This window comes from Protomyctophum bolini (assembly GCF_963924005.1).
Source record: "Protomyctophum bolini genome assembly, chromosome: 6".
NCBI lineage: Eukaryota > Metazoa > Chordata > Actinopteri > Myctophiformes > Myctophidae > Protomyctophum > Protomyctophum bolini.
In genome coordinates, this window is record NC_137867.1 from 34572893 (window position 1) to 34644105 (window position 71213).

Genomic DNA, 71213 nt, shown 5'->3' on the forward strand with positions numbered 1-71213 from the left:
GTCTGTTTGCCAAATGAAAAACCCTTTAGTAATAAATAATGCAGGGCCAGGCAGGCATCTAAAGGGACACCAATTTGGGGTCCATTAAGACTGTGGCAAGTAAATAAAACTAAACTCAAATAATGGACGGTTTGACTTCCGGTTGTGGTATCGTAATAATAGATATGTAGCGAGAGAGTGCATTAGAGCTTTTATTTAGAATTCCACTAACCGGAAGTCAAATGCGCAGTCTTTTTCGACTTGACGCGCGTTATGGTTTACAAAATACAAATACAATGGACTTGCTTTGCTTGCAGCGAAGTAAAGTTGTATGAAGATTATTGGACCATGAACAATATCGATTGTTTCATTTCTAACTAACTTGTTTAAAAGGCTTATTGGTTTGATCATCACCGGTCCACAATGTTAGTCATTTACTGATCAAAGGTGGGCCGAGAAGGGCGTCTGGAATTCTCTTTTAGGCTGTTGTTTACATGCAGTCAAATGATACCGTAGATGTAAACGTAGTCATTACTCGGTTACCTTTGGTCTGGCCTTCGTAAAGATGATGGAGGTGTATCATCCAGGAGTAAGCGACGGCCACGGAGATTCTACCAAACAGCAGGAGAGACACTACTACTTATTGTCCGAACTGCAAACCCTTGTCAAAGATCTTCCCAGGTCCTTTTTTGATACTGCATTACTGCCCAGTTTCTATATAGCAATAATGTATTAATTTTAAAAATATGGCTTGGAAAGTGTGAACTCTACATAATATTTTTATTTGAATGCATTTGTGTGTGTGTGTGGTGGTAGCTCCTTCCAGCAACGCCTCTCCTACAACCTCAGTGACCTGGCCTTGGCACTCATAGATGGCACTGTTTATGAAATAGTCCAGGGACTTCTGGACATTCAACATCTTACAGAAAGAAATTTGTACAATCAGAGACAAAAACTACATGGTGAACATCAAGGTTTGTGCACTTTTACATACAACGTTTAGAAACTTGGCCTGTGGCTGTTGTTGTGAGGTGGTGATTGAAGAGTTTATTAACAGTTTGGAGAATTACAGTACATTTCAAGTACAACTCAATACAATGACTGTTAACTGTGGATGACACTAAAAGCATTACACATAGGGTCCACCATGTTCAATTCGTCATAATCGTATCCTGTGTTTTGTTTTATGTTCAGCACTCAAGCAAGATTTGTCACGGAAGCACAAAGAGGCTCTGCTCGTTTGCAAGTCTCACAACCTTGCAATACTCAAATCAAATCAACAAGCAGAGGTTGAGGTAAGACTGGTGCTGTTTGGAACCTCGTATCTACGCTTTAGCTCAAGAAGAGGTGACCGGATATCCCTGCATCGGTAGAATGGGGGTTGAGCCGAAAATCCTTTTCGCAGTGTCGTTTCCAAAAAGTAAAAGTATTTCTGGCTAGCTACAGATGATACACTTAGGATAGGCATGTAACGTTTTTTTGATAGGGGTCCGGTGAAACAACTGCCAGAAACAACAATTAGCCTTAAATTGCATATTAGGTTGACTAGTCAACCCCCCGTCCGCATGTGCTGTACTGCTTCTGTGAGATTGCATAGGGAAAACATGGTACAGGCTGATTTCATGCTTTGTAAGCGGTTGTTTCACCGCTATCTAAAATAATCCTAAATGTATCATCTGTAGCTAGCCAGCAATACCTTCACTTTTTGGAAACTATACTGCGAGAAGGGTTTTTGCCACTGTTTTTGGATGGCTCCATCCCCGTTCTATCGATGCAGGGATATCCTGACATGGAACCTATTCTCAGAACTAAAGAGTAGATATGAGGTTCCAAACAGAGCTAAGGTAAGACAGTGGGGGTGCTCATTTCATTTAATAATTACTACATAAAGTGAGCTCTGTCTGTGCTTAGCTGTGTACAGATTCACTAGCATCCAGTCACAGGACCAACATCGCATTTTTTAGAGTCCAAACCACAAGGTGTGCTCATATCCCTTGCTGCAGTGGGGACTGCCTATAGATCCGAAGTCCCGTTAGTCCGAACATGCATTAAGGTTGGCGAACATGCGCTGCTCCCGTGCTTGCGGTTATGTTTAGGTTAGGATTAGAGATAGGGTTAGTAATTTTGGAACAATGAACCTTCAGACTTTTAGGGGATGTGTTTGGGCCAAGATGTCCTTCAGCAGTCAAACAAAACCTGCTGAAGACATCGGTATTGGCAAACAAAGTTATCTCAACACATTTTGTAACTCCTTTTTCATGTTCTTTTAGCCACCTGTTCATTTATGTATGATAGTAAAGTGCTATGTAAATGGTTGAAAAGGTTGTGTGTTGTCCTCCACTCCTACCAGCCTCTAGAAAACCGTGTGAGAGAAGAGCAAAAAATGATGGATAAGAAGATTGTGGCAGAAATGGACCAAAAGGTGTTAGACCAGCAGAACACCTTGGAGAAAGCAGGGGTTCCTGGTTTCTTCATTACCACCAATCCTCAGGTCAGCCGTTTAAAACAAAAGTTTAAGAAAACAAACCACACCACAAGCACATCTACAATTTCCATTCCAACTTATTTAAGTGTGTGTGTGTGTGTGTGTGTGTGTGTGTGTGTGTGTGTGTGTGTGTGTGTGTGTGTGTGTGTGTGTGTGTGTGTGTGTGTGTGTGTGTGTGTGTGGTTTATTAAACTTAATTACTCCTACTGTAGGTGTCATAAAAATGTGCTTTCGCTTTGTGATACAGACAAATGTCCAGCAGATGGCGATATATATCTTAAACTAATGGTTCTGATGTGTCATGTTTGTTTGATTTTAGGAGTTGACAATGCAAATGAATCTACTTGAGCTGATCCTCAAGCTTCAACAGAAGGAGACACAGTCAATATCTTGAGGGACATGTCAAGCGGCACGGAAGTAAAAGGAAACAGAATGGACATTCCACTAACTAATGTGGCTCCTCTCCTGACCTGACTGGTTGAGTTGTGCTGCACTCCTAAGAAAGCAACACTTGGAGCACGACAACTTGCTGATTTTTGTTTTTATTTTATTTATTTTTGTATTTATTTTTTAATGTTTAATTGATTCCTTGTATTAATTCAAGTCCTTCAGCAGAGGGTTGTTTTTTGTTAGTTCCCTACAGACATTCTTTGCTATATAAGTCAACAGTGGTTGAGCTGTTCTATAGAAAGATTCTGTAACTTCCCAACAAGGAAATTCTTCAGCAGAGTTGTTTAGGAATTGTTAAGCAAATTGCTCCATTTCTGATCAGCAGTATCGGCAGGTATTGGTATTATATTGCAATAAGAGGAAACATGATTTTCATAATAAATACGAAGGGCTGTCAGCCTGTCTGCAGGAGTTTCCTTGATGTTGTAAACATCTTGAGGACTCCTTGATGTAATTTATCCTTGATTGGGGGATTTGTGCCATTTTACATGGCTTCCCAGGTCAGAGGTAAACATCCCTGGCCGCCTGCAAACAAGCCTACACTGATCTTTAGGGCTGGCCTAAGGGCCCCATGTGGTCTGCCCCAGCCATTAATGTTAATTTACACCATTCATTGGGTTTGACAATTAACATGCAAATCATTGGCTGTATTGTTTCATGCCACCCCAGCCTCTATCTGTCTCTGTCTCCCATACATCTCCAACTATAAATCTCTCATCAGTGAGAGTGGGAATGTTAACGCATACATTTGCTTTATGTATATCTAATTACTGAATAAACTCAGATATAATAATATATACAATTTATATAGCGCTTTTCAGGGTACCCAAAGTTGCTTTACAGAACAGAGGTAAAAACAATTTTATTAGAAAACTAGTTAGGTTAAAAACTAGAAATCAAAATCATATATATATAGTGTACACATACACTCATGTTATAAATTGTTATTCCATGCAATAATTTAAGTAGTACTAATGAATAGTTAATGGCTGAAATTACAAATGTACCCATCTCTTTAAATCTCACACAGTCAATTGCAGGTCAGAATAGAAAATAGCAAAAATCCATCTTTTGCTTGTGCTCTGCCAATAAACTATAGCTGAAATGGATAGGTGGATAGATAAAAGTAGGCCGTTACACAAGAAACATCGTGGGTTTGTTAAATGTATGTATGTATGATAATTTGAAAAGGCGTTCCAATATCCAAAGAAGGGGCGTTGCCTATAAGCGCCTGCCCTGGATGCATGATTCTTTTGAATGATGATTTAAAAAAAGGAAAGGTACTGTACCTTTAAGAACCTGCTCGACTGACTCCCATGTTCGTTGGGTCGTGGACGTGGTGTAGTGTAGTTGCACCTTCTGCTGTATCAGACGATGTGGATGTCCCCCCGGTCAATCTAATGATACTGGACCTGCAATACGAATGAATGACTTTCAACAATAACGGTACTTTATTTCATTTATTGTAATTGCATTTGCATTGACGTTATTTGTTAGACTACTGGTTGGCTTTTACATCAAAGAATCCCAACTATACTAAAGTAAAATCCATTCACAATTAAAATTAAAATGACTTATTTGTAAAGCATCATTTTAAGGGTTTGGGACGTAAACGCGATGAAGGAAAAGTATCCTATATGTATGCCCGTTTCTATTGTTTTAAATTAATAATAACCGGCGCATCATATGGCCGCCGTCCTCTGTTTTATTATAGGACGGAGGACCTACTTCAAAGAGAACATTTGTATATAGCCTATAAATGTAGCCTATCTGTCAGTTTATTTTGCGGCGATGATTTTATTTCAAGATGGGAATAAAGCATTACGTAATTTTCACAAGGCATCATGTAGGTCTACGCCATATGCCCACCATGCAAGCGCTGTTATCGGATGTTGCATCCCAAAGACCAGGATGATCTGCTGTTCAGCAGTATTGTCCTGCTACCTGATAAACAGGCCTGGGAGGAGGCTACTCCATACTTACTGACTACTGAGTTCTTATAACGCAAATGCTACAGCCTTTCACTGTAGGCTCTTTTTGTATATTTGCTCATCTTTCCTGTCAATTACGATGACGTGCATGTCCTGAGTTTGTGCGATTAGAGCCTACAGTAGGCCTATATATGGTTGGTATAGACGAGCTTCAGCTGGCTACCCCTATACTGGTCATTCTGTCTCCTACAAAAAGAGAACATTCTAAAGTCCCACAAATTCGGCCCAATAGAGTCTATTATGAACAGAATGGATGCAGACAGTAGGCTATTGTAGAAAGTGCTGTCATAAAAAATACAACCAAGCTTAGGGACGTTTAGGTAAATTATGGAAATATAGTGTATTTATTATCTGAAAAGTGGCATTATTGAATTAGGAAAATAGTTAAGGCTGCTGAGTTAATGGAAGGAGACGTTTGTTGTTGTTTTTTTAGGTAGGGATAATGTCAGGCTGATGCCCAGTGCAAGATTGACCACAGCATAGGTTTGATAAAAGAGACCAACATGTAGACCTACCTGTAAACCAAAAGCCCACGTGTCACTGTCCAGTGTCCACAGCCATGTTCAAGTGTTTTGTTTAATTATAGGCTGCGCAGGACCCCTACCTGCTAATATTTAACTGTGTAGATTGGATTTGAATTAGCTTTTGATTTGACGTAGTTTGATTTGTTAATCAAACTTTATTACCAAAGTAGCCTACATACACCTGCAGTTGTTTTCCACTGGTGATATATGGCAGTTATTTGGCTAATTTATGTGTGCTCTGTTTTGCAGGTCGGCTTTAACAGAAAAGGAACGATGGACCCAATTTGAACATTGTGACACCATCCTGCCCAGCTGCTGTGTCACTCTGTAGCCATGGCAACCTGTACAACTGGCTGTGTCCCAGCGGTGCGCTTCTGCCAGAGGTTGAACAGACTCAAGACTCTAGACGAGGACATGATGGCCACGTCTCTGAAGCGTTGCCTCGGAACTTTAGACCTGACGATGCTGGGTGTTGGCGGCATGGTGGGCTCTGGGCTTTATGTCCTGACAGGCACTGTGGCAAAAGACATAACGGGGCCTGCTGTCGTCATATCCTTCTTGTTTGCAGGCATTGCTTCCCTATTGGCTGCCTTCTGTTACGCAGAGTTTGGAGCACGCATTCCCAAAACAGGTTCTGCCTACATGTTTACCTATGTGTCTGTAGGGGAGATCTGGGCCTTTCTCATTGGCTGGAATGTGATTCTAGAGAACATGATTGGTGGGGCCGCTGTGGCACGTGCATGGAGTGGTTATTTGGATTCCATTTTTAATCATGCCATCCAGAACTTCACTGAGACACACGTTATGCGATGGAATGTGCCCTTCCTGGCCCATTATCCAGACCTGCTGGCAGCAGGGATTCTAATAGTAGCCAGCTTTTTCATATCGTTTGGAGTTCAAGTTTCATCTTACCTTAACCACATCTTCTCCACCATTAGTATGGTGGTCATATGCTTCATCTTAATCTTTGGCTTTATACTGGCTGAACCTGCCAACTGGAGCGCAAAAGAAGGAGGCTTTGCCCCTTTCGGGTTTTCCGGTATAATGGCAGGCTCAGCGACCTGTTTCTATGCATTTGTGGGCTTTGATGTGATCGCGTCCTCAAGCGAGGAGGCCAAGAACCCCCAGAAAGCCATCCCCATAGCCACTGCAATCTCCCTTGGCCTAGCAACGACAGCCTACATCCTGGTTTCCACAGTGCTCACCCTCATTGTGCCCTGGCACACACTGGACCCCAACTCGGCTCTCTCAGATGCTTTCTTTCGCCGGGGATACAGTTGGGCTGGAATTATTGTGGCAATTGGTTCCATTTGTGGTGAGTGTGACGTGTCCCTATCTGTAAACGACAGAACATATCAATTCAAAATTCAATTTGCCAAATACAGTGTATGGAAATGTGTGCACACACAGTAAACATTATGCAACACAATGCAGCAGTGTAGAGCAGTACATTACACATAGATCATACACAGCGAGGTTAGATAATAATAATAGTAATAATCAAACATCATTTGACTTTGTATTGCTTCATATTTGTCCTGAGGGCCTTTTTTAAGTATATTATGGTGTAATCATGCTACGAGAATAGCTTGTGTCATGCTATGACACTATATTATAGTGAACACGTTTGACTATAAAATGTATGTTCATCATTTGCATGTTCTAATGATAACTCTTTGTTTCCCATCTCCAGCCATGAACACAGTACTGCTCTGTAATCTCTTCTCCCTCCCTCGGATCGTATATGCTATGGCAGACGATGGACTGTTCTTCTCTGTGTTTGCTAAAGTCAACCCTGTCTCCAAAGTACCCGTCAATGCTATTCTTGTGTTTGGAGTGCTCATGGCGACCATGGCTCTTGTCTTTGATCTGGAAGCACTGGTCCAGTTCCTGTCCATTGGCACTCTCCTGGCCTACACCTTTGTGGCGGCCAGTGTTATCGTGCTTCGCTTCCAGCCGGAGAAAGTCACCTCTATGGGGACCTCCTCCACGTCTCCCAACCCCCAGCCATCTCTCGCTGCATCGGAATCTCAGAACATAACTGAGGACAGTGGGGAGCTGAAGGAATATGAGTCTTTCTCTGATAAACTCCAGTTGGTGGAAAGGCAGAAGAAAACGATAGAGCGGCGTGGGGTGGGGCAGTTGAGGGCCCGCTGGGAACCTTACCTGGGCAGGGTTTTTGGGGACTTTGAGCCAGGGGAGGTGGTGGCCTTCTGTGTTCTAGCTCTGATGGTGAGCTCTGTATCCCTCTGTTCTGTTCTGATATTTGGAACCAACCAGCTACACCTGCCAGTATGGAGCTTCGTGCTCTTACTGGTGGTGTTTAGCTCAGCTTACATCCTCAGCCTCATGCTCATATGGGTCCACGAACCTCAAACCAATAATAAAACATTCCAGGTGAGTTCATCAGATATTTTACAAATACAGCTGTGTAGAGTGATAATTACACGTGGAGAGGTCGATTGATTCCATACCTACACAGTAAAATCCTCCTACATCCTAATGTATCAATTTGTAACTTTAAGAGTTCCAAATTGAAAAATGTTTGCATATTTACCATGAGGAAGAATATGGACTGCATATGGAGAGTACCTAAAGATTAAACTGGTTTGACTGATTGGAAAATGAATGAGCAATGCTCTCATATTATTGCACTTGAAAAAGCCACATAACCCCCAAATTATCCAGTAGAGCTGCTTAGGGACCAACAGTAAACTCCATGACATTGCTAAAAAGAATAATGTAGTTATGCTTGGCAACCAAGTGTTCAATATAAGCCTGCATGTTTTCTAGCTTTTTCAGTATCTATACTGAAGGTTTAGTATGGCCTGTTAGCATGATGCCAACACCATCAGTTAGCAGTCATTGGGACCATCAATGCTATATACACTCATGTAGCATATGATAGTGATGTTATGGCTCTGAGTGGCCACAAAAAATAGAACTATGTTATTACTTAGCAATAAGGCTGAGACACAAGACACCTTTTTTATTATTCTTTTGGCATATCTACTTTATAGAGACTATGAGAGATATAGTACAGGTGGGAGATAGAGGGGGTGACATGCCGCAAAGAGCCTTAGGTCGGATTCGAACCTGGGCCAGCTGTGGGAAGGAGTTATATGTGCTCTTACAAGACACATTGGTCACTAAACTTTGATTATCTTCCTTCCCTCTCTGTTTCTTTCTCTCATTTACTCACACACGAATAAAATCTGTGTCTGAGTCACATCAGAGAGCCAGACATCTGTGTTTGCTCAGACTGGACCAATATTATTTTCTATAAAGACAACATCCAGTGAAAAGGAAGTTCCTTCTGCTTAGCCATATGCCATATGCATTCAGTTGAGGGCAATTGTTAACACAAAATAAGATGATGAATGTTTTCTGTTTCTGCATCTTCTAGGTGCCGTTGGTCCCATTGATTCCTGCTTTGAGTATTCTCATTAATGTGTTCCTCATGCTAAAACTGAGCGTCCTCACCTGGATTCGTTTCTCCGTATGGATCGTCATAGGTAAGAGCACCAGCTTGCTCTGATACAGATTATGTAGCGTGAAAGACAACATACTTCAAGGTCACCTGGGATGGGTACAAATCATGTTAAGTTAACAAAAATATTGAAGCTCAAAATAATCTAATTGCTTACAATGGATTAAGGGAAAATTACACAAGTGACAAAAGTATTCCCTACAGAGGTATGTGAAATACTTAGCTTAGCTTCTCAAAAGATTTGGAAAGATGATGATATCGCTGTTCTAATTCTGGTAATATTCTATAAATTATGTGTTTACATCATCATGTTAAACAAGCTGTGGACTAATTGTAGAAAATATACCCATTTGATGATGTGGACAATGGAGAAATGATTATGTTAATGTCCTGACTGTAGTCAGTAAAGAGGGTCCATGGGAAAATGTGATTTGTTGTGTGAGCTTAGCATTGTCTGTACCAGTAAACCATTTAAACACACCTGTCTGCCTGCTGCCAGTTAACAAGCTGCACTCTCTTATTAAACCTGACAGGGCTTTGAAACCTTTTCCCTGTATAATGTATAACTTACGTCCCACAGCTGTCAACAAGATTACAATTCGGAAATGTGGAAGTTTAGATTGTCTATTGCAACAGACATAAGACTTGTTGTCCTGACTGTTTATGTCTTTTTGCTAGGCTTGTGCGTGTATTTTGGTTATGGGATCTGGCACAGTAAGGAAGGCTTACGGGAGCTTGCGCCCAAGGACCTGGCTGCCAGGTATGTGGTGCTACCAAGTGGCAGTCTGGTAGAAACAGTGCAATCCGTCCAGCCAGATGGACAGGTGGACAACTCTGCCCACCACATCAGCCCCTCCACTGCCACAACAGCTGAGGAGCAGATGGGAAAGAGATGATGTCATTGTTACAGTGGGCCAATGTTATATTGTCTGCTCCTGCCTTGTCTGCTACTGCTGTCTTCATCTCATTCCTTTGGCCTGACATGTGTACTGCCAGAACAAGGCTCTATCTCTTGCTCTGCAAATGTAAGCACACCACAGGCCAGGATGCTCTGTCTGTCTAGTGAAGCATACTTGTGTGTATCTTGTGATATTGGAACATAGAGAGCTTTATTACCATCCCTTTATGTCCTGGCAGCAAATAAGTGGTATATCCTGTCAAGCCAGCACTATTCTTACACTCCTGCCAGTGATGTAACCAATTCTTGTTCATCTCCTACAGGTTTCTATAAAACCAAGTGTGTTTGCAAGGCACATGGTGCTTTAAACTGTACCTTCACTCAAGTATATCACAATTATTACAATTTAACCAGGAAATGGTGGGTGGGACAGAGACGTACTGTTCTATAGCTTTTCCACCAAACTCTATCTTTTAATAAAGGGTGTGGCATCCTACTTCATCTCCCCTCAAATCACTTGCTCAGTACACTGCTATATCATTCAATTTGTTGCATGATTCCTTCCTATGTCAACCACCAATGAGACCTCAGACTTGCTTACTCATGTGCAAGATGTGCACATGACATCATGCATCGTGTACTTCATCTCAAACTCTCACGGTCCCAAATCCTCAGGAGAAACTACAGGCTCTGGTCATGTGGATCCTCTTAGACTCTCAGTCCAACTCTCTCTCTCTCTCTCTCTCTCTCTCTCTCCCTCTCTCTTGGTGTCCACATGGTCTTGACGATAGTAGCTGCTGACAAATTTGATAAAATATGGAAAATTGTGTATTTATTTTTCTATTATTTGTTTATAGTTTTTACCTCTCACAGATAATTGTATTATCGGTTCTTAGTTGTCTCATTGCATGCCTTTGTCATGTTGTCTTGAGTACTGGGTCCTGCATGTTTGTTAGCTCTATAATCTACATACAACACTAATTTGCGTTCAGCGAGTGAGCAGGTCTTTCAACCCTTCACATAATCCCCCTAATTCTCGTCCCATGACCCCCTTCATTTGTGGGTCACAGATCTTGCACTTCTGCAAGAGGTTTTCCACACTTAGGATACCAACCACTCTGCGTCTCTCACACGTAGGATACCAACCACTCTCCGTCTCTCCTTTTTGGCATGAATTTAAATATAAAAGCACATGGATTATTGAGGAAATATTTTCTAGATTCTATGTTATAATAACCCAATAAATATTTACATTCCTGGAAATATAAGGCAAGCACAAACCTATTGCATCTGAACAGGGTAAAATGTTGGGCAGATAGGAATGGGTTGTTGTTAATGCTGTAATCTGTCAGATTTGCTGTCATTGGTCAGTAGAGCATGACCTAGATTACAGAGATGCACATGTGTCACTGTGCAAGATTATTATATCACAGTCGTAGAGATTGTACTCCTGGCCCAAAATGGTGAACATCAGAAGGTAAAATGAGCTCTACTCTGTCATTAGCTGTATTTATCAACATTATACCACTATTTTAGCACTGCTCACCTTCACGTTTTACATGAAAGAAGAAAAAAAAGACTTAACATGTTTTTCACTATAAATGTATGTTTGTATATGATGCATCAGAAACCAATGGCCTTAAAGATATTTTAACCAATGCATAATGATTTCCAAAGCTTTCCAGAACGGACCATATTCACACAGTGGCTATTTTGCTCTTATGTCATGAAAATGGCTGCCATGTGAATATAGACTCAAGGTTTTAAGTTGTTACTTTTTGTGGTGTTCAGAGATGTGTTCACTTCAGTATTTAATAACAAACTCATAGAGGACTGTACTACACAAATAAATAAAACTGTATAGAAACTATGGAATAGAATGTACGTGACACTGGAGTTGGAGTTTTGTACAACTTTGAGAATTCTACTTTTTGTGTATGTAATTTTTGCGTCAGTTCTATTTTCGATGTGAAGGGCATGTGATGGGTGTTCACACTGTGGTGCATTTAGCAAGCTGAACATTCTCTCACCTCTTTGAATTACTGTCTGTTATTTGTATTCTAGTAAGCACAGGTATATTATGTTCTCTGATTATTTTCTTACTTCTGAATAATATCAAACTCTGTACTTCAAAAATATTTGTCTTTTCTGTTGTATAAATGCAAAAACTGTGTTGATAATAAATGTTTTGAAGCAGCATCCACACTTGGTAAGAGTATTACCTCAAAGAAACTGAATCAGATCATGCTGAATTTGGAATAGATGGCAGGGTGTGCATAACTGCATATGGGTGGACATCAGCATAAATTAGGGACTTTCACCTAGAGAGGAAGGCAGGAAAAAAACACATAAAAATCAGCCATCTTGCTCAGAAAAATAAAGCAGTAAAGTCATCCTTGCTAACTATAGGGTCTGCCTGGACATAGGTCTTTACCAGACCATGCCTGAGAGGTCCAAGTGAAAAAAGGAATTTCACTCAGCTTGGCCTTGTATCAGTGTCTCGGTACACAGTGTGATGACTCAGTGACTACCCCACCGAAGGCCAAGGGACCAACTGGTTGCCAAAGCTGAAAAGGTGGCACAATGGCACATACACCTATTCACATGCATATACAAACATGGCCACAGTAACTTGCATTTATAGGACTGAATGAGAAGATTTAAGACTAATTTGACCTAGTCATGAAGTAAATTAAATGACAGATCAGGTAGGCTATTCAAATATTTATTAACACTGTGGATTAGTGTATTGTAAGAACATGGATCAAATTCAATCACCTCAAAATTAGAAGTGCATTAAAAGGACGTGTATTTGTATTGGTCTGCTTCTACAGATGGTGAGCCCCTGGCTCTTGACTTGGTTCAAATTACAGAACCAAGCTCATGGCATCTCAAATTACTGTTGAAGAACATTATTAATAACGATTGGCGGGCAAAGGACTTTTAGAAAAATAGAAGGCATCTTCAAGCACGATTCCCGGTGAGCCAGTGTGATCTTGATCTACCGTAGGTGGATCTTTAAAAAGTAATTGGGACAGATTTCCCTTTCTGCTGGGACTAGAAAAGACACAGCTTGAATGCCCTGATCACTTGTTGCCATGGGAACTCCCCGTGCTCGTCACAGTGAGTGTTCCTGGAGGCCTAGGATACACATCTGCCGCCGTGGCATTGTCTGAGATATTCAAGGTTGTACAAACTACCCACTCACAAAGAGTCACGTGACTCACCTGCCACGCAGGATGACTCTTTGTAATAACAGTCAACATGCATATCATGTTCACAGAATCTTAACCCATTAAGACCTGAGACCGATTCTAAAAATGTCTTCTAAAAACCAGTTGGCTGGATACATTAAATAAATTGGATGAATAAACAATATACTAATAAACAAATGTTAATTTATTGCTTTATAAACCATATTACAAAAGCAGTGTCATTTTTTGCACTCAAGAGTTCAAACCACTCTGGATTCTATTCTAATTTATACTATACAATGAATGGTACGTCCGTTGTGCAATAGAGAATAATAACTTAAGATTTTTAGGTTAATTTCCTCCTCTGGCGGATGCCTCTGGAGCGGGCCAGGGAGGCCTGTCGTAGTTTGGCGTAGGTTTTGTCAGCACTAGTCCCCAGGTTGAGGTGGAGGGTTTGATGGTGGACCGTCACGGACGCGGGAGAGACCGTACTGCATAGGGAGGAGTTAGCGGTTGACACTCGATCCCATGGCCCAATACATTCAGCATCACTTTCTCCTCTGCATGCTCCCATTCTCGTTACACCATGCTTCAGCTGTACTGCAGTACTGCTCTGCCTGTGGTACAACAGAGAAAACAAGGTATAATATAGAAGGAATACAGTGTATATATATAATCAGGTTGACAAGTTACGTTTATTGCACCAAATGAATGTCTGTTGACATACAATGGACTGCATTGTGTGTGTGAGGTGTGATCCTGCTGTTCCTCTGTCAGGGAATGGTTCCATTTCCGCTCAGGTGAAATTTCCTGTGTATGAAATGTGTATATTAAATAAAGCATGTTATTGTTTCACCTGCACATTGTGACTATGTCTACCATGTTCAAAACACAACACTGTTTTGTATGTGGTTCCAGTAAACCCTTCCCACAACAGCAGACATTTTAAGTTAATTATCATCTATCATACCTTGGTGATATCATGTTGGCCTTGTTCTCTTAGTTTCACAAGGCTGTTGTGCAGGGTGGAGTTTTCTCGCTGCAGAACCCTGATTCGAATGTTATTCGCATGCAGTTGCTGCTCCATATCTAAGAGCAAATTACCTGTACCTGGTGAAGATGCATATCATGAGGTTATAATACTAGTAAAGCTTATTATTTTACAGTATATAGCAATTTAATTTATGGTAGCATAAAATTAGAGATTACTTGAACTGTAGTCACAGTATGCACATTAAATTGAAGTACTGTACTGTTTAGAGAAAATGTGTATAAAAAGGAGGCATAGAAGTGATAGAACCCATGCACTGTGCTCTGAATATACCCCTTTCATATACTGTATATTTTCTCAATATGACACATTGAATCTGCGTCTTCTCCATGTGACATGGATATTTTACAGTATGGATCTGAATAGGCAAGAAGTCTTCGAATGGGTCTGTGAGATTGTAGTGTTTTAGTTTGTCTGTCCAGGGCTCACAAACTGCTGGGCTGATCAGCACCAAATGACTTGTGCACACTGCCAGTAGGCAGAGTTAGCATCTCTATTATCTGTATGATTTTGTTATGGAAATTAATGCTAGTCAGACCAGGCTGAATCCTTGCCCAGAGTCATATATAGAAAGATGTCTGACAGTCACAGAAAGGCCACATGAAGTCTGAGATCCAAATGGGAGCTATATGCTGTTATTATAAAATATTAAATGTGTATTTGGAGTTCTACACCATTTATGAAAAGAATTTACTGAAAAGAATTTGCATTAGAAAATACAGTTGTGTTATAACATTAGGAAAAGCATTGTGTTTGTAGATCGGCTATTTTCGATCAATAGACAAAGAGTAAAATAGGGCTCAAGTGTTTCCTTATTTTGCTGGGGACCCTCCTGTAACACCCTCAAGGATCTCTGAGGTCCTCACGACCTTAGTACCAGTGAGTTAAACAACACACATATCAAATGCTGAGAAAGGTGAACATCATAAACACATCCTCACATCCTCTTGCTTCATATTTACCAAAGGTGGCAAAACTGGCAATACAAAGCAAATATTTATGTACACATACAGGAAATACCAGCTGATTTAACATAATTCAATAAAGCTAAACAGATCCATACTCTGTGGTTGTGCCTGAGGCAGTGGATGGAGCTCTGGGAAGGCCACCAGTAGTCTCTGCCTCTGGGTTAAATCCTGCATTTCTAGCTTCAGCTGGGATACAGTGTTCTGTAGTTCACTTTCACGACTCTCCAGTTTTAGCTTCTCCTTCTGGAACTCAGAGCACAAGTCCTAGGGGCAAAAGTAGTAAATGGCTGTCATTGAGAAATAATGTTTTAGCCATAGCTGTATGGGGGCAGCCATAGCTGAATGGGGAGAGAGGCTGTCTGGGAATCGGAAGTTCACTGGTTTACCTACTGATTGAGGTTTCCCTGAATAAAACACTCCTTACTACTCCCCAGGTGCTGTATCAATAGCACCCACTTCTCCTAATAGTTAGGAGAATCAATCAATCAATCAATCAAAAATTGATTGATTGATTGAATACTTAATTAACGGCTTTTTCCATTGTGGCCCTGTGATCATCATAATATTATGATGAAGTAGGCTATAATTTCCGCCTTTAGTCCATGTAGCTCAATGCTTTAGTCACAGTGAAGAACATCCTCAAGGGTATTGTGGCTTTTACAGTCACGATTATTGTGGCTTTTACAGTATGTGCATTTACCAATCCATAACCATAAATAACAACTTTGTGCTAAATATTTGTTTCCAACAGTGCTATACAGGAAGAATATATCGTAAACCATGGGGAAAACAGAAAGGACCAAGTTTTAAGAATCCAATAAAATAAAATGTCTAGCCGTGATTTTATCCAAACAGCTGGAACACATCTTTGTTTGTCTATTTGTCTGAAAATGAAATGTGTTGAAATTATTATAATAATGGTTCTTTTTAATAATTAGATTTGTTTAAAATACATCCTCACATTGGAAGGTAACAATAGCAAAGAACGACATTCTGTACTACAGTAAAAAACATCAGACCAAATCAGACCAGAGTGATAGATGAATCCCATGTAGGTTATCAGAAAATAAAGTGACTAATAGGGCTTGCAAACCTCGAACCTTTTGTATACAAATTCGGGGGGTGCGCCATTTTGATTGTGATGAGTCACTACTATACCTAGCCAACGGATAGGCATACAGTGGTGGAAAAAGTACTCAATTGTTTTACTTAAGTAAAAGTACCAATACTGCAATTTAGAACCACTCCGTTACAAGTAAAAGTACAGAATTGAAAATGTACTTGAGTAAAAGTACAAAGGTATCAGCATCAAAATGTACTTAAAGTACTAAAAGTAAAAGTACTCATATTGCAGGGCCAGCAGACCATGGCCCATCACCATTACTTTTTTTAACCGATATTGATAACATCCTGCTTCTCAAGACCGATAACTGATAATATATATTTTTTATTTTTATAAAGACTAGCCCTTACCCGTTGTGAGATATTTGCCCCCCCTTGCCGTGGGGGGTACTGCGCCCGGTGCGTTTTTAATTCACTAATAAATTAATTAATAATCATTAATGTGTCAAATAAAAAAAAGGGCTTCGTTACGCCCTCCATATTCATATGGTCAATGCCTGTGTGAAAAGTGGGAGCGATTGGTGCAGGCAATGAGGAGCTACGGCGGTGTTTCTGACACACACACAGACAGACAGACACTCAGACATTGTTAGAATTATAGTATGATGATGATGATGATATATAAAGATATATATAATATATATATTTGTAAATGTATATTAATCTGTGTAGTATTAGCACACTTGAAGGTAACAAATACTAGTAGTGGGCAAAGATGGATTTTTATGTTTATGGTGAGAATCCTACTTGTTCACACAACAAGTACTCGAGTAGGCTTAATAAATCCCATTTTGGCGAACTGAAAGAGCTCTCGCACTATGCACTAAACACTCAAACACCAACTGTATACACTTGATGCAGATCTAATATGTAGGGCTTGTAGGCCATCACAATCAAAATGACGCCGGTAGGCGTGACAGCCTACCATGATGTCAGCCTTGCATTCCCTATTGCACATACCGGTATGCATTTTATGCTGCCGATTGTATCCCCTATCCTATGCATTGGTTTCCAATTTTCTCTTTAAATATTCTATTTTATTTATGTGTTACATAATAACATTTGTTTTAATTGAAGTAGTACGGTAGTCATACTGTACCTGATGTCGGTTGAACTGTGCCTGAAGATGCTCCTTCTGCTCTGAGACATTCTTCAGATCAACCTGTAGGTTTGCCTGCATCTCCTCGCTCTTTGACAACTGCCTCTGCAAATCTTCACACTCTTGGTCAAGAGCATCCACTCTCTCTATCATAGCCTTCTGTTTGACCTGCATGGACTGGACACAGGCTGAATGTAATTGCTGGTTTTTTTCTTCACTTTAACCACTTTTAACCTAGGTATAGGGTCCTAAGTTCCACAATGTGAGCTTGTAGACAGGCTATTTTGCCTAATACATCATCACACTTAACTGACCTCTAGTTGACGACAAACACTTTTGTACTTGGCACTTTCTTTGTCAAGACGGAGTTGAATTTGAGAGATTTGAGTCTTCAACATCTCTGTCCTTTCCTCTAGTTTGTGACGGGCCTCTTCTTCTACACGTAAGGTCTCCACTTTCTTCTGCAGATCTATATTCTCATTCTCTACAATTAAATAAACGGTACCAAGTTAATGCAGTGTCTATATGTTTATGAAGGATCAGGTTAAAAGACACAATTTAAATAGAGTATTAAATATTATAAATAATTATTACTGGGATATAAGTATTACAACTCCTAAACATGGGCATAGAATGGTTCAGTCCTTACCAAGTGCATGTAATGTTTCATGTTGTAAAGCTAGCTCCTTTTTCAGTCTGGAGGTGCTTTCCTCCAAAGACAATGTTCCTGTGACATCCAAAATATATAATAGTATAATTAATAAAACATAGGCATTCCACCACAGTAAAATCCCAGAAAGTGTACAAATGAGCATTCACGGGTCAATTTGTACACCTTCAGTGTTAAGATCGAAGAGATTCCAGATTTCTGTGTTCATTGGTTTCAGCAAATGGTAGCAAAAACTGTCCTTGATGGAGGGGGCTGGGATCCTTGATAATCCTTGATTATTAACACTAAAGATTTTACTGTTCATGTGATGGAACATCACCTTTTTTCAACTGCTCCCGTTCCTCTTGAAACCTCCTCTCTGTTTCTTTCAAGGCCCTGTGTGCCTCCTGCAGTGTGTTCTCCAGCTGGTGCATGCTTGCGCAGTGCTTTTCTGTTTCCTGCTTCAATTCCTTCTGCACTCTCTCCAGGTGAGACTTGAACCCTTCTCGCTGTCTCTCGGCTGCTGCTAGTCCGTCTCTTAAAGGCTTCACTGTCCCCCTCACTTCTTGTAGATGCTTTCCCAGCCGACCCATGTCTCTGCGCTGCTCTTTGGCCCACTGTGCCACGTCGCCTGCCGTCAGGTGGCCCAGTTCCAGTGTATCCTCTACAGCCATTAAGAGAGGCTGCAGGGACGAGGGCAGACCTTCACTCCGACACAGATCTACCAAAGCATCCCCAGTCTGCCTCAGAACAGATTGCACCCGATCACAGGCGTCACAGGGGACAAGGGAAGACGCCACTGTTTGGCAGCTCACACTACGGGTATCACTGGAGATAAAAGAGGGGCTGCGTGGAACAGTGGAACTGGGACAGGGAGATGGAAAAGCAACACGAGGTTGTGGCACAAATGAAAGTGAACTTGTTGAGGACGATAAGGATGGGCAAGGTGTGTCAAGATCAATCCTTGAGCTCATAGCAGAAGGTGCTGTTGTTTTTTCTTCACAAACAATTCTCCTTGTTTTGATGTTCTTTCGAATATCTGTGCAAGTCCCCTGATAGATACAAGAAAATGACACAATTGAGAATGTCCATAAGACTATGGGCTGACATTTCAAATACTACTATTTATAATCTGTACTTGAAGGAATTAGTAAAACTACCTTTAGGTTAACAAGCTGAACTAAATTGCTCCAATATTGTCTGACCACAAGACCGATTGATACACATCCTTTTTGCGGGGTGAGTTCTCTCCTCTGTCCCCTCAGCTGCTCAGCATAAACATTGAAACTTTGTAGAAGAAGCAATAGCCTTGTTCAAAGCAAATGAAAAGGAAAGTTTTAGTCATTAAATAGGCCTATGGTTTAAAAAAGATATACCCTAAAAATATAAGAATGTGGTTCCACACATTACCTGTCAATAACCAGCTCCAACAAGACACTATGGGAATGCTGGTTGAATTCATCCTCCCCGTCAGCAAAGTCATACTGTTCTAGCAGTGATACCAAATCGAGATTACAGGAGAGCTTGTCCGGGAACTTCCAGGAGGGACAGCGGACAGGTCCGGTCCTGGAGAACACGTCGAGAATAGCGCCTTGGAGGTCAATGAGATCTCTTCTCAGACTTTCAACACAATCCTGGCGGCCTAAAAACTGACTCATTTTAAGATAGTTTGGTTATCTGCTTGTTGTCTGACAGTCTGGCCTTAAGCACTAAACGGCACCGTGTCCTAGTAATCTGATAGTTATGAAGTAAAGTGTTATGATGATGAACACATACACGGCAGGGAAGCTTTCTGTATGACTTGTTGATACTGCATCTCCAAAGCAACCGCCACTAAGAACAGCAAGTACCATAATGCTTAGCGGTTAGAAGACCTTGAGTGAGTGGGACCCGGAAGTAATATACCTCCATTGTGACTGAGGTTGACGAAACCCCGACGATTAAGTAAGTACTATAAATGAGCAACTTTAGACCTTTGGCTAATCACGATATCGTTGATATATCAACAATACGAATCAACGTATAGTTCGTATTAATTTACTACTTACTACATTTTCATAGACAGTCCCAAGATATCCGAAAAACTCAGCCATGCCGCCTGGGCCTGTTCAAATTGTTCAACCGGAGCCGAACATCAAGGTAACGTTTACTAACCATTATTACCAACCTATCCTACTGTAAGTAGATAGTAGTACACTAATGATCAGATCCCAGCATTAGGATCCGTAATGTGACATTGACAGGGGGCCGTGTATGTACATAACCTGCAGAAATAAATGGTGAAAACAACGTTAAAAGTTACTAGCCGCCATTAGCGATTAGCTAATTCCTTCCACTAATGTGAGTGGAAATGTTTTTCAAAATACCATGCCAGCTATTATGCAATGAATGGGTAGTTAAGAAGTTTGACTTAAGGGTCAAATACAAGATGTCTCTTTTAAGCTAAAGATTTGTTTTTGCTCCAATTTGTGGTGCCGCTAAATAGTCTAGGATGAATCCCCCTGCATCTTTTAGTGAATGTATTCATGTCAACAGGGCGATGAACCACCAGTAGAGGAAACACCAGCCACCAAACCCATTGTTGGTATAATCTATCCACCTCCTGAGGTCAGAAATATTGTTGACAAGACTGCCAGCTTTGTTGCCAGGTTGGTTTCTGTATGTATTAAGTGTGTAAAATGTTGCAACTGGAGCTTCATTCATTTCTTGTGTCTGCATGAGCATGCCAAACGTATACCTAGTCACATGAAGTTGTCAAACTTGTTAATAATAATTTTTAAAAAAATACTTTCAAGGTAGCGACACTTCAATGAAGAACAATATCTGCCAAAGTATAAAGGATGTTCCTTTCCTTTTTCTAGGAACGGCCCTGAGTTTGAGGCAAGGATTCGTCAGAATGAAATCAACAATCCGAAATTCAACTTCCTCAACCCCAACGACCCGTACCATGCCTACTACCGCCATAAGGTTAATGAGTTTAAAGAGGGAAAGGGACAGGAACCGTCTGCAGCTGTGCCCAAGGTTATGCAGCAACAGGCCCTGCAGCAGTCCCAGCAGCTCAATCAAAAGGTAGAGTATGTAGAGATGATTCCGATACCCATAACTTGCGTACCGGTCGAGTGTGTATAATTTAAAAACCAGAAAGATGCCCTGAGGGCATTTATTTACTACGCTCCTCGTGAGAGACTCCCAACGCCTGGTCTTACAATCCAGATATCGTGTTGTCAGAGATTTAGACATCCCGGTTAAGTTCTCACCGGACACCACTGGTTGTCCTAACTCGGACAACTACCGTAATTTCCGGACTATAAGGCGCACCTGAATATAAGCTGCACCAGCCAAATTTAGGGAAAATCCCAAATGTACTGGACTATAAGCTGCAGGTGGCCCCCTAGTGGCCGTTTCGTTAGCTCAGAGCCTTAGATCAGGGGTTCCCAAACTTTTTTGGACCAGGTACCCCTTTTGGGGTAGATATTTTTCCAGGTACCCTCTCATCCTCGCAACACGGATAACAATATATTTACAACCACAAGCAGTGTTTCCTGCAGGAAAAAAATTTGGCATGGTGCTGGGCACAGGCCGCAATTTTGATTAATTAATTAATTAATTAATTTGATTCATTAATTAATAAGATTAATACATTAAGATTAATTTGTATTATTGCTCTTGTATTGCTATTGGAGACACTGGGGGGGACACTGGGCAGGCACTGAGGAGGCACTGGGGAGACACTGGGGAGGCACTCAGGGGCACACTGGGAAGACACTGGGGAGGCATTGGGGAGGCACTCAGGGGGACACTGGGGAGGCACTCAGGGGGACACTGTCTAAATGTAGACGTCTAAATGTAGACGTCTAAATGTAGACGTCTAAATGTATACAGACGTCTAAATGTAGACGTCTAAATGTGTACGTCTTCTCTTATGGGGGTCCCTGGCATATATTTTCAAATGGGGGTCCACGGGCTAAGTAGTGTCAATTTGGGGGTCCTTGACATGAAAAAGTTTGGGAACCACTGCTTTAAACACTTTAGCACTTTATGAACATGAACAAAATAGATGGGTCCCCCCTGGAACTCCCTCAGGTACCCCTGGGGGTCCCCGGACCCCACTTTGGGAACCACTGCCTTAGATGGCTCTGCGTAAGCTGTAAAAATCCATAGATAAGCCGCAGGGTTCAAATCATGGGTAAAAAGGCTTATAGTCCGGAAATTACGGGTAGTCCAAATTGAGTAGTATTTTATACTATTGACAATATTGGATTTCAAAGTGGGGTCTAGGGACTCTCATTTGTTTCCATTTGTACACGAGTTATGGGTGTTCTTGAAATTAAACAGTTTGAGAACCACTGATGAATGAATCTAAAATGTAGTGCAGCTACAGGTTAGTAAAATAATAATGTAAATGGCACCATAAGAGTATAAAAGTAGCGCAACATCAACTGAGGCATTCAAAGCAACTACAAAATAATTGATGACTTTAAATGAAATATCATGTGATAAATTATGTGGTATCAGATTCAGAATGGCATAGAGTAATAGACCGATGCCAGCTTTTTAGACATTACCGGCAGCTTTTCCGATAGTGGTAACGGAACAACTCTACCCTGAAGCATAAAAAGTTTTTTTGGCATCGTGACAACGAGCTGTGCTTTCTATTTTAAAGTTTGTCTCGCGTGTTCAGCACCTCCCTACTTTTGGTGTGCGCTCCTACCTTTTTGTTTGCTTTGAATGGAACAACTCTAAAAAATACTGTTCATTCTGATAGTTGATTGTTTCATGATGTCATCAGTTCACACAAGCTGTTTCTCTCACTGTCTATAGGTGCAGTCTCAGGTGATTCACGAGACTGTGATTCCCAAAGAGCCACCACCGGAGTTTGAGTTCATCGCTGATCCTCCGTCAATCTCAGCATTTGACCTTGACGTTGTCAAGCTCACTGCCCAATTTGTTTCTCGTAATGGCCGGCAGTTTCTAACTCAGCTCATGCAGAAGGAACAGAGGAACTACCAGTTTGACTTCCTGCGGCCACAGCACAGCCTCTTCAACTACTTCACCAAGCTGGTGGAGCAGTACACCAAGGTAGCCATCCCAATATCTATTTAATTCCCTAAGTAGATGTGTTGTAATAATGTAATTAATAGTCTCACTCATTTGGATTTTACTTTCTACATTGTAGATCTTGATCCCTCCCAAAGGCCTGCTGATGAAGCTGAAGAGAGAATCTGAAAATCCAAGAGAGGTGATGGACCAGGTAATTGCCGTCTTTACTCTTTTCATAAAGAATTTGTTCACTGTGAGTTTATGTAGGTTAATGTTAATTGCCCATGTTAATTGTACATGTTAACGGTGCTACCAGGTGAGGTACCGTGTCGAGTGGGCCAAGTTTCAGGAGCGTGAAAGGAAGAAAGAGGAAGAGGAGCGAGAGAAAGAACGTGTGGCATACGCCCAAATTGATTGGCATGACTTTGTTGTGGTGGAGACGGTGGACTTCCAACCCAATGAGCAAGGTAGGTGCATTATGTGAAATGGACAAAGATACCCATGTTTACTCTCTCTCTTTCCACAGCCGAGCAGTATGTAACAAAATGCATACAACATGTTAATCGTTGTTGGTGTTTCCACAGGCCACTTCCCACCGCCTACCACACCAGAGGAGCTTGGTGCCCGCATCCTAATCCAAGAGCGCTATGAGAAGTTTGGAGAGAGTGAGGAGGTGGAAATGGAGGTTGAAAGTGAGGATGAGGATGATGAGCGGGAAGAACCTAGGACTGAAGTCCAACCCCCCCAGCCCTCAGACCAGGACACGCAGGTGCAAGACATGGATGAGGTGAGTAGACTGAAAAATATTCAAATGCACCTAACATCCATATCTAGCAACAAAGTTATTGGTTTGGTTGCTTTTGCAATATAATGAGACTCAATCATGCTTTTCCAAGGGATCTGATGACGAGGATGAAGGCATAAAGGCGCCATTGCCACCAGACAACCCCATGCCACCCCCGTTGCCCCCAACTCCAGACCAGGTTATCATTCGTAAAGACTACGACCCCAAAGGTAACCACCAGGAAGAAACACTAATAGCATGTCCAGAGTTATATTGCCACACTTTCCTGAAATGTGTAGTCTATTGCTTTTTCCACAGCCTCTAAGCCTCAGCCTACAGTTGGTACTCCAGAAGAGTACCTGGTCTCACCCATTACTGGTGAGAAGATTCCTGCCAGTAAGATGCAGGAGCACATGCGCATTGGTCTGCTGGATCCCCGCTGGCTGGAACAAAGGGACCGCAGCATCAGAGAGAGGCAGATCGAGGATGAAGTTTATGCCCCTGGCCTGGATATCGAAAGCAGCCTGAAACAGCTGGCTGAGAGGCGTACTGATATCTTTGGTGTAGAGGAGACGGCCATTGGTAAGAAGATTGGAGAAGAGGAGATACAGAAGCCTGAGGAGAAGGTGAGTGCGGCAATGGAGAGTTAATTATTTTTGTTAGGAAATGCCATTAGGTGAGGTAATGATTTTTGGAATTTATAGTAGGGCTGGGCAATTAGCCGAAAATATATCGAAACAGATATTTAATTAACCGAATAAGCTGTTTTATACTTGCACTATACAAAAAAGGGGAACGGTGTGAGCTTGTAGAGCTGCTATTTTCAATCGTTCATTAATTCAACCCTAGTTTATAATGATGATAAATACTGTTGTGTAAAGTTTGTATGAACTTGTCTCTTCAGGTGACCTGGGACGGCCACTCTGGTAGCATGGCCCGTACCCAGCAGGCAGCACAGGCAAACATCACATTGCAGGAGCAGATTGAAGCCATCCACAAAGCCAAGGGCCTGGTGGGGGAGGACGACACAAAGGAGAAGATTGGCCCAAGCAAGCCCAGTGACCTTCACCACCTACCTATGTCGGCACCCAATATGCCTAAACCTATGAATACAATGCCGCGCCCACCTCACTCTGTAAGTTTCTAATCTTAAAGGACCAAATGTCCATAACTTATATTTAGCCAACAGCAACTGCATGTCATCTCTAACTCCTTAATGTGCTCTGTCAACAGATGCCACCTCCAGTGCGGACCACTCTCCTGTCTGCTGTGCCTGTGCTTCAAAGGCCACAAATGGCACCTGTAGTGCGATTGTCCCCTGGGCAGGTTCTAGCATCCATGCCTCCCATGATGCATGCACCCCGCATCAATGTGGTACCCATGCCTCCAAATGCTTCTCACCTCATGGCCCCCAGACCACCACCTATGGTGGTCCCAACTGGTGAGAAAACAATTCATTTGACAGTAATTGTATATTCTACTCAAAGCTTATGGTAATTAGTTGCTGTAATTTTCATTTAAATCTCCCTCCCCCTAGCATTTGTCCCAGCTCCTCCACAACCACAACCACCAGCTGCTCCTGCACCTCCGTCCCATCCACCCCCGCCTCGTGATGATGAGCCATCCAACAAGAAGATGAAGACGGAGGATAATCTAATGCCAGAAGAAGAGTTCCTACGCAGAAACAAGGTTTGTCATAGCATTTCCAAAAGTCTGTCAAATGGCTGATACCAGGGTTCCGCCAATCCTTGCTTTTTAGGGCGGTGATTCTGAACCTTCTTTCTTTTTATTTATTTTGAGGACTGCATTAGTATTTGATATGATTATGTGTCTCTGGAACCCACGCTACACTATAAATTCTGTTAATTTAACTCTGACAGTGTTACTGTACAAAAGGAACCAAATGGTTACATTTGTGCACTCCGACTCTGAGTTACGCAGACTTGTTGGTTAATTTTAACTGTGTGTGGATCAACGAGCTCTGGCCATCTCTGAACTTCAAGATGAACTACTGTTTTAGGGTATTCTGTGGATGCTCAAAATGCCAATGTTTTTTTGTTTACTGTTCTTTTATCTCCAGGGTCCTGTGGCAGTTAAAGTGCAGGTCCCCAACATGCAGGACAAGACGGAATGGAAGCTGAGTGGACAATTACTCAATTTCACTGTCCCGCTTACAGATCAGGTATGCACCTGTTTGTTGTTCTAATTCTCTCCTGCATCTGTCAAATCTAACTGAGTGCACCTGCAGTTACTTATTGTGTGCAAATTCTTCTCCACTTCTCAATAGGTGTCTGTTATCAAAGTCAAAATCCACGAGGCCACTGGTATGGCAGCAGGAAAACAGAAGTTGCAGTATGAGGTATTCATTTTTTTGGAATATGTTGTATGTTTCACATGTTATGATTGTGGATGGATGTAGGCATTAATAATATGAATACTTTTCCTCATTTTAGGGCATGTTTATCAAAGATTCCAACTCTCTGGCTTATTATAATATGAGCAACGGTTCGGTCATTCACCTGGCACTGAAAGAGAGAGGTGGAAGAAAGAAGTGAGCCATTCGTCAAGAAAAACGTTTCTCCTGAAATGTTCCTCTATCTGCAATACATTTTTACATGTGGGTGTGTCATTTATTACCCTCACCTTTATGTTTTAAGTATATTTGTCAGTAATGTTAAAAATTGTATTGTTTAAATTGTATGTACAGTATACACCATTTTGAGACCGCAATTTTGGATACAACACAATATTCTAAACATTACTATTGTAGTGTTAAAATTGAGAAACTGTCAATTGTAAGTAAAGCTGAGAGCCTTGGTTGTACTACCGTATTCTTGATGTCCAGTACTGATTAGCGGCTGCAAGAGTATGTAGAAATCTAGAATGATTGTAAAATCTAATAAAGGAATGCTAGACTTTGCATTAACAAGTTGTTTCTTAATCACGTGTAGGGGCATATTGACTTCACTTGGAAACTGTTAATGTCGACTAATGAATGCAGGGCTGCATTCCCTCGACTCGACCACAAGGAGGCAACGTATCTACAGTGATATTCAAGGCAAATGCTAACTGTTAGAAAGATGAACGTTTGTACAGTAGATCATTGGGCTATGGGTAGATACGTTGCCTCCTTGTGGTCTTAGAATGTAACCAATCCCAAGGAGGATGGGTGTACTGTACCAACTCTATGGTTTAACCATAGACTAACGCGTCGACAGTGAAGTTACGACGGAATTGGTGACCTGTTGATCTCTGTGACCTTAATGTTCGCCAGTGTTTTATGACAAAGTGAGTTGAAGATGAGAGTAGACTAGAAAGACATGATAAAATCATGTCGAGATAAACATCTCAACTAACTGCCACAAGTGTAATTGCATCAGGTATTAAAAAAAACAGGTTAAATTATATACAAGCCTCCTACGACTGTAGTTTCATTTAAATAGAAAATTACTATATATAAAAGGTGTTTATGTGCATTGGCATAATGGCATCGCATCACATTTTCATCGGAGTTCAGACTTGAGCCTGACAAGTGAAGTGACAACCAAACTGTCTTTCCCCGGGCGAATAAACGACATCTGGAGTCACGGTATTCGATGGGTTGCCAAGTTCTGTATAACACGTAAATCTGTACAGTCCTATGGATGTATTAAAAAGGTCCAGCCCGTCTCGGAATGACATGACAGCGAATCAAGCTAGCGTTAGCTTGGTAAAGTAGTTGGTAGGGAATGTCTGGACTGGTTGATGTGTTAACTAGTTGATCATGTGTCGTTAGCTTGCTGACAGTAAAAGACGACATAATACTGGATCGGTTTGACAAGATTAGCTAACGACACGTTAGCTAGCTAGCTAATGTTAACTCATGACTTTAGCAGCAAAGTTAGCCAGCTAGCTGACGAGCCCTGCGAGTCGTACTCGTACGTACCTCATATTTGGGTTAACTGTTACCTGTCATCTTGAGCGTTATGTTTAATGGGTTGTTCGTTATAAGCTAAATGTAGTTGGCAGGTCAAGTTGCAGATTGATTAGCGTCGAAGAAAAAAACATTAAAAAAAACATGGCATTCGAGTCGACTTTAAAGACGGAAAAATAGTTGTTGACTTTCAGCTGTCAGCAGCCAGCAAAAGCTAGCTGACATTAGCCAGGTTAACCAGATAGATACTCGCCTAAGTTTACCATGGCCAAAATCGAGAACGGCCGTCGTGATTCGGTCGATACCAGGAGCATAAGGACTATAAGCAGCAGTCATATGGATGATGAAAGTTCCCTGGGATCCGACTCGGAGATCAACGGATTCACTAGTGACAGACACACTGATAAATATGGATTCATCGGTGGGGCTCAGAAGTACTCAGAAGAATCGTAAGTTCGCTACAACAACTCTGCAAAGCAGTGATTGCCTGTGTGTACTATATGGTACTCAACTGTATATATTATGCATGGTAGTGCATACATTATTACTACCTCAACGTTTTTAAAGCCAACTCTCACTTGTGTCACCTCGCTGTATCTCCATACTGAGGAATTGACGTTTTGTCCTTCATTTCCAATGTCTCCTAAACGCTGCGTGGCACATTGCTTATTGTTTATATATATATATATATGCCCGTGTTTGACCTTTCATTCATGATAAGAAGTATATACAAAGCTGGGAACGTAAACACCTTCCATTAAAAGCCGGATTCCTTCTGTGACACAGGTTTCTGAATCCAGTGCATCATGTATTGCTGTCAAATTAGCCCTACTCAGTCTATTGATGACAACCTGTGCTACCAATGGTCCTGTATCAGGTCTACTGTCAAATGTTATTCTGAGACACTTAGATATTCATCCTTTTTTTTAAATGGCCAAAAAAAATCAATTATCTCTTTTGAAATGGCTGTCAACTTGTCATGTTATGTAAACATAAATAATTCCTCTTTAATCTGGGCAAGATGTGTCAAAGAAAACCAAATACAAGTTGCATTGTCACAATCATTATGCATTCATTCATACGAATGTATTCATTCATTGCTTCAAAGGCCACTTACAGTAAGACTGAAGAAGAAAGCTTCCCTTTCTTCTTTGCTCAGGGCCTGCAGTGCAATGCTGAAAGAAAGAGTGGAAGAAATGACTGAAAGTTGTGCCAACTTTAAGCACTGGCCTCGCTAGGAGCTTCCTGTTTTCTGGAGTTTTGGCAGGCCTCAGGCCACTCACTGCTTTGGTGCCCCACAACTAGAGAGCCTCTTATGGCATTATAGGTAGTCACACACTCAGGGTTTCGTTTCAGCTTGTATGGCAATTACCAAAAGCCATCATTCTTTAAGCTTATGCAAAGCTGGAGTTAGATTCTTAGTGCACAAGACAGATCCATAATGTAAATGTAGACTGCCTCATTAAAAGAGAGGGTTGTCCCAACTCCCAAGTAAAAGAAAAAAAAAACTCACTTTGAAGACTTCTCATACACTACAATTACAGGCTTTTGCTGATCATATAATTATATATCTTAGTTGAGAAATGGGCTTCAGTTGTAATATAGTTTAGGGCAGGCTACCCATACATTTTCTTTTCCTGTTTGAGACCATTTAGTATTCAGGGACTTTGTGAATCTGCTTAACATTAATTGTAACAAACTTAAATTACTTCATGTCATGGGCCCATCCTTTAAATAGGCAATAGGCATTAACGTTTGCATTGGCCGAAGCCTAGTTTGTGATTTTTCAATATCATCAAAGCAAACCTATGAATGAGCCCGGCTGTTTTTTGCACAAGTTAATTTTAAAGTATTGTGACAGCCTTACACAAGCCAATGAAAATGCTGGCATTTCTCAATAACTCTTCTTGTCCTGTCTTGCACACACATCCAAGTAGGTGGGGTGCGACAGCCTTGTGGCCTAATTTCTGAGCAGAGATGACAGTTCAGCAGAGTGATGGTCAAATAAATGTATGAATAGTTTGTGCAGTCACCCCCCCCTCCCACTGAATAAACAACATGAGTGTTCTTTTGTTTGGTGTACACAGCATTTTCAAATTGAAATGGCGTCTGTATTATCTCTCCAGGGCCCAGGACGTTCCTCCAGCAGTACTGAGGCAGAGGGAGATTAAATGGCTTGACATGCTCAGCCACTGGGACAAGTGGATGATCAAAAGACACAGCAAGGTCAGAGCAAAAGGCCCAGGGATTTATTTTTGTACCTTGGGTGGTACCTGCCATGTGGATAATAGTGGAGCATTTGGAAAAGCCTTCTGATTACAGTAATCAACCCCACGTTACATATCTGTTTATTGGTGTCTTACAGTCTTGATATAATTGTGTATGTATCATAGTACCACCAATCCTAACTAATAATAGACAATGCAAATAGCAAACCCACAGTGTTTGTTTGTACAAGGCTTGATGTGTGTGCATGCATGCACACACATGTGGAGTGTTTGAATCCATACTTGTCTAGCTGGTTCTTGTGCAAATGGATCTCAGCTAAGCATTGAACGCTGACTTCAACTCATTTCCATGAGTCAGCACCAGCCAGGGCATGACATGACCCATTCCTTTATCTGAAGTCACCCCACACATACAAATTGACAGTCTGAGTGTCTGGGTGTGGCTGCACAACAGTACATTAGAGCTCTGGGGTTTAATATGGGATGTTGTTAGCGTGTAGTCTGTCCTCACAGCAGTCATATCTCAATGCCTGTTTTATAGACCAATTATTTGTTTACAAACATTGAGAATGGATGCATGGTGACTGTTTCATGTAATCAATTCCCAACGGATCCCCAAACCTGTTGTTTTGGCGACCGCTGGGTTCAGACAGTCCATTAAACCTACTCTTCAGTGTTGGCTAATGGCTAGTGAGGTGCCGCACACCCTAGTGAGACATATACTTCATCGCGCAACAGTATTGCTCGCAGAGAACAGCTCATATACAAGCTCACATCACGTCACTGATGTGACCGTTGTCAGAGGTGTGCTAGTCTCGGCCGTTCTCTGCACAACACATGTGACACCTTTTGAGGGATGAAGCATAAATGATGGGCTAAAGCTGTGTGTGCACAAGCAGCCTGTGCTGCCATGATCAGAGAGCTCCCTCCAGTATTATGACAGCGACTGTAGGTGTGGTTTTGAATTGCTATTATTGTTTACACACAACAGAAACCAAGGATTATATATTTCAAGGGCGAGAGGACACGATACAAATCCTAAGCATTCTTCCTATACACTGGGAGAAAAACAGCATTTGAAAGTTCAGTGTGCAGTGCAGTGACCAATTTCCTTTGCATTTTATGAGCACCTTGTTAGTTTTCACAACCGTTGAAGATGCAGTCATGAAACTTTGCTATTGTCTATTTCTGATGAGGGCTGAGTTCAAAGATCGGTGTGGTCGAGCAGCAAAACACATTATGTCAATTATACTAACATAGATTGACCACCAAGCGAGGATTGTTAGGTATGTTGAATACATTTGGTAGCGCTCGCCTTTTGACCAAATTCACTTCTCTTGTGTCATGTGTTCCATTGCACCGAATTGGTTGGTGTGATCCCATCACAAGATGGTCTCTAGTTTCCAAGGAGCACACACTCCCCTTAAAGGCATAGGAGTACAGAAAAGAAAATACAAACTTTTCAGTTGAACTTCAACTTAAACTTTCAAGCCACTATTAAGCATTAATTGAGGTTTTCAGATGCATATGCTGCTAAAGTGGTAACACTGTGGTATACTGATCTAGCCGCTTCAATAAACATTCCGTTTGTAATGTGAAATGGCTTTTTTCACCCCTGTGCCTGCTGTGCTAGTAGGGCTCTGTTCTCGCATGACATAGTACAGCCGGGATGACGTGATCTCCTTATGGAATAGTGCCAGTATTATGTCAGAAGATGAGAGGAAACAAACTAAAAGAGTCCAAAAGGCGGAATCCAAGGTTATTATAAGTGCGGTTCCTCCAGGCTGCTCATGAAGTAAACTTGTGAAACCTGGGTCACCATGGTAGCAGGGTGGTGCTCTTCACATTAGTTCAGGGCGTGGGCATTGATGAGGTCAGAGTTCCTCTTTTATTCCAGACCGTAACAAAGTGCTGCAGGGAAAAGTTTATTCTACAGAACTAATTCCATGGAGATGGTTGTGATGTATAATTGCACTGAAGTCTCTACACCAGGGGAATATGATAAGGCTGGTGTTGATGCAGATACAGTTGTATGTGATCAGAACCAGAGGTTTTATTCACCAGGCAGAAGATGTACAAGGAGTTTCTCTTGCTGCACATGTAAACATAAATTACAATAAATAAAATAATATTACTATTTGCTTCTGTTTAAGTTTAGTAGAGTTAAGATGACTGATTTACTTGAAATCCAGGCTCCAACACATTTTTCCACTGACTAAATAATAATAATAAACGTAATAATAAAACTGAAGAAAAATCGAATCAAACCTCAAACCTCAGATGTTATTATAAAATAACATCTTAAAGTATTACTACCCTACATCTACGTGTCCCCCAATTTGACAGAACAGTGATTGACAAGTCATTTTAAAAGTTTTCTTATTATCACAAGCCACTCATAGTAATGAATACAAAAATATATGGTTGTTAGAACAACAACTTATAACAATGGTTAGAAGTGATTGGTAAAGAACAAAATCTCCCTGGAGAGGATGCAGAAAATATGTTTTACTACAGTTTTGAACTCATTGAGCTTGTGTGTTGTGTTTGTCATTTGGTGTCTCAGGTGAGACTGCGTTGCCAGAAAGGGATCCCTCCTGCGCTGCGAGGCCGTGCCTGGCTCTACCTGTCAGGGGGCAAAGTTAAGAGGGAGCAGAACCAAGGGAAGTTTCAGGTCAGTAAGAAAACAACTGCCATTCTCACTTCCCCCTTACAGCACTGTTTTTGTACTATCACTACTCTGATTTTCTCAATGTACTCTAAAAAGATGGCTGTGTTGAAACCATTGTACAGTGGTGGAAATTCACATGCCATATCACGTCAGTGTTACACTGTTTCTTATGCAGTAATTTAGAATTAAAATAATTTCTAAAGAAACTCATTTTCCCCGTGGTTTGTATATCAACGTCACTTTACTTCAACAAGTAACTTACACAGTCTTCTCCATGTGTTTTCTCAGGAGCTAGATAACCAGGCGGGAGACCCCAAGTGGGTGGATGTGATAGAGAAGGACCTGCATCGACAGTTTCCTTTTCATGAGATGTTTGTGTCACGAGGAGGCCACGGGTCAGTTGTGATCTGTCTTTATCCCACACAGAGTCTATGGCAAAGTCCTGCATGACATCATTCGTTTTGTTTGCGTGTGTTCTTTCCCCCACACAGGCAGCAGGACCTGTTTCGTGTTCTTAAGGCCTACACTCTGTACAGACCAGAGGAGGGCTACTGCCAGGCTCAGGCTCCCATTGCTGCTGTGCTGCTCATGCACATGCCTGCTGAGGTAGCACTTGGATTACCACAGTGATTCTCAACCTTTTTCCATGTCAAGGGCATTAGGCCATCTGCTGTTTAAACCAAGTTTAAATTCCCATTGTTGCATGTCATTGACGTATACACAGTATGTGAACACACAGGAAAGAAATATCCCATAAACTGAATTATTCTGCTATTTTTCACTGACATCATCTGTGGGTTTTTTTCTTCTTCCACAGGATGCCTTCTGGGGTCTGGTCCAGATTTGTGAGAAATATCTTCCTGGATACTATAGTCCTGGCCTGGTAAGATTGAATCACTTTTATTACACACAAATGGGATAGCTTTGGCAGGTGTTATTGTCGATACCACAAGATCATCACTGGGGGTGGGGGGTTCCAAAGTTTAGTAGAAAGCTGCATTGAACCCAGTATGACGAGCTTGAGTGCTTTACAACCTGTAGTGATGATGTGCTCTCAATTAATCTTATAATTATCTTGGAACAACGCCGATAAAGGCTGTTTCAAGGGCTTCACACGCCGCGCGTCAAAACAGCCGCCTCCGTTATTTTCAATGAACCTATCCCACATCAGCGGCGTCCGACGCGCGCTGACGCCTCGCCTGACACTCCGATACACCACTGTTCTATTTTCCAGGCGTTGCCGCGTGGCAACGCCTGTGCCGCGTCGCTGCGCACGGTGTGTGTTGGGCTTGAGCTGAAACACGTGCGCTGTTGGTCTAGGACAGGTGAGGAAAATAAAATGGTCTCCATTGCACCTAAAGGTTGCAAAGAAAGATTAGCTTTCTGTTTCTGGATCGTTGCCAGGGACGAGTAGGACACCTACTGCAGGACGCCTGCTGCACAATATATTAATTAAAGGGACTTATGCAGTGTTACTGCATAAAATACAACTGCATTGAGGGAACACAAAATCTTTACTGTAAACTATAAGCTCCCGTGCAATTGGTGAGAAGGCTCAAGGCTGCCCTGAGAAACCCAGGCAGCACTTCCCCTATGCAGAGTTCACAGTACAAGATTTTAGCGCCAATTATCTCGCAAACACAGGGGTGGGAGCTTACACCAGCGTTGAAGTGCTGACCACAGCAGATTCTAATGTTGAATGAGGAAGGCTCATAACTCTTTAGCCACGATGCAAAAACATGTTGCATTTTGACAAGATAGTCTTCATCTGGCTTTGCGTCAATTATCTCACCTGACTTTGCTAGTCAGGTGAGACGCATAATTGGGAGTGAATTATTTTTTTAAGCTCTTTTGTCCAAAGTGGTTTAGTCCAGTGGTTGTGCAGACAGATCAGAGCCTCTGATGAAGGCTCTTGGCACGTACGCGTTAACTTTATTGGTGTGTGCCAATAAGGTACTTTGTTCTCCATTTAACTTAAATTTGCGATGTGCTACCTTTTGGTGATTTTGATTCTTGCATTTGATATGTAAACTTGAAAGACAATAATCAATAAATATAGGTTGAAAAGACATTAAAATGTAGTTGAATAAAAACAATTAAAAGAATATTGCAGGTCTGCGTGTTGTTTATGTACTACCGGAATATCCCATCCTGGTGAAATCTCTTGGTAGTGTGATACCATCCGTGTGATACCGCATTCAGGAAACCACAATGACTTAAGACACCAGATTTCAAGACAGAGTATTGTCATGTGTAGTGTGAACTGCACAGTGATCTGATTTGATGACAGACTATATGACGATGCTGTATGTGCGAGGCATAAAGCTATTTCCCTAACTAACCTCAACCATGTCCCTAAACCTATCGTAAACAAAACCTTAACCTCAACCATGTCCCTAACCTAACGTAAACATAACCTCAACCATGTCCCTAAACCAAACATAACCTTTTGATGGGCAGAGCTTATTGGAGGCAGCAGACAGCTTGTAAGTAAGTAAGTGTGTTCAAGGTTAGGGAGGAAAAATCCTTTACTGAGAAGGCTGGTTGCACCAGAACACTTGAGCATCTAGCAGCAAAACTACTGGGTGTATTTAACTGCCAGGAGGTGAAACTGGCCATGTACAAGCTAGAACTTAATTAATTAGATTTGAATTAATTAATTAGTGTATGAGTGTATGAATTACAAATGTCTTTCTGTCTTCAGTGTTAAGATTTGTCCACTTGTCCCCCTTTTTAGGAAGCTATACAATTGGATGGAGAGATCCTGTATGCCCTACTACGGCGCATCTCCCCACTAGCCTACCGTCATCTGGAGAAGCACAAGATTGACCCCATTCTCTACATGACCGAGTGGTTCATGTGTGCCTTCTCTAGAACCCTGCCTTGGGCCTCTGTGCTGCGGGTCTGGGACATGATCCTCTGCGATGGTAAGGAGGAAACAATATCTGCTACAACTTTGCAGTTTTACGAAGTTAAGGTGACTTGGTGAACACTGAGCAGTTAACACATTGAGTACGCCAACGTGCATCAAAATAAAGGCCGCTATAGTGCCAGAGTAGTCTGATCGCATTTACTCTGAAAGCCAAGAACCGGAAATACTTTCTTAAAAAAGTTGACTTGACAAAGTGAGCTCATAATCCCCGATCAACTTAATATATTTATATAAACTCCAAAAAGCGTTCATATTTTGCGGGAGAGACGGATGAGGAGCAGAAATGCAGCGCCAGCATATCGATCCATTCATCACCACGGAGAGCGCCCTGGATGAGGAGATACGAGTCATTCTTTCCGCCGCGCTAACATGGGAGTCAATGACAAGCTAATACTTGCACAGAGCGTTAGCATACGGCAAGCGAAAAGCGAAATGCCAAAAAAAAAAATAGGAATAATTCTGATTATTATTATCTCGCCCCGCGTCGTTTGGACGTCGCTAGGACGTCCACAGACGTCTAAGGTATTACTCGTTTCTGATCCTTATGACGTTTCCAGACGTGTTTTGTACAGAATGTGTTAAAGAAACTTTGAACTTGAATTATGTGGTGCACTGGTAGCTGACCGGATAGTGTGTCAGGTGTCAGGTAGGACGCCTACTGGTTGACAAAATAAGCAAGTAATTTGAAACAATTTTTGCAATTACTTTTCCAGTGGGAGGAGGAGACATAACAGACTTAATGATTGTAACTTTAAATTATAAAATCAACACATTTTTGCTTTCTGGGCCTCCACTGAAGTAAGAAGAATCGCTAAACAAGTGAAACCTGAATGTGACAGCGGTTTCTGTACAGTTCTCTATTGCAGTAACAGACTTACTTTACAAAACATGAATTCAGACAATGTATCTTCATTTACAATTATAATATATTTATAATAATATTTATTAATTCTCATGCAAGCTTGAACTAAAGTAGTTATTAGACATGCCTTAAACATCTCCCTTTCAAATTCAGTGGCCCGAGTTCTGCACAGCTAGCTCGGCTACATTCTCAGTGTTCGAGTCTAGTAATAGCAAATTCAAATTGTTAATTGTACTCTCAGACTAATGCTGTTTTTTGCTGTGTACTCTCCACCACTTAGGAGTGAAGATAATCGTCCGTGTGGGTCTGGTGCTGCTCAAGACAATGCTGGGGACTCGTGAGAAGCTTAAAGCATGTCAGGGCCAGTATGAAACTATGGAGCTACTCCGGGCCATAGAGCCACGATACATGCAAGAGGGCTTCCTTGTTCGGGAGGTAAGAACAGCTGTGTGATAATCAATACAAGGGGAAGTCAGCCATTTTGGCTGAAAACTATTGGTCAAGGACTCCCAAGTTGATATACAGAATATTTGGCCATGGACCCCCATCTGATCCTTGTTCCAGGAACCCCCAGAAAAGAAGAATTGTGTAAAAAATGTAATAATAATATATAATAAATTATTTAAAATGTTCCAAACATTGTTTGGATTTCCAAATTTGTTCAAAAATAGCAGATGTACAAGCTCGCAGTGTGGCAAAAAATGATGTGCTGTGAGCTTGTATATCTGCTATTTTTTAATAGCCAGTGTATCATTTTCTTTTATACAATTTTCTGAAAACTTTGGCCTCAGGTCTAAATGGGCTAAGCTGACCGACTGCCTCCATTGGTGCCTTATCTTATGATGTAATCAATGAGCCCCATGCCACCTAATGATATGACATGGTGTTTCCCTCTAGAACAATAGCCGTACAGACATTCAGAGAGCGGGGGAATAGAGGAGGGTCTTGGAGCACAAGTTAAAAAATGATAGAGTCAAATTGAACAGAATAGTTGCTGGGCAGTGGCTGGTTCCTGTGCAAGGCTTTGTATGGAGTGTCTGTCCAGACGGACAATAGAGTCCCTTATTGGAAAGGCAATTCTTACTGGGAGGGACCATGTACAGTATCTACACAAGCCCCAGGCCCTTTGGCATTTACTTTTTTTTTTAAACATATGTTTATTGATTTTCTTTACAGTACAAAGAAGTATTTTCAAAACAATTGACATATATTTCCCCCCCCCCCCACATCCCCATGGCAGCACAAATACAAACAAAATCTTATCACAAAATGTTTTGACAACAATACATACAGAACAAAAATTAATAAATAATAATGACAAAACGAAAAATAAAACGAAAATAAAACACATTACATACATCACAGTTCCCTACCCCCACCCCACAGCTGACTACCCCCGTTAACCACTATACATCCAAAGCCTCTTCAATATCACCTCGCTTAATGAAGTCCAAGAACTTCTCCCATATCTTATAGAATACTGCAGGTTTCTTCCTAATTACATATGTTAGTTTCTCATGTGCCAAACTGGTTGTTAAGTTCCTCAGCCAAAAGCCGATCGTAGGGGCATTGACATTCTTCCAACATAGCGCAATTGAGCGTCTGGCCTGTAACAGGCAGAGGTCGGTCATTCTTTTTTCATTACTATTTAGTGTACAATTTAATGGATAAATACTGAGTATACATAATTTAGGACACAGAGGAACTGGACCTGACGTAATCTGAGAGACATAATGGACCACGGACCTCCAAAATGTTTTAATCTCCTCACATTCCCATAAGCAGTGGAACAGTGTACCTTTATGTTCCCCACATTTATAACATAAATCAGGAATGTTTGGATCAAATTTATTTACTTTCTCCGGGGTTATGTAAGTTCTCATTATCCAATTATACTGAATTAGTCTTAATCTAGTATTGATAGTTTGCGTTTGTGCCTTGGAACATATCAAACCCCAATCAATTTCTGAGATTTCCACTTGAAGATCCTGTGTCCATTTTTGTCTTATCTTCTCCGAGTCCCTTTGGCATTTACTGACCACGTTCAGATTAGGAGAAATGTTTAAAGTGTACTGAGAGTTTCTTTTTCCAGAAAGGGCTGTCCATCTTGGGAATGTTTTCTATTGTTCAATTTATTCATATGTGAAGTCCACCAGGAAGCTTTTGTTTCCATTTGTCATTAATTTAAATGGGAATGGTGCTCTGTCTGTGACATGTTGTTAGTGCTGTGAAGATAGTATAATTCATCCTCCTTAGTTAAACTTTTAGGAGAAAACGTACCATTTGTCCTACATGTTTAAGTAGTTACTTAGTAACAACAGCGATGACCACCTACAATGGAATTGGTTAGTGTAAGCACTAGCCAATTACAATTACAGGGATACAGGGTTTATGTTATGTCCAGATATGTTTATATCTATCTACAGTTATGCGCTCTGCTCCTGGTGTAGGTTCTGGAGGTACCAGTGTCGGCCCGAGACGTCGAGAGAGAGCATTACAGCCAACTGAAGCGCTGGAAGAAGAACCGGGGCGAGCTGAATTTCAAAGCACCTCCCCGAATGCACGGTGCCAGGGCTATCATGTTGGCTGAACCGCCTCGCCGGCAGGACCTGAGGCAGAACCCAACCATCGTGGTGGAGGCCCCCTCACTACCTCCACTTCCCTCCCCTCGGCTCAAGAAGGGGGACAAGACCAAGGAGGAGAAGAGCAAGAAGAAAAAGAGCATGAAGAAATCTGCTAAACCCATTGAGGAGATCCCCAATCCTTACCCACTTTCTACTGACCCTCGGCAAATACCTAGAGATCCATCAGTACAGCCCCCAGTTACCCATGAGGTTCCTCAGCCTCTTCTCCAAATGCATTCTCTTCCCCAACTCGATCCTTCTCCCCTGCTCCAGCCTCAGCCTATTCCCCAGCCTCAGCCCCCCCTGTCCCAGCCTCAACCACAGTCCCAACCACAGTCCCAGCCACAGCCTCAACCCCTCCTGTCCGAGCCTCAACCACAGTCCCAACCACAGCCTCAGCCCCCCCTCTCCCAGGCACAGCCTGAACCCCCCGAGACTCAGCTACAGCCTCAACCTGCTCCGTCTGAGCCTCAGGCTCAGCCTCAACCCCCACAATCTCAGCCTCAAGCCACCCAGCTACAGCCTGAGTCCACCCAGCCTCAACCTCAGCCCCCCCAGACCCAGCTACAGCCTGAGTCCACCCAGCCACAACCTCAGCCCCCCCAAACCCAACTACAGCCTGAGTCCACCCAGCCTCAACTTCAGACCCCCCAGACCCAGCTACAGCCTGAGTCCCCCCAGCCTCTACTTCAGACCCAGCTACAGCCTGAGTCCCCCCAGTGTCAACCTCAGCCCCCCCAGACCCAGCTACAGCCTGAGTCCACCCAGCCTCAACTTCAGACCCCCCAGACCCAACTACAGCCTGAGTCCACCCAGCCTCAACTTCAGACCCCCTTGACCCAGCTACAGCCTGAGTCCCCCCAGCCTCAACCCCAGCCCCCTGAGTCCCAGCCTCAACCCCAGTTCCAGCCACAGCCTTTGCCTGGGACGATCACAGACTCGCCTCCTGAGGAGCAACCACCACCTAAAGACCTGTCTGTTGTCAAAGAGTCTCCCCTCCGGAAATCCACACAGAGCCTCAGCAGCACAGAGCAGGACACGTACCTGTAAGTCCCTCTAGGGGGGCAAAGTGTGGAACTGTATGTTTGAAACAAAGCACCAGCAACCAGCCAATCATGCCAAGGTCTCTGATGGCCAGCTTTCACAACCCAGTATGTGACATTTGGATATTACTATGTGTGTTGTTTTCAGACACCATTTTTGCCTAAAACACTTTGAGTAAACACTAAAGCATCAATGCTATGCGTTTAACCTACTTTGGATGCTGACACCATGTGTGTGTAATGATGTTAGTTCCTGATGCTTTATTCACACCATAAGTCTTAGTATTCAATATGCAATGGAGACATGTTACTGAGTCATTGGGAGTTGATGTCAGTCTTCTTTTGGACATCTTGCTTAAGGAGCACTAATGCCACACGATAATCAATTTTTTCTAAAGGTCTGCTTGATTCTAACACAATGCTTTCAGCTATGTAATGTCTACCAGTGAATTTCTGCTTTGAATGCTGCTACAAATGCTTTCTGTCAAATTTCCATTTTAAGACTACTCTAGTCACCATGTCTTAACATGTTATTGTACTAAAGCTGTTTTATCCACTAGAGGGCAGCCTTGCCTACCCTCTGCTTCCCGACCTAGGGAACCTTCTCAGAAAGAAATAACAGTTTGCTATTATTTCATTTCGTTTGATGTCAGTTTATTTTAGGATTACATTTTATTTCATTATCGTACAATAAATTGAATGTGAACTTTATTCTAAACTTTCCCCAGACGATGAACATTTTTATACAAGTCAGTCATTCAATAGTTTGTACAGTTGGAACATTATGCTTCCTGAATTAATTGGCCTGAAAATGTAATTGATCCTAAATGATGTGTAGTGCCATGATGTCTTGCACTACATTTGTTCCTCGGTCATGTACCCCCACCAGTATTTATTTACCAGACAGTATAAAACATGACTTGTGATTTTGTCATGCCTTGCATATATTCATATTCAGTCATAAACACCCCATGGGATAAATGGGACAGCCAAAAGTCCTTAAAACTCCAGTCCTCTGTGTGCCAGGTGCTTCCATCCACTTTAAGAGCAGAAATAACTTGCTTGCTGTGTGGCAAATGTAAAGGAGAAAGACTAGGCATTTCTCACTTGTCACTATATGACACATTCCTGCCTTCTTAAAAGCGAATCTGTCTGAGAAGCTGATTCATTGACAAATGCAACCCTGTTCTAGTTTATAGTATGTATTTGTGCACGGAATTACTTTGACATCTCTGGAAGTAGGTGCATGCTAGCAGACAAGCTGACGGTGCTGGCCTTAGTCCTGTTATTGCTCAAACATTAAGTTGGAGCCAAGTCTTTCGTGGTGTTTATATTTTTGCTAGGATTCCCAAAGCCAACATGGGTCAATGTCATTTTAATATGATGCATTACCACTGTATGAACCATGCATATGTTTCTGCTACATTTGTACAAACTGAGGGGACTTCATTCTTGAAGCTTTTGGGGATTATGTTTGGGCTTTTCCTATTCAGTTCATTCGTTTTGTATCTATATCGAGGCTCGATGGCACTCTGAGGCTTCCTTGCTTTCAGAATACGATGGACAATCTTTTGACCCCAGTCCATTCAAGGGTGTTTTATGGACTTCAGGGAACTGAACATTTACAAGTCGGTTGCATATTTGATCTCATTATGGCAAACGATCGGGAGGGATATTGACCTATGCGCACAAGCTTTATGTTAGTGTGTGTTTGTGTATATCATTCCACTAAAATCTACTGCTGCATAGTGCATGAACAGGGCACTTAACATAAATAATGCAATAATGCGTGATTCATAACAAATTGACAGTCTTTTTTTTTTTACTATCATACCTTTTTAGTTGCTTGTTTCACACACCTCCAGTCTGGCCAATATTCTGCTTTAATTTAATGCTCAGTGTACAGTAGATATGACATGTAAAATAACGTTTTTTTGTAATGACATTTATTTTCCAAACAAAAAACTCATTTTATTGATCACTTACATGAACTGCAGGGGGGACATTTCTAAAGTCTATCCTTGTTGGACAATATATTTCAGATAATTGTAACACTAGTGCAACTTTGTTCCTTTTGGTAATAACTTTTTGCAGTTCTATTTTTTGATTATTTTAGATTAAGATTGGTCATTACTTTTTTCAGATAACATAACACAGTAGCTGGAGAGACCACGAAGAACTGTCAAAGGAAATAATCCACAGATGTTGGTTTGCATTGTATAAATAAAAGATTTGATCAAAACTTGTACTTCCGTCTGTTTATTTTAACTACATTTAATCCATACATTTATTACAATTTCTTTCTGAATAATTTATATCAAATTTAGATGAACATGACATCCAGCTTCTAACTTAGTCATGTATTATCCATGTTTAGTACCCATTTCCATCAGTAAGATGGAGTCGTTCCTTACGTACGGTAATTTAGTGTAAAAAAACAAATCCACTCTTGATGAAAACATTTTGACTTCTGTCCTTACTCCTTTTTAGCCCCAATCTTTGGTGTGATCAATTCTCTTAATACACCCACGGTGTCATAAATCAGTGATACTCAACCTCAGGCCCACGGGCCACATCAGGCCCGCGGGACCATTATGACTGGCCCACCAATGAAAATCTAAAAAAAAAGAAGAAAAGAAAATCTGGAAAATGAAATAAAAATAAATAAATCTGAATGAAGTTATCTTTAATTACATTATTATAAGTAATACTATTAGAGTTGTACTATTACTCGAACGAAAATGCAATGCAAATTAAAGACATATACTGTGTATCCCTATTCCCTGACATAATTTTATAGCTAAACGGACAGAATTCTATTTTATTTGAATGATGAAACCCAGCTGCCATTAATAGTTGGAAATGGAAATGGAAATTGCGGAAATTGCGGAAATGGAAATTGCGGAAATTGTGGAAATTGTGGAAATTGTGGAAATTGTAATTGCGGAAATTGCGGAAATGGTGGAAATGGAAATTGCGGAAATGGAAATTGCGGAAATGGTAATTGCGGAAATTGCGGAAATGGTGGAAATGGAAATTGCGGAAATTGCGGAAATGGAAATTGGGGAATTTGCGGAAATGGAAATTGCGGAAATTGCGGAAATGGTAATTGCGGAAATTGCTCTTCAGTTATAGCTATCTATTTTCAGGTAGATTGTTTTATTTTACTCAGTCAGCCATATCACTACTCATTTTTTTTCATGAAAAAGGTCATAGCTGGGTAATCTATTTTCAGGCAAATTGTGTTTATTGTATTTTATTTTACTCAGCCATAACAATTTATTTTCTGTTAACCAACTTGCTGGCTGGCAGGCAGGCAGACAGGCAGACAGACAGACAGACAGCTACTCATGGAGAATTGGACAGGCAGGCAGGCAGGCAGGCAGACAGCTACTCATGGACAATTGGACAGGCAGGAAGGCAGACAGCTACTCATAGACAGACAGACAGCTACTCATGGACAATTGGACAGACAGGCAGGAAGGCAGACAGCTACTCATAGACAGACAGACAGCTACTCATAGACAATTGGGCAGGCAGGCAGACAGCTACTCATAGACAGACAGACAGCTACTCATGGACAATTAGGCAGGCAGGCAGACAGCTACTCATAGACAGGCAGACAGACAGCTACTCATGGACAATTAGGCAGGCAGGCAGACAGCTACTCAGACAGGCAGACAGACAGCTACTCATGGACAATTGGACAGGCAGGCAGGCAGACAGACAGCTACTCATAGACAGGCAGGCAGACAGCTACTCATAGACAGGCAGACAGTAAGACAGCTACTCATTGACAGACAGACAAATAACTACTCATGGACAGACAGACAGGCAGGCAGGCAGGCAGGCAAAGAGCTACTCATGTTATGTTATTATGTTATTATAACAGCTACTCATGTTATGTGCAATAATTTGTGCAGTTATGGAAACAGCTCTTTGTGTTTATGCAAGAAAATGTAACACATTTATTTATTTACATATTGTGTGCATGCACATTGTACTTTGATACATTTTGCGAAAATAAAGCAATTGAAAGAGAGAAGTTATCAAGTATCATTAATGTCGTAATTTTATCTACTGGCCCCTGGCCCCTTGCCATTTTTGTAATGTGGCCCACAGGTAAATCTATTTGAGTATCCCTGTCATAAATCATAAAGTCATAAATGGTCCAATTTCCGTCTAAACTAATTACAGGTTGCTTTCTTTTCTTTTCTTAATTTAGTGCTTGAATTGACAAATGCCTATTTTTCCCACCTGGAGGTGTGACTTAATTGGGTTGGACACCACATCCTGATCCTGCTTTGGGCTTAAAGAGTTCAAATTGGTACCTTCGTGACCTTAGTAAAGTCTCGTAACGTATTTTGAGTGGTGCAATTGGCCTCAGGTCACAGGTGAATGTTATTGTTTAGAACTAATTACTTGCTAGCTATAGGTAAATGCTAGGTAATTAATTTAGTCTTTGCACTGTTATGACCAGGTAGCATATTATATGGAGATAGTTTTGTAATCGACACACGTATTTGGTCCCATATGGGTCATCACAGTCGGCTGCCATTGGAAACTGGCCCCCGTAAAATCTGAATCCCCCACCCACCCCTTTTTCCCCTCACTGTATGTTTTTCTCCCCTTTTGACCTCCTCTATGATGATTTCCTGTTTTTGACTATATACAAGTGTTTATTTGTACGTCTCTAAATGTTATGATGAATTGAACATGGTGGACCCTATTGTAAACAAGTGTAATGCTTATGGTGTCGTCCACAGTTAACAGTTTTGTATTGAGTTGTGCTTGAAATGTACTGTAATTCTCCAATCTGTTAATAAATTCTTCAATCAATCAATCAATCAATCAGTCAGTATTAAAGCAAGAAAAATAGGTGCAGGCATAACAATAGAGGGATAGAACTAATATGAATAAGGATAAAAGTATCCTACATAACTGACGTAGAATAGAATAAAAATAATGAAATGTAAAAAAAATTATAAGAATGTATATTTTAGTATGTGATGTATCATGTTACATCCTACAACCAGGTAGACCATATGTAGGTGTGATGATTATGATACAAATTAACTACAGTAAATAATCCCTTGTCATATTTAGTAAGCCACCTTTAATCATAAACACACTGCTGTTGACTCACATTCCACCAGGGCCATTATGGACCATTATGGGGTGTGATGTTTGCCTACACGAGGCACAGCAACAGTTAATGGTCTAGGTCTGCTAGGAATGCATGCACCGTCACGCTCTCCTTCTCTCTGCACTGGACACCTGGCCCTCTTTCAGTGCCACCGTGTCATTTACATCTCAAAGGGGAGCCACCAAGAAGGCTCCCTCTGTGCTCTCTTCCTTACTCGAGAGATGATCTGATTTATCTCTCCATCAACGGAAATATATGCCCAAAAGAGCACCACCCCTCCTTTTCTCATCTCCTCGACTAATAGAGACGGGGGGTGCTGGAAAAAGAGAGAGACTTGTGATCGCCCGTGTGATCCCCGACCCAACGGACCAACCCTGTCACAGTGGTTGATTCATGGGATGCGGGTGACTTTCCCTCTGCTCCCAGGCTCAATGTGTTGTGTGCGATGGGGGGTGGCATAGTGCAAAAAGCAAAGGGCGCCTATGTTTCAGAGGTATCCAATTCCCACGTTTGATGGAGCATGACAGGTTGGCTCAGGTCAAATTAAAAGGTTTGTGGTAATGAATCTGAGGTCAGACCTTGTAATCGTCTGTGCAGGTGAGCTTTTCATGGCAGGCGGCAAGCAAAAAAAAAGTTATTTATTGCACCGAGGGAAAACATTAGTCTTTGTGGAAGACAGGTCAGGCGTGGGGGATCCCCGTGTCCAATCTGGGGATGATAATTGAATCAGCCCTCTGTTTTCTCTCAGAGTGAAGTTTTCATCGTTCACTGTGAAAGGGGAGCTCCACACGTTTGTGTTTTCCTCTCGTGACCATATGCATGACATTATTCTTACCTCACAGAGCCAGATCTTTGACAGCAAAGATAATTTTGTCTCTTTTAATCTCCATTGAGTATACAGTGTTATTCCATGTAAAATGTGAATTGTCAGTGTCATTTATTGCAGTCTGCATTCTCCATCACCACATCAACTTGAGTGGAAGCAGGTCAGCTCTGTCTCCCCAGACATGGTGTGTGTAAATATTCTCTATGCTCTGGTTCGTGTAAGCTATTTTTACCAATGCCACACAGAGACTACTGTTTAATAATGTTATTATTATGTCTGCTAATGTTTTCAGTCTAATGCTGAGCTGTGCCTGAAGGGTCAACTACACACAGAGGTTTGTCAGGACACTGTAACTACAGTTTTGGCACCTGTTGCATGTTTCCATGGTATCATAATTGTGCTTCCATATATGGCCCACGGTTGTGGTTAGTAGGTGTACTTAGCAGCTGGTAAATTTAACTCTGAATAACAAGCAGAAATCCCATGGGTGCATTACCAAAGTACAAAATGTATACACTGGTGTAAATCCGGTTACTCCCAGTGGACAATCGCCCCTGCAGTGGCAGATTTAAGAGGGGTAATACGATTTAGTTGTGTGCTCAACTCAGCTTGCCACTCAGTGTATATAATTTTAAGAAATGAGGCCTCGCTGTGTGAAGTGAGAGTTTAAGGATGTGGGTGAGAAGCAAAAATGCAAGTGAAGCATAGCTAATGGTCTTATAATCGTCAAGGTTGCTGTTAAGCCTAGTAGGATATTCAGCTGAAAGAGATGGGCGTGTGGTGGGGTAAAATGGGGGTTAGCACTACACACCTGCGTGCCCCTTCTATAGGTTGTCATACTCCTGGAGGAGTGCTGAGGCATTTCGTTTAATCTCAAACAGTTGTCCCCTACACCCATCCTTCTGACCTCTTAACCCACCGCATCCCTGAGCTCAGTAAGTGCCAGAGGCGTGTGCCATTATGACTGTGAAGGCTTGTCAAGTAAATGAACCGCAAGCATAAAAGCCTGCATTCTCCTGTCACCTGTGAACTCTGTCAAAGAGTCGACTCAGTGACTCCTCCAGCTCCTCAGTTTATCCACTTAACTTGGATTTAGATTTTCCATTCCGATTGGCTGACATATTTCCCTGATGAGAAGACATGAAGTAATTGTTCACAATTTCCACGTTATTCATGGCCGGTTTCACACTACTACCCCTATTTCTAAAAAGCTTACCCCACGCGCTCCTCAGTTTTTTAGATGGTGGTGACAGTCAGTAATTAAATAAGCCAGGTAAAGAATTAGCTGTTAAATGGCTCTCTCTGGGTGTTTGTTTACTTGTGTATGTGCCTGTGGAGGTTCCTGGTCAGTGGGTGATGAGTTACACACACAGATGGTGGGCATCAGTGGGCCGACTAGAGGCAGATTAGCAACCTCCCGAGTCTGAGCAACCCCCAGACCCCAGCCTTGCTCCCACTCCCACCCCAGACCCTAGCCTTACTCCCACTCCCACCGATCCCCAGAGGAGAGCCTGTCTGTAACTCTACTCGCTTTGCCAAAGCTCATGTGTTGATGGAGGCTGACCATGGGCTTATCTCGTCTCATTTGGCCATCGCTGGGACTAGCGGGCTTGGGGGGCTCCCAGAGAGAGGGGGTGGGTGCGTATTGGATGGGGGTGGGTAGTGCATGTGTGTGTGTGTGTATGGGGGGGATTGTCTGTTTGAAACAGCCAAGCTTCTTTTGAAGAGGTAGTATCACTGTACCTTGTTGGCATAGGATTTTCATTTTTTCATCTATCAAAATGCAATTGTACCTACAGTACATACATTTAGGTTTTTGTGTGCTTTTTCACAATAATTGATTGATGGAATAGTGTATTAGACCGAAATGTAAAAAAAACAGTCAAACACTTAGTCGAAAAGGGAGAGCACCAAAATAAAGTCCTTGTTTCCATTTAGGCCCTATAAAGAATGCCTGTGTTTAATAGTTGATGCTGTGGTTCTTAAACTTAATCAAAGAATAATAATAATTTACTATGTCTCCTGAATGCCACACGTATACCACCTCAATGGGGCTACGAATGTATAATCCCCTCTTCCTCTGCACAACAAAATAATGCTTACAGTGCAGAAATTGGCATCGATCACATACACGGTGCACTGGACAGGAAGTGTAGTTCAAACAGCCCGGGTCAAAGGTCATCCAGATGCATTATAGATGGGTGCAGGAGGAGGGGGAACTGGGCAGCCAGTGGGTGAGCGTTTGGGGGCCTGTTTATTTTATAAACAGTGGGAGCAGATTAGTAGTGGAGCCAGGCTCCCCCAACCATATGGGGAGGATGTCCTCTGTGTTGGGAGGCACTTAAACCATTGTGCTCATGGATGAGGCCACACAGTCACTGGCATTATTTCTGATTGCCAGTAATGGTAAGCTGATGTTCTTGCCAACAGACGCATTTAGACCCATTGATGACTGTACTACATCACTTCCATTGTAGCATAATAGAGCACTGAATGATTGCAAGAAACACAGTTGTGCTTATTTTGAGTCATTAGTGGTGTTGGCACACGCAGGCCCATGCTGCTACGCTGGGAGGTAAAAACAGGAAGTGGATGACCCCCGCGACCTCAGCGCCAGTCTAATGAATCCTGCTTGGAGATGTTTGTGTGAGGCTCATCTCCTGAAGACTCATGGCCCCTTCCTGCCATTGTTTAGGGTTTTTGTGAGATTCGGTAGCAGTAAAGAGTCTTTGATGACTCAAGCTGTCAACAACTCTCCATAGACAGACGGTTCTCTCTCTTGGCTTCGGGATTCATGCAAAAACTCTTCTCAAAAGTCTTTTTGACCACTTTGATTACTTTGATTCCTTATCTGAATCAAGCATGAACGACATGAATTTATTGTGATTCATTAACATGATCTTACATCTGAATAGATTTCACCAAGACATACGTGGCATTTCAATGATTTATTGTAACTAGCTGAGCCTGAGCTGTGTAATGAAACGCATCCTGGATACAGAACGTGTCTAAAGACTGGCCTGGACAAATGTGGATGGGCCTGAGTTTTTTCTTTAAGGTTAGATATTATAATGCATGGTGGATGCCTGGTAACTCTTTCACGGTTGGATCTCATACAGTGGAGCAAGTTGTCAATCTTGGTGGGCCCCCGAAGCAATCTACTGATGACGGATGGGCTTAGGTGTGCCTGTAGATCCCCCTGCCTGGCTTTCTAGGCAGACAGATAATCTGTTAACTGTGCCATGTCACTAGTGCTGACAGGCCTAATGTTATAATTCTTTGAATGTGTGTGTGTGTGTGTGTGTGTGTGTGTGTGTGTGTGTGTGTGTGTGTGTGTGTGTGTGTGCGTGCGTGCGTGCGTGCGTGCGTGCGTGCGTGCGTGCGTGCGTGCGTGTCTGTCTCACCAAAGTAATCAGATGAGATACTATACTCTAGAAGTCTAGATTCTAGAGTATAGTATCTCATCTGATTACTATATTCATTCAGATAATTCTAGAGTCTAGAATTTAGTGTCCAAATCCAAACTGACCTGCAATAAGTGAGCAGGCTGTTGTTGTTGTTGTATTGCCTATTGATGAGCATGTTGGCTGTTGTGTGTACTGAGTCTGTGATCTTTTGGTGAGTTCTCTGACCAACAGGCTGCTCCGACTGGGCCCCATGTCCCCTTCTGGGTCACCATTGGATGTTCGCTCTGATGCATGCAGTCCCACTGATCTACTAGCATCAGCAGATACCCGATGACTAGATAATTATGGTTCTAGCTTTTTTTTGGTCTTTTTTAAGGGGAATGATACTCTCTGGTTAAAACAGACAATATTGTTTTTTCTTGAGTACTGGATATACCTCTCTCACCTCCTCCTCCATAACCTGTCGTTATGGAGACCAGATGAGGAGAAACCTGAGCATTGCAGGGTGCTCTTTCCTCAGAGCAGGATCCATAAAAAAACTAAGCAGCCGTTTTGATGTTCAGCAGTGCTGATGGGGCCCCCTCTTAAAGCGATGGCCCTGGAGTACAGTAACGTGGGGAAGCGGGTCGAGCACTGGAGCAGGGTATAGATGCAGAGAAGGAAGAACACAAAGCGGATTTGTTTCCCATGGAAAGAGAAGAGACTTGAGTGTGTGATTTAGAGTGCGCCATAAGGGATGTGAGAGCAGCTCGTGTATCAACACTAACGGTGTTGTGTCTTCAGAGCCTCGTGGCGTGTGATGGAAGGCGGATCGGGGCCTTGCAGGAAGACTTGTTAACACACCGCCGTGGTGCAGAGCATGCACTGCCAACCGGGAGAGAAACAGCTTGGAGCTTTTTAGTTTTAGCCCACAAGGCTGGATCTCGCCCCCCAAAATATTGTTGGTTTATGTTGGATTACCACCACTCGCAGCGGGCTGTGATTCTTGATTAATTCTGTTATGCCCCTTCTCACTCAGGTTGCATTGTGGGTATAAAGGCCTCAACGGAAGAGTTCAGCTGCAGGTCATTCATAAAGTCTTTAAACTACTAATCCTAGATACATGCACAAGCCTGACATGAGAACGTTTATAAATTAATTCTAAGAACAACATAGTCATCCCTTTGTGTCACATGTTGAAAGATGGCCAGTGGAGATGATGGTTCAGAGAAGGTTAGGGTTGAATAACGATGCAAACAATTACCCTTTGAGTTTGAGCGGTTCTGTAATGAAAATGAACAGCTCTGCTAAAGACAGAGAGGTACTGGACTGTAATTTGAGTCGCTGAAATTACAGCATTGCAACGGCACATCTGGATCTTGAGCATTAGTTAATGTTGGGGTTCGTGCATGCATTTATATCCGTCCGTTGCACCGTATCATTAATCTCCTTACGGTCCATGTATAACCATGATTGCATATGTGCCCTGTTGTCACCCAAACTCAACCACAATTATAATGTCTGAGCCAGGCCTCATCAAGCCTTACCACAGATAGACATATGATCATGATTGCTGTACATGAGCGGAATGTGCTAATTGTCAATCGTGGAGAAACATGGCCATGAATGAATGAAGCTGGAAGGATCTTTTATTGTGGCCCTCAGTCGTGTTATTGGACACAGGCTTTTCATTCGTTTCTGATTAAAAGGAGTGTCAACCAGAGGACATGCGTTGATTTTATCAGCTGAGTTCGCAACAACTACTTCTGTGTTTTCAAATCTTTATCTTTTTCATTTTGTTAACCCTGTACATTTGGTTGAAAGGTGTTTGGTGAGGTTACATGAGGGAACTGCTGACTTAAGGCATAGGTGGGAGTCTGAGGGGTTAGGGGCCCTGAGAAAGCAGAGCTATACACTGGGATGGCGTGTGGGACACGCCTGCCGCGCCTGCCGAGGAGATTAGCAAGGACAGGAGAGAGCGAGCAGGGGCTGCCAGCGATAACAGCAGGAAAGATAATAAAGGAGAAGGTGTTTCCTGTGAGTGCTCCCTTAGGAAAAATGGCTGCTCCATCCACATTATCATAGCCTGTATTTCTAGGCTATATGGCTCAAGGCTGGGCTACCATCTTGAACTGATTTACTCCTAGGCCCCGTAAATCAAACACAAAATGTGCAACCTTGGTTATCACAGGAAGGGAGAGGGATGTCGGGATCTGTACTTTGAGCCTATATCATATCCACTAAATGTTGCACAATATGTACTTAAACACAGTATCCAGTACACACGCACGCACACGCACGCACACGCACACGCACACACACACACACGCACACACACACACACACACACACACACACACACACACACACACACACACACACACACACACACGCTATGAAGATGCTATTATGCCACACGATCCTTCACCTTGCTCAAACGAAACAATGGCCTTAGGTCACATTGCGTGTCCTCACTGACTGGGATTCTCATGATTGTATTGGGCCTATTGTACTGATGTTCCGCTGCTCTGGCCCTGCAGGATGGAGCCACATATGGGATTCAGCTTCAGCCTCTCCAGATGTCACAGGTGCACTCAATTTCATCACAAATTAGGTGCTCAGTCAGGTTGCCTTCAGTTTGTTTGAAACCCCATCTAACAAAGACATCACAACCAGTCGCTTTTACATTTGCAAAGTGTTCCAACCAAAAACGCACTGAAAAAAGAGCTTTGTTTGGCCTGGACTGTGTTTGCAAGCTGTTGGTTCCAGTTGAAAGGGCCAAAGCAGAGCCCAGCTGACACTTAATCACAATCACACAGGCATTGGTTCACTTAAAGAAGAGTAGGCCTGTAATTATACAACAATGAGGCCCTCAGGCACACATATTGGCCCCACTGGTGGTGGCCTCAGAATTATTGATCAAAGAGGAAAGACATAGGCAGGCACACACAGGAAGAGTGGGTGGAGAATTAGAACTACTGTAGTAGAGATGTTGGGCTGTGTGAAGAACAGGTGACAGACATCTTACAGGCCAAGGGTCTAATTCTGGACTACTGTAAATGATTATATCGTGCTGAGAATTTGCCACCCAGGAGTAGCTATGCTGCCAATGCCAGTAATGTAGGAGAGGAACGTAACAAGGGCTGTGGTCTTTTTGGCATCAGGTACAACTCAGTCATTATTGTAACAGACTTTGGCTAGAGTCTGGACAGAGACAATATTGAAAATAAAGCTAAAGCTGAATAGAGTGCCTTTATAAGGAAACGTCTCTCAACTATTTGTCCTATTTCTGAACAAGCATTGGTTGTTATTAATAATAACAACTTTTTTCAGTTTGTTATAGCCACTTGTTTGAGTCTGGGTGAGTTCCATAAAAGATTCAGTTCAGGGAGGGAAAAAGCATCTATAATTATATTGAGCTGTGGTGATATCTGATCCTAGGGGGGATTTACTAAATTGGCCACAGTTAACTATCTTTAACAGTTATAAATCTCGCTTATAGTTATATCAACATGAACTCTGACCGTTTCGGCAAAATCTCATCGGCTAGCATCAGCGCTCGTTCCGTCGTCATACATTGACTGGGACGTGTAAAATACAGTAGCTTATTCAAGTATGAATAATCCAGTGTTGGTTGCTGCATGGATCCAAGGGGCGACTGTTGCACACGTGTGTCAGTGCCGTGTGTGACGGAGGCCTGCATACAGATGGTATTGTGGAAATGGTCCAGCTAGGCCTCCACCCCTCTCCTCCCCCGGACCTTGTCTCAGCTATCGCTCTGATGTCATGAGAGAGGTTGCCATGGTTGAACCAGGAGGCCCTCGATCCTCACCTCTGTTCTAGATGAAAAAGTCACAGCCTGGCTTTGTAAGTTAAAGAGCGTTTGAACATGCCTGTTCAGTGACACCCACACACACACACACACACACACACCCATAACCACACGCACGTATATATGAGAATAAGAATTATTCATGCCGTTAAGATCTATATGTTATAGAGCTAGTTATATCTGACGATGCTAACATGTTTTTTCAGTCTATTCACAGCACGTCAGGATCTCTCTAGTGATTTGCAATGAAATATTCCCTCCATGTGAATTGCGTCACACTAAGCGCCCATAAAGTGCGTCCGGTCTGCGTGCTTTGAGATACTGAGGAGGATGAGGGTGCAATTATGAGTGCTTGTGGAAGCTGCTCTGAAGGTCCAGGGGCCCATAGGAAGTCATAGGAACCAGGAATCTACATGGTGTGACGACAGGAGCGCCCTGTCTCACACAGTCCACTAGTGAACTGCAGTCATACGATTAGTCATCTGTTTGTAGCCTTAATTTACAGCTTCTCATTGTATTGGTTCTCATTACAGCTTCTCATTGTATGCTTTCTTCGGGATTGGGACTATCACTGATTTTCTCCAAATCTCAGGTACTGTATGTGAGTCTAGTGAGCATGTCCACTAGAGAATAACGATTATAGGCCTGTGGCTATAACATCTAATGTAGTAAAAGCACTGGAGAGGATCCTGACAGAGGAACTCCGAAAGGAGGTAGGACCCCAGCTAGACCAGTATCAATTTGCATATTCTAAGAAACGCAGTACAGTACATGTGATTCAATATCTACAGTAGCTCATCTCACTTTGAAACACCTGGAAAGTAAGGTAGCATACGCCAGATTACTTTTTATCGACTTCAGCTCGGCTTTTAACACTATACATCCAGACATTCTGTTGCATAAATTAGCTCAGTTAAATGTGAACCCCTTTATAATAAAATTGTATTTTTCTTTTCTCTCTAGTAGACCACAGAGGGTGAGATTTAACTCTGTGTTCTCAGAGGAGACACTGTGTAGTACAGGGGTGCCCCAAGAAACAGTCAGTTCCTCTTTTCTGTTTACCTTGTATACGGACGACTGTGTCAGCTCACATCCAAATCAGTTTGTTATCAAGTTTTCCGATGACACCATGATACTTTTATAGTCTGCTCAAGAGCGAGACTAACATCCTCAGCCATATAAGGAGTAGACAAGTTTATAGAGTGATCTACACCATCTGAAAAGAAATGTAAACAAAACAGAGGAGGTCATAGTGGACCCCAGGTCCATAGGAGACCACAGTATGATTAGTGTCCATGACCATAACATCAAACAGGTCCCCTCGTATAAATACCTGGGAGTACAGATCGACGAGGACCTGAGCTGGCACACGCATGTTACAACACTGTGTTCTAAGATACACCAGCGTCTACACTTTCTCAGAAGACTTAGGCTTTTTGGAGTCAGTGTAAATATCATGTTGACCTTTTACAGAGCTAGTATAGAGTCAATCCTAAAATACGGTATGTCCAGCTGGTTTGGCAATCTAACTGTGAAGTACAAATCTCAAATAAGTACCGGTAGGCTAGCAAACATGGCTGGGAAGATCATGGGCATTATCTATTATATTATTTGTGTATATGGGTGTTTCATGGTGTTTTTCCTTTTCGTATGTGAACGTGTCTGTTATTTGTATGCAGCTGTGACTCTGTCTCCAAGACAAATTTCTCCCAAGGGAGACAAATAAAGACAACCTTGAACCTTACCGTAAAACAAGGCCCTAAAATGAACACACACGTGCGCATGCTTATATTTGTACTCAAACATGCACGCACACACACACACACACACACACACACTCACACTCACACTCACACTCATGCACACGCACACGCACAACCAAGACAATAGTGCTTGCTTTTCTCAAGGTCTAGTACCATAAATTACTATATACTCATTCATTACACACCATGACTAATGCAATGTGTACAGAAGTGTTAGCTAATAACGTTCAGCAAAGAGTGATCTCTGTGAGATGATGGCACACAGAGATGAAACACTGCTGCATCCCACAGGAAGGACTTTTGAAGTATGGCCACTCTCTCTCTCTCTTCACTTCTCATATTTTTTTTGTCTTAATTTTTATCCCACGATTTTGTAACCCAGTTTTTCTTTTCACCCAGTGCCAATTATCTAAGTAATCCTGGGCGCTACACTTCCTCTGCCAACCTGGGGGGGCAGCGGACTGACCTCATGCCTCCTTCTATGCATGAGGAGTCCAAGCTGCTTCTTTTCACCTGACAGAGGGGAATTTCCCCGGCCGGACGTAGCGCGTGGAAGGGACACGTTATTCCGACCAGTTCCTTTCCCCTCCATCAGGCGCCCCGGCTGGCCAGGGGGAGGTAGTTTTAGAGACCAGGATTACAGCATGTTTTTGTGAGGGTATCTACCCTAGGGGACACGGGGAGAACATGCAAACTCCACACAGAAAGGCCCTATCGCCAACCCCCGCCTCGGGTATGGGCACTGATAACGCGGAGGAGGGAACACGCCACCAGTGCCCACAGCGTCCCCAGCGGGAATCGAACCCAGGACCTTCTAGCTGTGAGGCGACAGCACTACCAACTGTGCCACCGTGCCCCACACTTCTCATATTTTATAGGAGAGATACATGTGAAACATATCTGTAATAAACTCCCAGAAAACTGCAGGTCTGCTACAACTATCAGTTATTTTAAATCAAAGCTAAAAGCCTTTCTGTTTGCTGCACTGTAAATATCTTATTTTTCTGTTTTATGTTATACTTTTTTTTTTTTCACATGTTTTCACAAGGGAAAACATTCAGGACTTTCAGTAGCAGCGGTTGCCCACAGTGTGTGAGTTAGAAATCATTTTGAGTGGGTGGGTGTCATAATTTATCTTATTTCATTTTGCTCCTTATATGTGCATGTGCATAGACTCTTGGAGCCTTCTGCTATTGATGTTGCTGCTAATTATGTCCCAGTACTTTCCCCTAACTCCCTCTCTTTGGAAAAACTTTGATGTTTGTCGTTGCTGCTGTCTTTCTGCACGCCTCATGCCTGCGGATAGAAGCCTGTGGTTTCTCTCCTGGGCATGTTTTCTTCTGGTTACTTTAATGTGGTTAAAGAATATATTGACTCAGCTTAGCCTTTGCCTATATTAATGTGTGAGACTCATAATTCAGGCTGTACACTCTGTGCATGCCCATCACTTGTCTCCATAATGATTGAAATAAGCAGGGGGAAACAATTAAAATGGAATAACATGCTACAAAATATTGTCCTGCTCATAGATTCACATGCCAAACCACGTATTCTTACGACATGGTTCTGAAAGAGGCTAGCCGGTAGCAGTCTTGATTGCGTGCATACATGTGTGTGTGTGCATACTTGTGTGTTTGCCAAGAGTCAATACTGAAAACTTCTTGGCCACTCAGCCAGTAAAGTCATTTTGTACCTACACTCATTTTCTTTCACATATGATCTATATTTTGAAATATTACATTTTAATGGAAGTCAACAGGACTCAGATCGGGCTGCAACCATAACCACACATGGAGATGACTCGCGTCTATAATGTTGCGTGTCATTGTCACATGTATTAAATCATTATGATGTTAGGCACAAGCACATTGATTACTACATCACAATGTCACGCTGCAAATTGAATCATGCACGGGGAAAATAGATGCAGAAAACAAAGGGCTTGCATGACAGAACAGCAGATGCTGCAGACAAGTCAATGGTGGAGCACATGCAGGGCGCACCGGGCCACAACAGTTACAGGGCCGTCGACAGCCAAGACCAAGAAGTGCCCCGGACAGGGGACACCTATAGGGGCTGGCGTCAAGAACTGCCCCGGACAGGAGACACCTATAGGGTCTGAGCAGGTGTCAAGCAGACGAGGAAAAGGCATCAAGAAACACGAGAGGCAGCGCCCGGCCGGGACACCGACAGTCAACCACTTCTCAGGGGGTCCATCCTGGGGCTCTGTGTGATCCACTCCTCATCCTCGCCCCTAAGGTGAAGGGTGAAGATGAGTCCTAGGCTTCACTGTGCATGTTGCTGCTCCTGTGTTCTCCTTATGAAAACAGGAAGAGGGTGTGTTTGGAGAGCCAGAGCTCGGGGAGCCAGCCAGGTCCTGCAACCGCTAACTGACCACGATGTGTGTGTGTGTGTGTGTGTGTGTGTGTGTGTGTGTGTGTGTGTGTGTGTGTGTGTGTGTGTGTGTGTGTGTGTGTGTGTGTGTGTGTGCGTGCGCGCGCGCATGCGTGCATGTCTTTATCCGCATGCCAGGATAATTACTTTCAGGGAGCCTCTGAGCTCTTTACCCTCGTCTCTCCATCTCCTCTGAGCCCTCCAGAATGCGCCGTGGGTATTGTGCCCCAAAGGCAACATCCTCAGCTCTGCATGTACGTACGTGCACATGCGTGGGGCCACATACTGACACGTCAAGCCAAACACGCCACTGCATGTCCAACTTCTGCCGGCTCACAAATAAAAAGTGAGTATAGGCTAGAGTTGGATTAGAGGAGTTAGTACGTTAACCACTTTAACCCTGATGTCCCTGTTGTGGACATGAAATACACTGATACAGATACACTGTACAAGCTCACAAGTTTGTAGATCTGAGATTTTTGCAATTTTCCCATGACATAAAGTATAAAATAGGGCTAATGTGTGCATAAATAGATAATTTGTCATGGTATTATTCACCATACCCTTTCCGCATTCTCTATCAGTGGTTCCCAAACCTTTTAGTTTAAGACCCAAAAGAGAAATTATACATTTGCCTGGGTCTTCGCTCCGCAGTGTGAGCTTGTAGATCTGCTATTTTCACTACTTCTTAAACATTTGATTTCTAATTTCTTTGGTTTGTCTTTTATCTATTTATGAAATTACTGGGGAAAAAATCTTTGAATTTGTTTCAATTCATGATAATGTTTGCTTTTTTGGGAATGTTATTTGAAAATATAATAATAATTAAAAACAAAATGTAAGAAACAAAAAAAGGGACCGATAAAATGTGTCTGCAACCCACAAATGAGTCCTGGCCATTTTTATCCACCTTTCTCTCTCTCTCTCCCCCCTTCTCCGTCTCCCTCTCCTCTCTGTGGCATCAGTGGGTGTCCTTCCTCTGGCCTAGCAGAGGCTCCTGCAGTGCCGTAATGTGCAGGAATGTTGAGTCCAGCAGGCTGGGTCCTGGGTGTGCCAGCCTGGGTCAGGAGGGGGATTAGAACGGACCCCCCCCCCCCCCCCCCCCCCCCAACTCCCCTGCCGCACTCTCCCAGCAGGAGCTGTCATGTCAGCCTGTGTGTCCTGCCGCTGAAGCTTATTCCCATTGGGTTTGGGTGAGGAAGGCCAGCGTCGGGTCACACCACTGGCTTTCCCCAGCTTTATATGAGCCTTCACTGGACTTGACTGTCTCTCAGTGTACTGTATGGAAGAATACATACAATCTGACAATCCACGCCACAAAATAGAGGAATTGAGGGGCTGATGTTCAATATTAATTGACCTTTCTCCCTGAAACATCAAACTTGGGATGTCTAAATAGAATTTGTAGACACACAGTAAATCCTCAGGGTAAATTAAAATGTGAAGGTATTCTACTTATTTTTAGAAAGATGGGATGTTTTCAGACAGCAAGCCTTGGGCATACAATGCTAAATTAACAGTCGTTGATGAAATGCAGCGGCACAAATCGGCATGAGCTTTAATATATTCATGCTGCTCGTTAACTGAACCAGTGAAGTGAACCGTAGAGACCCTGACATTGTACTTCTGGGAAGTTCTACACAACATATGGAGTCTTTCATCATAACAAATGAACTTCGCTCCAACCGCATATTTCAGTGTTGGTGGCATATTGTGTTGTTTAACGATTGGCCCTCTGGTGTTATTTATCGGATAAGACTTTCACTATTTAGCCAGTCCATGCATCTCCCTCCCTATTTTCAGCCCTATGATCCTCATTAGCTGTGGAATTTGGCGGATCTATGGACATTCCACGCCAGACACAAATCCAAAATGGAATGAGACGTGAAATTGTCCTCAGGGTGAAATAGGGTGTGTAGAGATTAGAGAAGTGTTGCACCACAGCCAGTGTGCACGACGAGTAAACAACTGAACAAGTGCATGAAAGTCATATTTATGAATAATGAGAGTCATACAAGCACTGATTGTGGTGGGATGGAACAGCTGCGAGACCTTCAGATGTTTTGCATTGGCTTACTGATTTCAATATTCAAATTTCCTTTGCTTTTGTTTCAAAGCAAGTCATATATAAGTCATATAAGTCGGTATAAATTAGAAATATCACAAGGGGCGCTCTTGTCATCGTACAAATTTACGTCATAATTGTCAGACATTTGACCTAATTTCTCCTTTCATTGTCAATGGTAAATATGAGACATGTGGGAGACAAGATTTACGTCATATTTGGTGGACATTTGACCCAATTTCTCCTTTCATTGTCAATGGCAAATATTGAGACGTGTGGGGACAAAAGCTGTATAGCCCCTCAAAGTAAGTAAGGGTCGCTCTTATCATCGTACGTCATCATACATCATCTCATTCCGGCCAATCAGAATTTGCGTCTTCACTTTCATCTTCGATGTTTGCGTTACACAATAAATTGTCCATTCATTGTCAATGGCATTTAATGTTTGTGTTTGTAAACACGCTAAAAGCTATCGCCCCTCAAAAATCATACTCGTGTGAAGTAAGGGGCGCCCCTCAAAAAAGGTTGATGCCGAACTCGGAATGAGTTTTTCTATTATTATTATTGTTAATTAAAAATCCAATGCTTAAGTACATTTTTAAACGTACCTGTTTTGAAACATAGTTGCTGTACATGATGGGGACGCATTTTTTCATGCCAAAAGTGTTTCGGACTCGCAACAAGATACAATGCATCTTTTTTGAGGGGCGCTAGCCCTTCCAACGTCTGTCTTTCGGAATTACGCCATGTATATGGCTTCTAATGTTTGTTCAGAGCACCTTTTGCCTGGAGCGTGGCAGCCATGTCTATGGACTAGTTCTAATGTCTGTTTAGAGCACTTCAAACAAACATTACCAGGCGCCCCTCACTTCACACGAGTGTGATTTTTCTTTTGCTGTTGAGTGGAGTGAAGGTTGTACAAATAGACGAGCAACGGGGGCGGGGGGAGTGGAGCTGGAGGGGGGATCAACAAGAGCGGATATCGAACATGTCAACAGCTTCCGTGCCCCCCCCCCCCCCCCCCCCCGCTGTGACCTTGTCGTCAAGTGCAGGTGGAGCAGCTCTTCCAGAGCTGCTCCACCACGGAGGAGTCGGCCAGCGTGGAGACGTCCCCCAGGTCCCGCTCGCCGCACACGATCTTCCGCAGCACCCGGCGCATGATCTTCCCCGACCTCGTCTTGGGCAGGCCCTTTGCGCTCTGGATGTGGTCCGGCGTGGCGATGGCACCGATCCTCTCCCTCACCCGCCTCTTCAGCTCCGCCTCCAGCGCAGCGTCGTAGGCTGTGCCCTCAGTGAGCGTCACGAAGCAGTACAGGCTCTCTCCTTTGACCGGGTGGGGCTTGCCAACCACCGCCGCCTCCGCCACGCCCTCGTGCTCCGCCAGCGCAGACTCCACCTCGGCCGTGCTGAGCAGGTGACCCGACACGTTCAGCATGTCGTCCGTCCGCCCCGTGATCCAGTAGTAGCCGTCCTCGTCCCGGCGGCAGCCGTCCCCGGTGAGATAGTAGCCGGGGAACCTCCTGAAGTAGGTGGCTTCGAACCTGTCGTGGTCCCCGTACACGGTTCTCGCTATGCCGGGCCACGGCCGCTTGAACGCCAGGTGCCCCTCGCTGGCGCCCTCCAGCTCCTCCCCCGACTCGCTCAGGACGGCGGGCACCACGCCGAAGAATGGGAAGGTGGCCGAGCCTGGCTTGGTGGGCGTGGCGACGGGCAGAGGGGTCAGCACGTGTCCGCCGGTTTCCGTCTGCCAGAAGGTGTCCACTATGGGGCACCGGCCATCTCCCACCACGGTGCGGTACCACTGCCACGCCTCGGGGTTGATGGGCTCTCCCACCGTGCCCAGCACCTTCAGAGACTCACGTTTGTACTTGCGCACGGGATCGCTGCCATACTTCATCAGCATTCTGATGGCGGTGGGAGTGGTGTAGAGCTTGCTCACACGGTATTTGTCCACGATCGCCCACATGCGACTCACGTCGGGGTAGCTGGGCAGGCCCTCGAACATGACGCTGGTGGCCCCGTTGGCCAGCGGGCCGTAGGCTACGTAGGAGTGACCGGTGATCCAGCCGATGTCGGCCGTGCACCAGTAGACGTCGTCAGGCTGGTGGTCAAAGACCAGCTTGAAGGTGGTGGCCGTGTAGAGCATGTAGCCGCTGACCGTGTGGAGCACGCCCTTGGGTTTTCCGGTGGAGCCGCTGGTGTAGAGGATGAATAGAGGGTCTTCAGAGTCACACCACTCTGGCTCACACTCATCTGATGCCTCGGCAACCAGGGAGCGCCAGCACAGGTCCACCTCTGGGTTCCACGGAACCTGCAGATCTGGGCGAGATCTCTTGGCGAGCGGGGGGGATTGGGAGCCCTGTGGAATCTCCTCTGGATCTTTGGAGAGGTGCTTCAACATGATGCACCTCTGCACCGGGAAACCCTTGTCTTTGCACTTCTGCAGTGCTTCATCAGCTATCAGCTTCAAGGTGATCAGCTTCTCTCCTCGATAGAAACCGTCGGCGGTGATCAGCAGTGAACACTGGGAGTCTGTGATCCTCTCCCACAGAGACTCGGCGGAGAAGCCGGCAAACACTATAGAGTGCACGGCGCCGATGCGGGCGCACGCCAGCACGGCCACCGCCAGTTCCACCACCATGGGCATGTAGATGGACACGCGGTCTCCCTTCTTCACGCCCTGCGACTTCAGGACGTTGGCAAAGCGGCAGACCCTGTGGAGCAGCTCTCCGTAGGTGACCGTCAGTTCGTCTCCCGGCTCGTTGCCTTCCCAGTAGAAGGCCACTTTGTCCCCCAGGTTCCTGTGGTGGACATTGCGGTCCAAGACGTTGTAGCAGATGTTGGTGCGGGCTCCCTCCATGCACTTGACAAAGACCTCTCCCTTGGTCACGTCAAAGTTGTGGTCCAGCACACGGCCCGTGTGCCTCGTCTTCCAGAAGAAGTCCTTGGCGATGTCTCCCCAGAAGTCGTCAGGGCTGTCAATGGACTTGGCGTAGAGTTCCTTGTACGTGTCGAAGTCAGGGACGTGGGCGTCCTTCTTCAGGTCCCCAGCTGCGTGGAACAACATGTCCTTCTTTGCCATTTTGTCAGGAGCAATCTCGTTCAAGTTCGGATGAGATTGTAGGCTATCTAACAGTGTATTTAATGTATTTGTCTGATCTGATCAGATCTGACCATGTAGATATCTGTGTATCTGTCAGTAGAACCGAGCAGGCTGTTGTCAGTAGTGACGGTAAAAGGGACAACATGCAGCAGGGACAGATGGTGAGTTCATTCACACGTACTCGTCTTGAAGGTGCTGTCCTCTTGACAATGATGCACGTAAAAGTATAATAAATAAGATTAGTATTCAACACTACAAAGGACAAAAAATAAGCGTGCCTGCTGCTAGCGTGTTGCTAATGTTAAAGTTTTTCATATTAAGTTGTCATTACGCATACAGACATGCCCATATATGGATTGTACATTCAACAGTATCACACGTTGAATGTACAATGTCAACGATGAAATGTATAAAATGTTAAAAAACAGAAAATAGCAGATCTACAAGCTTGCAATGCGTCATAGTGAGCTTGTAGATAGGCAATTTTCAAATGGCGGAAATGTATATAGCCTAGGGCTCAAGTGGGTGATGTATGTGTTGTCATAATAATCAATATCTACAAAGTAACTAAAGTTTTCAAATAGCTGTAGTGGAGTAAAAGTAAAAGTACTGAAAATTGGGACTACTCCAGACCAGTAAAGTTAAATACAAATCACACCTGTGTGAAGTGAGGGGCACCTGGTAATGTTTGTTTAAAGTGCTCTAAACAAACATTAAAAGTTCATATAAAAAAGAGATTGCAATGTAACGGTGCATTTATTCCATTGTTGTGCAGTCCAATGTGTGCTAGTATGGGCAGCATGGAAAGCTTTACAGATTTGATCTGTAGGGGCAGCTGGCTGTGACTTCAGAGGCCCTTACTAATGACAGTAGATAGGCAGCAGCTGTGCTGCAGAAGGAAATATCTTGCCTCTGCCTCTGAGACTTTAATGTATCAGATCTACAGAGGAGCCTGCCCGGCGCTGCCTCTCTGTCAAACAATAACAGCAGCAGCAGTAGCCAGGCTATTAACAGCACTGTCCCTGTCTGGGGCCAAGTGCTGCCTGTTCATCCACAATATCCCCCACTTACATTGTTTATGGTGTAATCCTTCCTCTGAAATGTATTACCCATGAATCCTTCAGAGCCTGCGCCTCACTTCCTTGCCCGTTGGCTTTACAATGTGACGGGGAAGACCCCATGCTCTTCGTTCTGCTCTCTGCCAGACCTGAAAACTCTCTTTTCTGATGCCCACTTTCTGTCATTGCTGTTCTCAATTACTCACAGCTTACTTACAGCTAGTCTAAAGTTGCAGAGCTGCCTCAGTGTGTGGGGTCACTCACTGCCCTGCCCAGCAGAGTATATACTGAAACTGACCCATATCTGGTTGAATTCCTGCCAGAGGGGAAACTGTAATCAACTGGCCCAAGGCTGAGGAAGGACTGGCTGGCTTTGTCTGTGCGGTATGCAGAGTTAGCAATTAATCCAAAAAACTGGATGTAGATAAGCTGCTAGACATTAACTTTTGGCACTTTTTTGTGGATGTACCAATGTGCCAACGTCATCAGTTGCAGCAGTAAAATACTGACCGTGCAGGCTACTGTATTGATACAGAAAAGGAAGTTCTGCTCACAGAGCCTTACTGACCAAGACTCCATGTACGAGTATGCATTGTGCATAATGGTCTGCAGAGATGATATACACATACGTATTCGTAGAATGAATGGTATGGTGTCACTCATTTTGAGTATCCAACATCTATCGAAATGAATGGATCGGTACAATAACGTTTCCAGCCATGGTGAGACAGACTTGCTGCAGAGATGACAATACGTATATTTAGAGATGAATGACATTGAAGGAAGTTGAACATCAAAATATGGTTCATGGGTTTGTTCAATCTGGTTAAAACCCTGCTTTCTTGAGCTGATGATGTATGGAGTGCTCTTCGCAGCTAACCGATGTTTTTGCAGTTTTCTATTGGATCGTCTCTGCCTCCCTTCTAGTGCTGCACGATTCTTCACAAATGTGAATCCTCCACAAAAATGTAGATCACGATTCTCTTTTTTTCCATGAAAATATGTATTGTCTTTAGTCTGTAGTTGCTGTACAACTACATTCAAAATGTAGCACCTGGAGCCAACTACTGTGGCTTTAAACAGACAACATCAAAGTGCTTTACATAGTGCTTTTACTAAAGTGCTTGACTCCTAAAGTCATCCTCTTGTAACAAAAACATAAGAGTAACTAAAATGAACTGGACAGCCAAATAGTGCTACACGATTCAAATTTAGAAATGAGGGGCTCCATCTTGCGCCACCCTTATCCCTTATACCTAAACAAATGTCATTTTTTACTATTTTAATATTTTAAAATACTTCAACTAGCCGATCTACATCTACACGTTGTGAGCTTGTAGATCAGCTATTTGAACAATTTTTTTTAATAGTAACAAAATGGCAAATAAGTTTAGGGATAAGGGTTAAGGGGTGGCGCAAGATATAGCCCGAGATCTCATAGGTGTCTGAATCTAGATCTCGATCTTGTTTCGATTAATTGTGCAGCACTACTCCCTTCATTGATCTTATTTAGAAACCCTCTCAAAGGGCAAGGGTCAACTCAGAGTAATGGAATGCATTGCCTGTAGTGATTGCAGTGTAGACCTATTGACCCAGGCATTGTCCCAATGAACCTAAGGTTAGATATCCTGAGTCTGACTAGTAGAGGTGGGTATGGTCAGTAGTGTAAGTGTTCGGACACTTTCTGCTCTCTCAGGAATGTAACTTCCATACAACCACATACCCAGAAGGGGCCCTGAGACATAATTGACCATAACTCTCTCTCTCTCTCTCAGTTCCTTCTCCTGACGTGCCATTAATAAAAAGCTCTAACAGTGAAACATAATTGCTCTATATAAAATAATTGGGAAAAGGTGAGAAAGTTATGTACAGTCAACATTGAGGTTCATGAAAAATAAATAAATGAATAAATATCACACCCGTGGGAAGTGAGGGGCGCTCTTATCATGGTAGGCCTACATCATCATGACACCAGTAAGACGCGCAAACGCGGGAAGCGAACGCAGCTCGTACATATTTGGGTTTTTGGGTTTTTTAAGATTTATTTTTAAGTTATTATTTTTTTAAGTTTTTAACTTAGCCATAACCATACGAGTAAGACGCGCGAACGCGGGAAGCGAACGCACTCAGCTCTATATATGGGCACAAAAGGGGCCAGGTCCACAACAAACAAATCACTGGCCCCTTTTGTGCCCATATATGGAGCTGAGTGGACCTGGCCCCTTTTGTGCCCATATATGGAGCTGAGTGATTGCTGATGCAACACACTCCATATTTGGATAGCGGGACAGACACACGGACAGACAGACGCACGCACAGACATGATCTGCTAGGTCTCATAGTAAGTGCTCATTGCGTTCGCAATCACTGCGTTCGCAATAAGGAGTCCCCAAAGCAGCTATACGTCCAAATATGGAGTGTGTTGCATCAATCACAAACAAATCACTCAGCTCCATATATGGGCACAAAGGGGGGACACACAGACAGACATGATCTGCTAGGTCTCATAGTAAGTGCTCACTGCATTCGCAATCACTGCGTTCGCAATCACTGCGTTCGCAATAACATGTCTATTTGCTCAGACACTATTCTTGTGTAGGACAAAAATACCGATTTGCTCAGACACATAAGGTAAATTCTCCATTCATTGTCAATGGGAATTTAATGTTTGTTTAAAACAGAAATCTACACTAACTGATGAATATAGGAGGGGCTAGTGCCCCTCAAAAATAAACATGGATGTAGAATGATTAAGTTTGATTTAATGGATTGAGGTTTGTGTTGAGAGTATAAGCGGAAAAGGAGAGCAATGGGAATAATGCAATATGTGAGATATTCCTTTAAGTATAAGGAGCCTGCTCGATATTTGGTTATTTATCACCATTGGGTTTATGGAGGGAGACCTTGAATTCCCACTTCATGTGGCTGAAGGAACTGATGATATAACAGCCTGATGGTTGATGGTCCATATTGTGAGCCGTCTTAATTTTTTGCTGTGAGCACTTTCCACGCACATCACCTATATGTTGGGGCTGAGGCAAACTGTAAAACGCAGTGAGACAATTTTAACAACTCACTTTTTCAGCTCCATACAAATTACAAACCTTTATTAAATACGTTTCAAGAAGATCTGAGAGGAATGTTAATAAAGCTTTGTACAGAGTGGAAAAAGTGAGTTCCGAGCCTTCCTTTTTAAACACTTTAAACAAGTCGAATTAAACTCAAGGTTTTGCTCTTCTCTTTTGTGGCTGGTCAACATATGTTCCCTTCTTTTCTTTTCGACAATTCCCCTAGCCGGCCGAGTCAACAGCAGAAGGTCATGCTCATGCATCTTAGACAGCTTTCTACAAACACAGTTTCACACAATGGACAGTAGCAGCAACACATTTTCTCAGACTCAATAGCTTTGCTTTGTGACCAGACCAATTGACCGGCTGACCATTCAGCGTCTAGGCCCCTGTGTGGTTTCCTCTGCCTGGGTAGGGAGGTTACTTCTCTACCTCCTGTTTACATGGCTCCCAGAGATGGCAACTATGGAGAAAAGACCTAACTAACCCTTTAGCGAAGGGGTGCCTAGTAGACACATATAGGGGCCTTTTTTAGAGCATACGGTCATCATCCTGTCATTGTGGGTGCAATACCCAAGGGTGGCATATAGACCCATAGAGAGAGAAAGCTTGCTAGCGTACTGCAATCATCAGTTTCTATATGGCAGTGTTGATGAGCGGTTATTGGAAAAAGGGACCCTTTAGATTTGTGTGACCCTGGAGGAAACCTCTGACTGTAACATTACATATAACAATGTAACATAAATCACAACAAATCAACTGGAAAAAGTCCTATAGCATCGTCATCGTGATTTACTGTGATGCCTTGAAAGCTATACCCTTCATGTAGTAATCTACACTGTTAATTTAAATAGCTGATATAGTATGTGTCCATGTATAAAACTATATGCAAACATAGGCTACTTAAAATAAGTAATATGTAGGTTATCTTATTATAGCCACTGAGCTTTATGATAGTTTTGATTATATGATCGTATCAGATCAAGGCCATGGAAAGTTTGGAAACATAATATATAAATGCTGCCTCATCATGTGTAGTTGTGTACATGAGTCTGTGAGCATGCATGCTTACAGCCAGGTATGTATGTATGCATATATATACTTACCGGTACGTAAATATACACATAAACAAATGCACATTGATATGCCATGTGTACCCTTTCAGTTTGGACCATTTTGACAATATCATTGTTGAAAATGTGCAGCCTGTTGTCCACACGTCACTTACACTGACTTCTAATTCTGAATCATACAGTAAATGAGCTCTTTAACCAGAAGAGACAGGGAGGATGTATTGCGGACCTCCTATGACCTGGCCTCTAGGAGAGGGTTGGCCTGGACTGGAGCATTGACCACCCCGACCTCACCCTCCTCCTCTGCAGTTGTGGAACTAAGTACATTTACTTAAGTACAATTTCGAGATATTTGTACATTACATGAGTATTTCCAATTGCCAGTACTTTTACTTCTACTCCACTACATCTCAGATCCAAATATTGTACTTTTCCAATTATTTGAAAACTTTAGTTACTACCGGTAGTTACTTTGTAGATTTCGATTATTATGACAAAACATACAGTAATCACTTCAACCCTGTATACATTTCGGCCATTTGAAAATAGCCGAACTGCAAGCTCACAATGCGACGCATTGTGAGCTTGTAGATCTGCTATTTTTCAAAACAATTGAAAACTTAAAATGAGACATTCGGCATAATAAGTACTTTCTACTTGTAGTACTTTAAGTACGTTTTGATACCAATACTTTTGTACTTTTACTCAAGAACAATTTGAATTCCAGACTTTGACTAGTTCTACATTGCAGTATCGATACTTTTACTTAAGTAAAACAATTGAGTACTTTTTCCACCGCTGTAAGAGGGAACCCTGACCGCTCCGACCTCACCCTCCTCCTCTCTGTACTCAGTGGAGGTCTAGCTAGCTGATGGAGGGACTCTAATCAGCAGCAGACAGACCTGCCACAGGAAACATCTCCCCATCACGTCTGCGGAAGCCAGCCCTTCTCCAGAGACCCACTGATAGCCACAGTGGAGAGAGCGGACAGGCCGGGGGGCAGGGAGAGGCAAAAACAATTGGATTCTCCTTCATTTCAACAAAGAAAATCAGCAGAATGTCTGCAGTTTGCCAACTAGGACATGATTTACACACAACAGGGCCTGCTGCCAAATGACTTTATGGAACAATACAGTAGCCCCATGGCCTGTCGACTGGAATGGAAGCAAAACTCCATTACTTATTTTTAAAGAAAATCATGTTGGGAAATGTGGTCTGTTGCTTTTCCCACTGCTTTCTTTGTAAAATAAATTACGTTGTTCATTTTTAAATAGGTCCTTGTGTAATGTCCTACCAACCAACAAACAGATAGACTAGACAGAGTAGACAGTTCAGACTAGACAGTTCACCACCACAAAATATTCGTCCTGATATTGACCCATTTCGGATGTTTCTGTGTTAGCCCTTTCTTTTCTTTTCTTTTCTTTCAGTTGAATGTTCTATTTTCCAGATGTTCGTTGGTTTTGGCTTTTATTTTTATTTTTGCGTATTTGTGGTCAGGTCAAAACTTCATGCAACAAGCTACAGCTCTGGCAACACATCTGCGATTGGTTGAATTGAAAATTATGGCATTATAAAGGAAATTTCAAACGTGTGATAGTTTCCATGATTGAACTGAAGGACTAAATCTGTTCATAACCAACAATAGTAATATAAAAAGAGTACTCAAAAGGGGATCTCTGGAGTCTGTCTGAATGACCCGCACACTGTCAGAAACTTGCCAATAGATGTTGCTCTTTATTTGACGTTTCGGTCATTAGACCTTCTGACCTTCATCAGGACAGACAATACCTAGGAGTACCCCAAAGAACCCCTAGGGGTACTAGTGCCCCCATTTGAGAAACACTGGACTAGAGAGTTGAATAAGGATATGGATGCAGGGAAGATAGTGAATGAAGCTGGTATAACTTTCCAGGTTCTTTAGACTATAGCTATTTGCTACTGTACATAATACATTCAGAAGCAAACCTTTAGGGGTACAGATAATGTATTAAATGGTACCCAGATTTTGCAATCCTCAGACCATGAAAGACAAAATAAGTACAAGCAGACATCATGCATATTTCATGACCGGCAAAAGATTGGTGGTGGATGACAATAATTCGTCTGGAATGGGTGATGGGTGAATGATCCCCTGAAAGCATCATAAGCATGTTTTTTTTCGGGGTTTTTTTCTACCTCTGTGTTTGTATAGGAAGCATCTGTTTCGTCACATTGTGTTACGGGCCTTGTATCCTGGCCGGAGGGCTTTTCTACCTTTGACAGGTGAGACATTCTCCTGAGAGACAAATCCCCCTAATTCCCTCCTGCATGTTGGCATGAGCAAGGTGATGAGCCACTATTTGCACTGCTTTTGAAATTGAACAATCACGCTGCTCCACTCTGCTTTTTTTCAACATTTTGGAATGCAGAGAGTTGTTTGGCTTTGGGCCCGTAAAAGCCTGTCCCTTGCCATTCCTGGTTCAAGCAGTGATCTCTAAAAGGAACCTGTTTCTTTCTCCTCTTCTCAAAGTCTCTGACCTTGATCTTGCTGTCCTGACCTTCTGCCCTCTTCCCATGCAGTGATACTTGCCCACAGGTGTGAGGGAGGGGGGCTTGTACTACTTCAGGATGACTATGGCAAAAGGTTCAAGATGGTTTTCAATTATATGTCCACTATATAGCACACATATGTCCCTTTAAGGAAAGATTATTACCGTAAGTATATCCAGTTCTTTGAAATGAATCCTGTTGCCATAGTTTGCAAATATATCAGGCTTTAGTGGATAGAGGACAGGAAAGCATAGAATGACAGAGAGCAGGTGTGGACTCGCCCTTGAGTCCTAATCCCGTACAGCCCACATGTTTTCCAGAATTTAAAAATTTCAGTCAAGAAACTCACATTTCATCATTATTATTATTATTATTATGATTATTATATTCGTTTCCCTGTCAGGGGACTACGTTGGGACTATGGTGGATTTGTCCGGGTGAAATCTGCACAAATGAGAAGAATGTGCATCTCTAGGACGTGTTTATTATCACTACTTTATTTTCGATACTTGTGATATTTATTTGTGGCCGATTTACAAATGAAATCCTTGAACTGTAAGAGGCCCCTCTAATGTATAGTCAGATCTATCGGGAGGAACCTGTAGAGCAAGGATCGCAATCATGCTCAAGGGCACCCCTCATTGATGACGGGGTACCACCCTAAACAAAAACCAACAAAGGCAGGAAGGGCTGAGCCAGGAGACCACCACCTTGGCCCCAGTACACACGTCCATCCTATGCACTGAATACTGGCGAAGCCCGGTGATGGGCAATATGGAGTGTTTTTCCTGTTTGGGCATTGTCTGTTGGAGGAGTCCTCTTTGAGAGCACAGGAAGGCTGACTGGGGGCCTACGGCATAATGTAAACACTCTCACTTCAGAGCTCTTTTACAGCGGGACACCTATTTATTATATGAATATGCATTCTTTGAAACTCAAGGAATCAGTGGTGGAATGTGATGATAATAAA

At 42.8% G+C, this 71213-nt stretch overlaps 6 protein-coding genes across 7 annotated transcripts; 4 read left to right on the top strand and 2 right to left on the bottom strand.

Annotated features, from left to right (window-relative positions):
• The first annotated feature begins 255 nt into the window (after positions 1 to 255).
• Positions 256 to 3818, top strand: dgcr6 (DiGeorge syndrome critical region gene 6). The gene is made up of 5 exons (XM_080766090.1): positions 256 to 660; positions 796 to 953; positions 1174 to 1274; positions 2330 to 2470; positions 2784 to 3818. Exons 1-5 carry the CDS (start codon positions 545 to 547, stop codon positions 2856 to 2858), a joined length of 591 nt encoding a protein of 196 aa, XP_080622216.1. The 5' UTR covers positions 256 to 544; the 3' UTR covers positions 2859 to 3818.
• A 395-nt stretch (positions 3819 to 4213) lies between these two features.
• On the top strand, positions 4214 to 12018 carry slc7a4 (solute carrier family 7 member 4). The gene is made up of 5 exons (XM_080765122.1): positions 4214 to 4360; positions 5679 to 6744; positions 7123 to 7826; positions 8836 to 8944; positions 9598 to 12018. The coding sequence occupies exons 2-5, from the start codon at positions 5763 to 5765 to the stop codon at positions 9813 to 9815; spliced, it is 2013 nt and encodes a 670-aa protein (XP_080621248.1). The 5' UTR covers positions 4214 to 4360; positions 5679 to 5762; the 3' UTR covers positions 9816 to 12018.
• Positions 12019 to 13315: 1297 nt separating this feature from the next.
• On the bottom strand, positions 13316 to 19558 carry ccdc157 (coiled-coil domain containing 157; the record flags this gene model as incomplete). Its single annotated transcript, XM_080765767.1, has 10 exons — positions 13316 to 13628; positions 13739 to 13821; positions 13982 to 14121; positions 15126 to 15294; positions 17252 to 17428; positions 17566 to 17735; positions 17901 to 17978; positions 18241 to 18764; positions 19023 to 19208; positions 19311 to 19558. 10 exons carry the CDS (start codon positions 19556 to 19558, stop codon positions 13358 to 13360), a joined length of 2046 nt encoding a protein of 681 aa, XP_080621893.1. The 3' UTR covers positions 13316 to 13357.
• Positions 19559 to 19785: 227 nt separating this feature from the next.
• Positions 19786 to 26644, top strand: sf3a1 (splicing factor 3a, subunit 1). 2 transcript variants are annotated; one of them, XM_080765353.1, is made up of 16 exons: positions 19786 to 19844; positions 19962 to 20039; positions 20436 to 20548; positions 20762 to 20969; positions 22722 to 22979; positions 23077 to 23151; positions 23257 to 23407; positions 23525 to 23727; positions 23837 to 23954; positions 24043 to 24350; positions 24629 to 24859; positions 24958 to 25165; positions 25262 to 25413; positions 25805 to 25906; positions 26012 to 26083; positions 26178 to 26644. In XM_080765353.1, the coding sequence occupies exons 2-16, from the start codon at positions 19992 to 19994 to the stop codon at positions 26277 to 26279; spliced, it is 2349 nt and encodes a 782-aa protein (XP_080621479.1). In that variant the 5' UTR covers positions 19786 to 19844; positions 19962 to 19991; the 3' UTR covers positions 26280 to 26644. The 2 variants fall into 2 exon arrangements, with proteins under 2 accessions (XP_080621479.1, XP_080621480.1); XM_080765354.1 differs by having other exon boundaries at positions 19812 to 20039.
• A 727-nt stretch (positions 26645 to 27371) lies between these two features.
• LOC308317276 (TBC1 domain family member 10A-like) lies at positions 27372 to 41401 on the top strand. Its single transcript, XM_080766149.1, has 9 exons — positions 27372 to 28086; positions 29764 to 29863; positions 32432 to 32539; positions 32825 to 32931; positions 33028 to 33142; positions 33354 to 33419; positions 35274 to 35463; positions 36611 to 36765; positions 38781 to 41401. The coding sequence occupies exons 1-9, from the start codon at positions 27902 to 27904 to the stop codon at positions 40002 to 40004; spliced, it is 2250 nt and encodes a 749-aa protein (XP_080622275.1). The 5' UTR covers positions 27372 to 27901; the 3' UTR covers positions 40005 to 41401.
• Positions 41402 to 60451: 19050 nt separating this feature from the next.
• LOC308316978 (acetyl-coenzyme A synthetase, cytoplasmic-like) lies at positions 60452 to 62494 on the bottom strand (the record flags this gene model as incomplete). The annotated part of the gene is made up of 1 exon (XM_080765768.1): positions 60452 to 62494. The coding sequence occupies exon 1, from the start codon at positions 62489 to 62491 to the stop codon at positions 60452 to 60454; it is 2040 nt and encodes a 679-aa protein (XP_080621894.1). The 5' UTR covers positions 62492 to 62494.
• Between the last annotated feature and the right edge of the window lie 8719 nt (positions 62495 to 71213).

Coding starts and splice junctions, on each gene's coding strand:
- sf3a1 (XM_080765353.1), top strand. CDS start 19,992: ATGCCGCCTGGGCCTGTTCAAATTGTTCAACCGGAGCCGAACATCAAG. Junction 20,970..22,721: donor CCCAGCAGCTCAATCAAAAG/GTAGAGTATGTA, acceptor CACTGTCTATAG/GTGCAGTCTCAGGTGATTCA. Junction 26,084..26,177: donor AACAGAAGTTGCAGTATGAG/GTATTCATTTTT, acceptor TCCTCATTTTAG/GGCATGTTTATCAAAGATTC.
- slc7a4 (XM_080765122.1), top strand. CDS start 5,763: ATGGCAACCTGTACAACTGGCTGTGTCCCAGCGGTGCGCTTCTGCCAG. Junction 6,745..7,122: donor GGCAATTGGTTCCATTTGTG/GTGAGTGTGACG, acceptor TCCCATCTCCAG/CCATGAACACAGTACTGCTC. Junction 7,827..8,835: donor CCAATAATAAAACATTCCAG/GTGAGTTCATCA, acceptor TGCATCTTCTAG/GTGCCGTTGGTCCCATTGAT.
- LOC308317276 (XM_080766149.1), top strand. CDS start 27,902: ATGGCCAAAATCGAGAACGGCCGTCGTGATTCGGTCGATACCAGGAGC. Junction 29,864..32,431: donor TGATCAAAAGACACAGCAAG/GTCAGAGCAAAA, acceptor TTGGTGTCTCAG/GTGAGACTGCGTTGCCAGAA. Junction 36,766..38,780: donor AGGGCTTCCTTGTTCGGGAG/GTAAGAACAGCT, acceptor CTCCTGGTGTAG/GTTCTGGAGGTACCAGTGTC.
- dgcr6 (XM_080766090.1), top strand. CDS start 545: ATGATGGAGGTGTATCATCCAGGAGTAAGCGACGGCCACGGAGATTCT. Junction 1,275..2,329: donor ATCAACAAGCAGAGGTTGAG/GTAAGACTGGTG, acceptor CACTCCTACCAG/CCTCTAGAAAACCGTGTGAG. Junction 2,471..2,783: donor TCATTACCACCAATCCTCAG/GTCAGCCGTTTA, acceptor GTTTGATTTTAG/GAGTTGACAATGCAAATGAA.